Raw genomic sequence first — 72,089 nt, 5'->3', positions numbered from 1 at the left:
AATTTTAAAATTAATGATTTTTAAATTTGTCAATTTCAAATTGGTATCTTATTATGTTCTAAAGGGGGAGGAAGTAGTATTTCAAAAATGATATATCAAAACCCTCTTGAACACTAAGAGGAGGATCTCATTTAGGGGGAGTTTTGTTTAGTCAAAGGAAAAGCATTTGAAACAAAGGGAGAAACTTTCAATCTTGAAAATGCTTCGCAAAAATCTTACTCATTTACCTTTGACTGTCTTGCATAAAGTCTTTGAAAAGAATTTACAAAAGAATTTGCAAAACAAAACATGTGGTGCAAATGTGGTCCAATATGTTAAAAACAAAGAAACAATCCATGCACATCATGTAAGTATTTATATTGGCTCAATTCCAAGCAACCTTTGCACTTACATTATGCAAACTAGTTCAATTATGCACTTTTATATTTGCTTTGGTTTGTGTTGGCATCAATCACCAAAAAGGGGGAGATTGAAAGGGAATTAGGCTTACACCTAGTCCCTAATTAATTTTGGTGGTTGAATTGCCCAACACAAATAAATGGACTAACCAGTTTGCTCTAGTGTATAAGTTATACAGGTGCAAAAGGTTCACACTTAGCCAATAAAAAGACCAAGTATTGGGTTCAAACAAAGGAGCAAGGGACAACCGAAGGCACCTCTGGTCTGGCGCACCGGACTGTCCGGTGTGCCACCGGACATGTCCGGTGCTCCAAGGAAGAGCGGCCTCCGGAACTCGTCAGCCTCGGGAATTCATTGAAGCTGCTCCGCTATAATTCACCGGACTGTCCGGTGTACACCGGACTGTCCGGTGTAACAGCGGGGCAACGACTATTTCGGCGCCAACGGCTACCTGCGACGCATTAAATGCGCGCGCTGCGCGCGCAGAGGTCAGGCACGCCCATGCTATCGCACCGGACACTCTACAGTTCATGTCCGGTGCGCCACCGGACATCGAGGCAGGCCCAGAAGACAGAGCTCCAACGGTCAGAATCCAACGGCTTTGGTGACGTGGCTGTCGCACCGGACTGTCCGGTGCACCATCGAACAGACAGCCTCACCAAACGGCTAGTTTGGTGGTTGGGGCTATAAATACCCCCAACCACCCACCATTCATTGCATCCAAGTTTTCCAGCTTCCAACCACTATACAAGAGCTAGCATTCATTACAAAGCACACCAAAAGAGATCAAATCCTCTCCCAACTCCACACAAAGCCTTAGTGACTAGAGAGAGTGATTTGTAGTGTTCATTTGAGCTCTTGCGCTTGGATCGCTTCTTTTTCTTTGGCATTCTTTCTTGTGATCAAACACTCACTTGTAATTGAGGCAAGAGACACCAATCGTGTGGTGGTCCTTGTGGGAAGTTTGATTCCCAAGTGATTTGAGAAAGAGAAGCTCACTCGGTCCGAGGGACCGTTTGAGAGAGGGAAGGGTTGAAAGAGACCCGGCCTTTGTGGCCTCCTCAACGGGGAGTAGGTTTGCGAGAACCGAACCTCGGTAAAACAAATCTACGTGTCACACTCCTTATTCGCTTGCAATTTGTTTTGCGCCCTCTCTCGCGGACTCGATTATATTTCTAATGCTAACCCGGCTTGAAGTTGTGATTATTTTTGAGAATTTCACTTTCGCCCTATTCACCCCCCTCTAGGCGACTTTCACCCTCGGCCTCTAGGCGGGCGCCAAGAATTTGGTCTAGGCGTCAGAGGCGATCGGCAGCGGAGTCTAGCACCGGGAGCGCGTCGGAGATGGACGTCGGCAGCTCTGACACCGGGATGGGACTCATCCCTAGCGGCACCAGTGCCGTGCTCACCTCGCTGGCCCATGCGGCGATGCGCTAGACCCCGGCGCGATGCTCCGCCTAAAGATCTTCAAGAGCCTTCCTGGTGGCCTCCACCACCTGGGGGCCCGATGCCGCCTGCGTCGTCTAGAATTACCGGATCCGCTCCTCCAGCTTTCGCTCCTTCTCCTCCGCCTCGAGCTCATGCTCGGCTAGCAACTTGCCCCGCCTTTCAAGCATTTCCTCCTAGAAGGCGAGGTCTGCCTCTCGCCTGGCGAGATCCGTCACCCGCCTGTCCAGGGACGCATCCTTCGCCTTGAGGTTCTCCTCGGCGAGGGCGATGTCGCTGGCCTTGTCCTCCAGCTCCTGCTCCCATTTTTTTATCTTCTCTATGGCCTCCACCTGCTGGGTTCGCTGGGCCTCTAGGGTCTGGTCCAAGGCTTTCAGCTTGGCCCGGAGCTCTGTCATAAGAGCCTCCCTCTGGTTCAAGGCCTCCTCCCTCTTGGCCAACATCTTCTCCTTGCGGCTCACCTCCAGCTCCAGGGCATACACCTTCTGGAGGTCCTTTTTGTAGTCTTTGCGGTCCCGTGCAAGTTCGGACCGCTCAAAGGCAAACTGGTGGGACGCCGCCTTGGTGCGCTCCTCCAGCTGGGTGCGCCAGTCGCTGAGGCGCTGGTGCTCAGATTCTAGCGCCTCCCATTCCTGTTGGATCGCCGCCTCGGTCTCGTGAAGAGCCTGATGGGCACGAGACAGCACCTGGAGGAGGGGAACTGGAGCTGCCTCTGGCTCGGCGCCGGACTGGAGCCGCCGCCCAAAAACCACCTCCGTCTCCTTCGGAGTGGGCGGCGGGATAGAGCTGGACGCGCCCCCCGCATCACCCTCCATGGCGGGGGTGGGCGTAGCTGGGACCTCCTCTGCTGCTACCGACGGTGTACTCGACGGCATCGCCATCGTTGAGGCTGCGGTAGCTGTTGGCGGTTCGCCGGTGCCACTCCCAGCAGATGCTTCCTGCTGAGAGCCAGACCCGCCGGCGGGCATGCTATCCAGCGAAGGAGGCGCGACCTTGGGAGCAGATGGGGAGGAAGCCCTGGCAAGCAAAGGATGGGTTAAGACCCATCGGCATGATAACTACACTCGTGGAAAAAAGGGGCTACACTTACTTGGGGCCCTAGACCTTCCAGTGACCCTAGAAGCGGGACGTCCCCTGCTGTTGCTGCCGTTGCTGTTGCTGCTACTGCTGTTGTTGCTATTGTTGTTGCTGCTGCCGCTGGTGCCCCTGGGGGAGATCACCCCCAGGTGGTGGTGGCGGCGGCAGGACCGATGGTGATGGAGGTTGTGGTGGCGGCGGACCCGATGGTGGTGGTGGCGGAGGACTGACGTGCCTCTGCGCGCCCTGGGCCTAGGAGCCGGTCTCCTCAGCCCCACCAGCAGTCCTCTGACGCTTCTGGGGGGTCCGAAACAAATGACCCGTCGGTGCGGCGCAGCCGGCGTCGCCTCTCTTCCTCCGACCCCCCAGTGCCACCTTGGGCGAAGGAACTGCTTGCAGCCCCTTTGCCCTCGTCCAAGGGGTGGGGGGCCGCGGCGGGGGCACTGGGAGCCACGACGGGGGCACTAGGAGCCACGCCGGCTGGTTGGGGGCCTCCAGCCGGTGCATCAAAAATCTGGATCCCGTGGTGGGGGTCCCGGCCACCGGTCTGGCGAACCGCCATGTCGCTCTCGTCGAGGGTCGGCATCGTGGCCAAGATCTCCGTCCTCAACCCTAGGTCGTCGCAGAGTGTAGGGACACCCTGGGGGAGGATTAGGAACTCAGGGACGAAGGACTCACCAGTAATCCCCCTCACCAGGAGTTCCAACTCCACCTAGGATAGGTCGGTACCTGGCCCGCGCTGGATCCGGCCGATGTCGTTCGGGCCGGTGAACCAGCAGCACAGGCGCGCCCTCCTCTGCAGCGGCGCAATCCGACGCTTCAAGAAGTCGCCGACCACGTGCATCGACGTCAGACCACCGGTTGCCAAGGTCTTGATCCTGTCCAGTACGGGCAGGAACTTTGGCGCCAGCGATGGCTTGGCCCTCCATTGCTTCCGGTCAAGTGTTGGCCCGTCGCTCGGCAGGACGAGGCGGTCGTTGGCCTCGGCGATGGCGATCACCCAGTCGTTGTGCCAGTTTTCCCACCTTGCGCCGCCGAGAGTGGGGATGTAGGCCACGACTGAATCTGACCTTGTCTGGAAGTAGTAGGCGCCGAGGTGGTCCTTAGCCTTCCTAGACTTCACCAACACGAAGAAATGGCGGAAGAGGGAGGTGCAGGGGACCACCCCCACGAACATCTCGCAGAGGTGGACAAAGATGGCTGCATGGAGGATGGAGTGGGGCGTGAGGTGCTGAAGCTGGAGCCCAAGCTCCTCCAACAGTAGCTGGAAGAAAGGCGAGATCGGCAGCGCCAACCCGTAGGAGAGGTAGGAGACGAACATCACGAACTCCCCGGCGGCAAGATCGCTGAGGGGAGTGGCGTCGGCGCGGATCCTTCCGGCGAGCGCCGGCGCGCTCCATCTAAGCAGGTTGCACACTAGGTTGAGTGCCGCCTCAGACTGGAAGCGGTCGGGATGGCCAAGCGAAGTCATGGCGTCGGTGGCAGCGTGGGTGTACAGCAGGAGAGCGCGGATGCAAAGGGGCACAGAGAGCTCGAAGGCGAAAGGGCACTGCGATTGGGAGAGAATGCGAAAGTGTAACTGCTGCGCGTGAGGTGAATCCCTTTTCAAGGAAGACTCTCCCGCTCGCGCCCCGAGATGCTACAGGAAATCCCGTCCAACGCGCACCTAGCGCCCAGGCGGCCCAGTCTCTGACACGGGGGCCCGGGTCCACAAGTCATACATCTGGTCTGCTGGTCTTCGAGTGCGGAAAAAGCGAACTGCCACGCACGAATGTGCGCCGCTTCGGGGCTGCTATAGAGGGTTATTTTTTAACCAAGGCGGCGACAACGAGGCGCCCCGCGTGTGGCCTGATGGAACCGCTAGATGTGGGGCCGTGGGTCAGTCAGCCGCGGGGACAGATGTGGCAGTTGACGTGACCGAAGGCGGTTTGACAGCGCGTGCGTCAACAGATGAGCTGAGTTAATGCGGCACGTCAGCAGGTGTGCTAAGATGGCGCCCCAATCACCGCTCAGGCCATATTAAGGCATGGAACAAGCTTTGGCCCCACCTGCAGGCTCGCATCCTCCCCTGAGGTGGGCCCGGGGGCCACCGTCGGTACCCTAAAACTAGGGTACCCCTTACTACTGTATAAAGACGTAGCGCCCACGTGGCTATCACTTAGTCGCGTGGGAAAAGGTGTTGTGTGTGGGACCAGGCCCTGACTCGCCCCAGTCTCAGGCGACTACTCTGGGTCCACAGCAGCGCCCGACTCCACCACATGGGCAGGTTCAAAGCCACCACGTGTCCATAGAAGGTGATATACTCCAAAGCATCAACAGTAAGTCCGGACCCCCACGGAAGAGCGCCGGACCCCTTGGATATACAGTCGGGACCTCCAAGGTTGGTCCAGGACCTCCACGTGTGCAAGCCGGACCCCTGGAATGGGATCCAGACCCCCCAGTATGGGTCTAGGCCACCCACAATGGGGTCCCGAGGTCCTAGGACAGAATATATACGGGCCTTGAACAGGACCCAGGAGGGGGTCCGGTACCGACACGTGTCTAGACCTAGTCTGGTGCGGACCTGTCCGCATACACTTCTGCTCCCCGCCTAGGCGGAGACCCGATGCTACCACGTGGCCTACTGCACGTGACGTAAGCCAACGGGCAGAGCCTGACGTAAGGCCTCCGGGTTACGCGGCCTCTACATTTATTGAGGATAAGACGCACCGCTTGTCCATTCCACTGATAGGTGGTGTGCCGCCTCCGCATTTATTGAGACCTATCCATTCCGCTGACGGGCGGCGACCTATCCATTCCGTTGGCAGGTGGCGACCTGTCCATTCCGCATGCGGTGTGCATGTCCATTCCACTGGCAGGCGGCACACCCATACTGCCGCATGCACTACACCCATCATTGCTCGCACGTACCAAGGAAGCAGCCACCGCATATCAATACTATGCGGGCTACGGACATCAAGGCGCCTGGAGATTGCTCAGGCGTCACCTGCATTAGTTACTCCTAGAAAGTTTTCCTTCCATTATGCTCCTGGGCCCACATGTCGTGGCTCAGCATCCTTGTATGTGCCTCCCTTGAGCTATAAAAGGTAAGGCACACAACGTTACAAGATAGGTTCACAACACCCTCAGACTCACACACAAGTTCTCTAGGCTCAAGCTCAAGTGCTCAGACACTCAATACAACACACAGTGGAGTAGGGTTTTACGCTTCGGCGGCCTAAACCACTCTAAACCCTCGTGTCCTCTCGTGTTCTTCCCGTATCCACTCAACAGGCAAACCGCTAAGGCCCTCCTCATCTTAGGATTTAGGGCGGGTGCATTCCGCCACCCGGCCGGAGAATTTTCCTCTCCGACAGATACATATGGTAAGAGAGAATAGTAGACAAGGCAAGTAATTACGAATCATGTTACTTTGGGGGATTTATTAGCTAAGCAGATTAATGTTTTACCTACCATAGCTAATTCATTACCTTATGGTGGTACATACTAAGATGTCCATATATAATATTTCAATCAATCAAAGAAGCAAATCAGACATTTATCATCAGCACAATCAAACAACATTTTTAAATAGATAAAAATAGTTTTAATTTTGTCTTAGGTTCCCTATCTCTTACAGAGATCATAAGTGTAGGATTCCAAGGTGTGAAATCTGTCTTGTCTCAGAGTAGAAAAGGTAAGAATGATCAGAGTGGAACAGTAGAAGGTGAGACAGGATCAAGATAAGTATAGAAAGAATCATAGTAAGGTAAGTATAGAATGAATCAGAGTAAGATAAGTAGGTAAGGCTTTGTCCATTTCTATCTAGGTTTCGTCCTACAGTCAACATTTGCTCTGATACCACTTCTGTCACACCCGGGCTTTAAGGAACAAAGTCGAGTGCATCTCATATATGCGCCATAGAAGACAACACATATAATAACAGAGTGCATAGAGATAAATGTTTTAAAGGTACTTATTACATAGCGGAAGTCTTACAAAAATAAATGATACAATAAAGTGAACTATATATTATTCCCTGGCGCCACAAACCTGACTGGGAGACACCACCTAGATCATGTCGAAAGCCTCAGTGTTAGGCGGCTCCTCTTCGACCACCTGTTCTTCTCCTGTGGGGGGTGTGAGATAGCAAGGGTGAGCTCACATACGTTCATAGCTCAACAAGTCATGGGGAATAATGTGCATGAACTCACCAAAGGTGGGAGTTCATGTGAAGTGTAAGGCTGATCAATAGAATAAAGGCTGAAGCTGAGCATTGCTTTTATAAGGTGGTCAAAATTTTATTAGCAGTTACTAAGTGTAAGTAAATACCAAACCATAGTAATATTAAGTAAAAGTGATAATAAAATAATCCCAGATGCAATTAAATGACAAATTAAGTTTAAGTTCCATAAATTAATCATGTGAGTGTCCGAGCCGCTCATGACCGTGAGCACGGCTAGTATACCAGTTTTACACTCTGCAGAGGTTGCACATCTTTACCCATAAATCGTGTTACCCATTTTCCACGGAGTTGATCAGACCCCATACACCTCTACCAAGGAAGTGAGGCAGGGTACCACTATGAGGCCTTTACAAAGTTCCACTAGCTTCAGAAAACCCGCTACAGTTTATAGGAAGCTCCAATGAAGGAATCCCTCGCCTGACCGCCATCGTAGCAAAATCAACCCAAGGACCTCCCTACACTGACCACTCCCCTAATGCCCTTGCCCCTTTCGGGTAAGATAGTCATCCACTAGCTTTCCTAGTTAATCAACCAAGGGCATCCCATTAAACCCTTGTGGTAGCACTGTTTTCCCGGGTGTTTCTCCATGTTCCCATTAACATGATGATCTTATCATGAACATTAAAGAATAAATAGATAATAAAAAGTATAACAATGAGTGATGAATATCTCTATACCCAAAGCCACATAAAGCAATAGCATGTACTACCCAAAAATTTAGTAGTAAAACCAGTGGTGAAACAAGGTATAAAGATAGTCAAAATCTAGGGTAACCTATTGGGTCCCATCAAAATTAATCTATGCAGATCATTATGATTAATAAGAACATGAATGGGTAAAATAAGTGATCAAGGGCACAACTTGCCTTCAACGAGCTCCTGCTCAGCAGTCTCTACCAGCTGAACCTCAGAATCCTCTGTAGCTTTCTCGTCTACTCGCATCAACACAATACATACATAGTATAGCAAAATTAACATTACACCAAACACGTAAATAAAATACACATTAATAATCTAGACATTAAAATAAGATCATAGGAACTAGAATTATTAATTTTGGAGTTATAGATTTTAAGATATGAATTTCTGAAGGTTTTATGTATTTAATACAAGATTGAGTGATAGATAAATTTTAAATTGTCTTTCATGTCAAAACAGTGGCACTAATGGTTAGACAATAATTTTACAAAAATTTAGGAATTGGAATGGACCAATTTGGAGTTCATATGCATTTTCTACAAACTAAACAAGTTTCTGCAATTAATTTAATACTAAAAATATATTTTTAAATTAGTTTCTCTGGTTTTTCTGATCTCGGGACTGGGCCTCATTTTCTGGAAAACGCAGGCACTACGGCGCAATAAAACCCCAGACTCAGACAAACCCTACTACGGATGGCGGGTTTATTCATCAATAACCCAGGGTCTCTTATGCTAAAGCGCCAGAGCGAAAGGGTACCGTGGAGTTTCAGCCGTTCGATCAGAAGTCCACGGTTCAGATTAGATGAACCCTATACCGAACCGGTACGCAACCAGGATCACAGGATCTGAGATCGACGGCTACGGTTTTATGATCCACGATCCGCTACTGGCCCTTGGATTACATCTCAACGGTCGGGATTCCACACCCCAAAACGGTATCCTAAATCTAATCGGCGCCGTCCTCTCCCCAATCGATGATAAGAGGACCTTCGCCTTCCTCCGGCGCTGGCACACGGAGGGCAGGACACTGCACGGCGGCGCGCGCGCTGGAGATCGTGAACCCGGCACATACGAACGCCATAACCCGATTCACTCGTCCCATGCGCAATTGAAGACTCTCCAAACTCACTGCTACCACTAATTTCGGCCGATGTCGAGTGTAGAGCCCGGCCTATGGCGCACGGCGGAAGCCCGTGTCCGACAACCAACTCCGAGCCACGGACCGGATGTACACGAATCGCACCGGAAGAAACATACTCGTGGGATGGAAGTGCATACGTAGGACATATTCTCACCAGAGATAGGCGCGCAGATGCTCCAGCACCGATGACCGGCGGATCCGCGAGACGCGTCCAGTGATGGCGAACAACTTGCACGGCATTAGGAGAGGATGATGGGATAGGGCAGGGAAGTGCGGTGTGTAGCTCCTTATACCCCGGTCAAGGCCACGGACCCGGGATGAGGCCGTTGCGGAGGTTGCCGCGCCCACGAGCAACGATCCCAGCCGGTGCGGGCGGTCTGTTAGGGATGATGTGGGGGCCCCACCTGTATGCGAGACGCAATGAGCACATGCAGCGGTGGCAGGCTTGCAAGCGGGCCCAGGTTGTCGGCGCACTCGCTTAGGGATTGGCCAGTGGCCCCAGCATGTCAGCGTAGACGGCATTGTGGCTGCACGGGGGTAGAGGGAGTTGGGCCGCCATGGGTAGATTCGGCCCAGCCAGAGTTACTCGACCGAGATGCTTGGCCCTCGCGTGGGCTTCCCTTTGCGTAGGGGCACCAACGAGGATTAGTCGGGACCGTGCGTGGTTCCGGATACCTCAGTAAAAATAACGGCGTCATACACGAGAGTTTGCATCTCTACCTTACTCTTTACTTTCTGCATTTATGTTAAGCATTTAAGTTTCAATCTTGTATTCATACTTATATTGTGTAGATTGAAACTTAGCCATTGCGGTAGAGATAGCAACACTTAGACAAAACCTAGTTTGCACTCTCTAGTTTGATTATTTGCATAGGTTTTGCTCTAGGGATTTAACTGTGGCCTAGTTTAGTAAAAGTTTTAGAAGTCCTAATTCACCCCCTCTTAGGCGTCACCCATTTCCTACACCCTTTTTATTTTCTATTTTCCTTTCCCCATCTCAAATTCAATCTTGAATCAAATTTAAATTTAAACTTTATGATAAATTGTCCTCAGTTTGAAATGTAAATTTTGATAATATCAGTGTGAAAGATATTTATTCTTATTTTTATTTTATTTTATGTAGTATTTTTCTCATTTCTTTTGTTCAAACCCTAATTCTCAATTTAGGGGTCAAGCTTCATCTCAAGCCATCATTTTATTTCTACTAGTATTATTGTTGTTATTATTTCAATGCACAAGCAAACAAAAACTCCAACAGGATGCACAAGTTATTTGAATGTCTTTTGTTATTTAAAATGTGGCATTCACATGTGATGGTGAATAGATGCAACATACCCATATATAGAGGAAATATATTTTTTCTTTTATATCATTCCTTACAAATTACAAGTTGGGTATTACAGGCACCATACCTATACTTTTTGAGGTACGGTACACCCGAGAAAGGGCAGATTTCGGGGATCATCCTCCAACGCTATTTGGGTGGTTGAGGACTATAAATGCCTCTATATAATTTCTGGTAATGCACACATGCTGAAAACATTGCAAGGCGAGAAGTTACCTAAAACATTAAATGGTCGTTTTCTAAAGCAATATCATCCTGGCGTATGACAGGATGCTTAGAAGACTGATGTTCTCTCATCGAGTTGTATTGATTAGAAAGCCTGTACGACATGCTTTTGGCTTGCTAAGCTTCATCAAAAGGCAGGGGACATATGTTGAGCACCAAATTTAGAACCTGTACACCTAGGCGGTCCACGATTAGATTAATTTAGGTTGAAATCTTTATCACTTGTGTGATCATCCTAATAAATCTCACGAAAAACTATTAGAAACTACCTAGAAATGAGTCTAGACATCCTCCCTGTATATATATACTAGGTGTGTGCCCGTGCGTTGCTACGGAAGTTAAAAATTAATATAAAACATAAAAACATCACCAATTTAGCAAAATGCTTACTATCCAGTTATTCCCACACCGCAAGCTGCAAAATCTAATCCACTGGCTCTAGACTAAGGGCCAGAATTTTAATTTAAAATGTCAAGTTTTTCTGAAAATACAAACAGTAGAATTAGAACGTTGTAATTAGTATTAATCAGTCCCCTTCTTTAGACCTTACTCGTGTGAGAGCCTCCGACATTGAGTCTATCCTATTTGTTTTCAATTATATATGATATATTCTAGACAAACTATCCATGTGTCCAGACCATGACTAATGGCTTGCAGTAGCTGCACCAAGTTCATGCTTCGTGTTCGCAAAGAATAGTGCAAAATACGTTCTTCTTACCTGAACAATAAATATCTCAAGAAGCTTCTTATAAGTTAGGTGATCTCTACTTATGCACATGAAGTAATCTAAATTATATTAATGTGAATTTCCCTAAAAAATTAGCCCTGCCTTTGTATGAAACAACTAATATTGCAGCATCGCACAAGAAGCAATCTAAATTTAATACAGTAATTGTTATATGCACATTGGATGTGAAGCAGCTGACTATAACATGTGTCATTAAAATATAATTTGAAACTTGATAGTAACAGCTCACTAAAAAAGTGTGATACGAGAGGCTCTTGATGGATTGTATTTGAAGAAACAGGTAACCCACAATAATTAGTATTGAACAATGCATTAATAGCAATATGTGTGAGAACAACCTGTCTTCATCATCTGAGAACCTAGTTTCTCCTCACGACAAATCGATAGGCACCATCCTTAAAGGGAGATAGATATCTGATGTTATCTTCTTTAGCCAACCGCAAGCACCTCTCTAGTTCAAAGCTAGGAAGCAATATCAAATCAAAGTCTTCAAATTTATCCATCCGTTTAAGAATCTCGTGTCCTAGAGCTACCAAAAGCTAGTCATCTAGAAGTTCAGCTTTTGCTATCTATCATCACCTAAAAACACAAGAAAAAAGACATGCCAAGTTATCAAAGGATGAACATGTTTTGTGGGTCTAGCAGCGAACCAATCTTCCCCGGTTCCAAAATCATTGCTAAATGCATACATGAAGGAAAAATATCAGAATTCCACATTGTTGTCTTACAATGATCCTAGTTCTATCTATTCGCCAACCCTACCAGGTACCTGGAACAAAGTCATCTTCCACATATGTCATTTGCTTTTTTGAGTATGGCGCAAAGTCATCTTCCGCATATGTCATCTACTTTTTTTAGTATGCGGATAATCCTTTGTCCAGAAGCTCTTTCCCTGAACTGAGTCTTTCTCTTACAACTGGTTTGGCTAATGAATCTGTTTCAACAGGTAGAGTAGCTTGTGCATGTAGTCTTACAAATGCAGATGGTAGGAAGGCTGCTAGCTTTGTCGTACCAATAAGATCAACTTATGCAGATAATGTTTCATAGCCACCTGCAAAGCCAAAAAAACAACAAAATAGCTTATGCAGTAGATAATGTTTCACAACAACCTGCAAAGAGATAACTTGTTACAGCTAGACATGATTTTATTTATATGGGCCCAAACATTTTGAACCAACCATTCACCTGGTTGGTCACTTAGTGATGTAGTCAGTCCTCAAGTACTTGATTTTAGTAAAAAAAAATGGCAAGAGATGTTGTTCAAATGCTAAGAAATTAAAGCAACAAACCAAGGGCCAGTTCCAGTCCAGCTCTGCCTATTGAAACATGGTCTAGGCCTAGGGTGGTTGCAGGGCTAATACCATGTTGAAGCTAGGTCAAAACCTAAATGATCATTCCAAACTGCTGTACTCCACCAATTTTTTAGTTGACAGTGGTATCAGTTCAATTGTATTATAGTGAAAAGCAAGAAAAATATTAAGGCGTCCTTGTTGAAGATAGCTCTAGAGTTTTTCAGTATTCAAACAGTCAGGCATAGGAAACTTGTAAGAGCTCTACATTTCTGAGCATGTCATATCTAAAAAAAGCGAGAGTTCAACTGTACAGATTGTTAATACTTGAGTGTTTTGTGGGCATTCAACTTCTAAGGCTTACTTGATGGGCATGTTGTAGAGGTTGTGCCCTGCTTCTCGAAAAGATGGTTGGTCGATGCCTCCACCTGAAAGCACATCAGAAACAAGCAGAACCCTGCACAATCAACGTCCCAAAATCACATAGAGTATTGCGAGAATCTTAGAAAGAGGAATCACCCCATGCCAGTGAAAATATTGCAAAGCTTTGGATAACATTAAAAAACCATAAAGGCACTGATTCCTAACACCATTCGAGGCAGAGGCACTAAAGAAAGACCAAGCCTTTAGAGTCGAATTAATGAAATGGAAAAACCTTTCCAACAATTGCTGGTCCAATAATATTATTTACATTGTTCACGTCCTAGCAAAAGACAATACGACTTATTAGTCCAGAATGAAAAGAGAAAATACCCATCAAAAACATAATGGTTGTAACCACTAAAGCATGTTAGCTATGGATTCAAAATCTAAGCCAAAAACTACACCACATAAAAGGCGGAGGATACAAATGTTGGTTTCTATTATATAAAGTTAACCACAACCATTGAGAAGAAGAGCCGCATATCCTAGCCTATCCCTAATCATACTACCAAAATATGCAATAGGTGCTAGGCCTATTGACATTGGCCTAAAGGGTCGAACCAAGTGATCCTAAAATCTGTGTAACATTGTTCATTCAAAATATTTTATTCATATTTATTTTCTAGCATCACAGACTATAGTAAATTTAATCATATGAAGGAACTGCTACAACATTACCTTAACATTAAGCTCAATATGGCGTGAAAATGTGAGTGCAGTTTGTAGTAACCACCTTCAAAGATGATATGCCCTTCTAGTGTTTCTTTTGTTGCAAATGAAGTTTGAATGTCTACCAAAAAGCATAAAAATCTTGAGATACATGATTCACATACCATGCATGGACAATTAAATTGTGTCTTAACAAGTTGGTTTTTACCTAGATACTGGATCAATGCTTAAATGTCATTCTTCTAAAAAATAACAATCTTCTGTACAAATCCAAAAGTTGAAAAGACCTGACAGTTACAAGATACAAAAAAGTTGGTGAAAACCACATCTATTAACTATCAACATTGTTTACTTTTAACAGATTACCTCATGAAGCACATCTATTGTAACAACATATTGCACATTCTCAATAGATGCAAGTAGTATATTGCTCTCTGCTTTCTGCTTTTTCTCATCCAAGTCATAATAGTGTGGACACAATAATTATATAGAATGCTGATAAGGGCTGTTCCTCACCTACAAAGTCATTGTAATATAGATATGAGCTTTTACTAAAAGGCAAAGAAAAGGATAATGCCTATGAAAAGTTATGACCTATAAATAGAAGAGCAACAAGATATGCATGTGTATATGACTTTCCAGTGTTGCGATACCCGTGAGCATTTAACATGACATGTTTTACCTTCTAAGCACTATTCACCTAAAGAGAATAATGTCTTCATTTCGCTTAATTTGCTCCATAAGTTTCTTTAGTCTCTCTTCAAACTCTCCACGGTATTTAGTTGCAGCAACAAGGAGCCCCATGTCAAGAGTAATAACCGAACTAGAAAAAGAATAAATAGTGATTACTTCTTAAAACAACTAAAGGATGTATAGACACCTGATTGTAATTTGAAAAAGAGGTTTATTTTCCTTTTGCTAACAACTGACATTAGAAATCAATACAGATCCAAGCAATCCTACTAATGGCTGGCAAAGTAAATTCACAAAACAATCTGATTATCCCCAAGTTTGGGCTTCAATGGAAACATGAATAAAATAGAAGAAAGTGTTATGTTGTTCCAGTTTTGGGGCATCAAGCATTTTGATAAAGCATGGTGTGAACAACATACTACACATGATCTGTGGGGACACTAACCATTATATCAGATGACCCAGATGAAATGGATGCTTTCAAAATATTGAGCCTGGCACACAGAAAACAATTACCCACTCTTGGAAAAATAGAAAATGAAATTTACATCAATCAAAGCACTGTAGTCAGATATAAGTCTTCAACGCCTAGTATAGTTCACCACAAATAAACTCAACATAGGATGAATTCGACAGAGGAGGAAAGTTGTAGCTAATAAAGGTGTCGGGAATTGTACATCTGGTTTTATTACTACAAACACTCTTATTTTAGACATGGCTGCCTCCTTTGGTGGTATGGAGCCAGAAAAGTAGGTAGAGGCAAATTGAAGATAGGAAAATCAATCAAGCAAAGCATAAGGGTTCAGTACATGTGACAACTACTAATCCTTTCAGATGTAATAGGTATGTGCCCGTGCGTTGCTACAGAATCAATATGATAAAATACATTGATATGCAAAAACACTAATTGTTATTCTATACTTTTGTTAGCATCACTAAAAGTGAATATTTACATATCCTAAAAGATATAGTTAGGAAAAAAACCAATGGTGACAGAGGGTCATAATAATCATGTGTGGAGGAACCAATGGTTCCTCCCAAGCACGGTTACGACCCTCTAAATTATTAGATAAACATCAAGTACCGCAGTGTATTCTGCTTAGTGCTGACTTCCATATGCGTCAAATAAAATATAGCTGAAGATGCTTAAATATGCAAAATATAAGCGAATCATATCTAATGTAAATATGAATGCTATCAATTACCTTACAGTTACCTTAAGCCATTTTCATTAGCATATATATTCGCTTTCTTGTGCTGTTTGTTGCGTCAAATATACCAACCTAGGGACAAGTTGATCTGGTCAGATTGAGTGCAACATTTCATTATTTCATGCAGGTTATGCAACACCAGCTTACCTGACCTCCACCATGCATCCAATCTATCATGTTCTCCATTTATAAAGCACCCATCTAGTTAATGTTGCAGGTTGCAAGTAACGTACAGAAATAAAGATACAGTTAAGTTTCAATATTGCATATTGAAAAGGCCCAGGGGACATTACACATACTACAAATCACAATTTTCAGGCAATATAAACACTACAAGTTTTTCTAGAAGCCATTAATAAACCTTTTTCTCCATTAATTTGTGCTTAAATTGACCAAGGAAACCCTACAATATCTAGTTTAATAGTAGTAGACAAGGATCAGGGTGGCTTCTCATCCTAATCTGGCTATGTGCATCCTTTCTGAAAAGTGTGAACAAGTTATAAGCGGTAAGGAAAACCCTTTTCTGAAAAGGAAGGAAGAAGCATACGACGTTGACTTTGTTACCATGTCATTTCGACTTTGGAGTTCTGGATCCCTCCTTGTGTATCTTATTTGCCAAGAGCACATCTCCATAAATTGTTTGTCCACAAATATAGGAAGCTCGCTTATTTACTTGCTAGTTGATGTCACCATCTCCATGAGAATCAAACGCATGTTTTTATATATCAGGAACAACATGTATATTTGGGCTGTAAAATACAGCATTATCTCGAATGATGCTTTTCCAATTGTTCTAAAGTGAGACCAACATTTAGCAAGAATAATGGAAAAGACTCAGAAGTTAGGAATTTATTGTTTAGGTTTTCTTTGCCTACCTTGATACAAGAACATGAGAGGAATCAATTGCTGAGAGCTCTACTACAACATATGCATCAGATAAAATTCTGATAGGAAATGACATCTCATTGGTACCACTTCTTCAATTAAGACAAACAGGAGTGTTACACCAATGACATGATCCTTTTCAGCATTTTAGAAAACGAACGACAAAGCTGTATATGAGCACAGAAAATGCAACTATTTCCTACTAAAAAATACCTTGTATTTTCATTCTACAAAGCAATGTCATCCAGTTGTAAGAAACTCTCACAACTGATCAAAATAAAATAAAATCCGCAGAACTAATTATTTTTTACCTCTGGTGTTGGGGCGAAGGCGAAGACACTACCCTTCGCTCGAAGCCTTCGTCGTGTCGCTACATCAATGAACACGTGACGACTGGCACGGTTGCCCTTCGTCCTCTCCACTACAAGACGAAGGCCAGACCCCGACGAAGTCTGCTTGTCCCGCGGCCCTCATCGCGCCCAGAGGCCCACATGGAATTCGGCCCACTGCAACAGGCCCCGCGTGGACAGGCGGGTTACGAGCCTTATCTGTAATAGCTTTTCTGTAATGACAGTCTGTAACCCTCCTTTATGGGAATATTCTGGGGATAATTCGGGTACCCGAGGACATTATTGTCCTTGTCTCGGGACGTTCGACGCTCGGTTACCTATAAATACCCCCGTATAGTGCCCTTGAGAGGAGAGATTAACAGAGCAATGGCCATGCCGCGTTAAACCTTGTTTGCGTCCTTTCCACTCCCCCGTTGGATCAACTTGCCCAAGAGAGCAAGTTCCAACATTTGGCGCCCACCGTTCGTGCTACGAACAAACCACTCGCGATGGCACCCAAAAGAGCTAGTTCGAAGGCAGCCCCATCCGTTGATGAAGCAGCGAAGGCAGCGCTGCTAGCCGAGAAAAAGGGCAAGGCCATCGCAGACAACACACCCCAAGAAGCCTGCGACAATGAAGCCCTCATCAAGAGACAGCGACACGAACACCCCACTCCCAAAGGCACCGCATGCACCTGCAGCTCCAAAGGGCAACCACAAGCACCGCCCCAAGGCTTCGCTCCACCAGAGGGCACAGACGCAACAGAGGACGGCGAAGTCATCGGCATCTCAGCCGAAGAACAGCTACAGCTACGGGTCCTGCGCATCAAGAACCGCAACCTCCAAAAGCAGAAAGACATCCTCGAGGCCAAGCGCCAACGTGTCACCATGCAAGCCAAAGTGCGCCAGATGATACGAGATGAGGAGCAGAAAGCCCGGGAACTCGAGCAAGAGATTTTGCTCATGCAGAGCGAAGGCCAGCACGATCTGCAGCACGGCCCACCCCTCCAACAGCGCGCGCCAGCCAGGGACTTATTCATTCCCCAGCGTGGACCCTTCATCCCGCACGCCGCAGCTTTCCAAGGCATCAACTACCTTGATGAGCGAAGCCCCCTGGCGCCGCAACTCCAAGTGTCACCATGGCCCGCCAACTTTAGGGCAGGGACCTACCCCAAGTACAACGGTAGCACCGACCCAGCACAATACATCATGACCTATCAAATCGATGTTGCATCATCCGGAGGGGACAACACCACAATGGCCAAGTCCTTCATCATCGCCCTCGAGGGTCCGGCCTTGACCTGGTACACCAGGTTGCCCCCATTGTCCATTGACTCCGGGAGAAGTCTCCGAGACAAGTTTCTGCTCAACTTCCAAGGGTACCGCCCAGACACTGATGCCTTGGCCGAGCTATCACTCTGCAAATAGCAAGAGAAGGAAACCCTACGGGAGTACTACCGCAAGTTCCTGACTCTTAAGTCACAACTGCCTTCCGTCGACGACCAAATTGCCATACACTACGCCATCAGTGGCCTTCGGGCTGCCGTCCTATACAGTCACTGCATCAGGGACCCACCCAAAAATCTCCAATAGCTCTATCAGTTGTTCGAGAAATGCGCCAGATCCGAAGAGCTCCATCAGCGCAAGGTCGAGTCTCAGAGAAATCCCAAGGACCCTGCGCAGTCCAGCCAAACCTGGACAAGGCCTTCGCAGTCAGACTCCGGATGGGACAACCGCAGTCAGCAACAAGTGCATAACATAGCCAACCAGCACCCCGCCGGCGAAGCCACTCACCGTCAAGACTATCCCCCCAGGGCCGCGGCAATAGCACACGTGGCCGCGGACGGGCGCAACAGCCGCGCAGATATTACTGCCTGTTCTATGGCGAAGACTGCACGCACCCCAACAAGGGATTGCCCGGAAACAAAGGCCACCAGGGACAGGATGTCTCGGGCGCAACCAGTCGACAATCAAAGAGTTGTCGCGCACACTTATCACCACCATCAACCATACAACAACGTCCATATCCAGCACCCACCCAACCACGCATATCAGCATCATCAGGAAGTACAAGTCCTCCCACCCCCGCCTCCGCCTCCGCATCACCCAAACCCACACCACCAAAATCACCCACCAGCGCCAAAGCAGGAAGACTTCGCCGATCAGCCATATTGCGGAGTCATCCACATGATCACCGGAGGGTCCAGCGTTGACTTCGAGACAAAGCGGCAAAAGAGGGATCACTACTGAAGCATCAACCACGTCGCCCTCACCGGCCCAGTTGTGCAGACGAAGTGGTCACATGTGCCACTAACCTTCGACGCCAGAGATATTGATCTGCACAGCACACCCCATGTCGACGCCATGGTAATCAAATGCAGTGTGGCAGGCTGGGACCTGCACAAAGTCCTAGTTGACAACGGCAGCCAGGCGGACATCATCTTCCTGCACGCCTTCGACCGCATGGGAATCAGCCACAGCTTACTCAAGCCTTCGGACAACCCCCTATATGGCTTCGGCGGCAAGGGCACTTTCCCTATGGGCAAGATAGAGCTACCCCTGTCATTCGACGTAGCACCCAATGCACGCAGCGAACAGGTCACCTTTGACATCGTCGACATGGTCTACCCCTACAATGCCATAATGGGTCAGGGCTCCATCAACAAATTTGAAGCGGTCATTCACGGCCTGTACCTCTGCATGAAAATCCTAGGCCCGCAGGGTGTGATAACAGTTTATGGTAACCAGCAGACTGCGCGCAACATTGAGAGAGACTTTGTTCCAGGCCAGCGGAAGGTACACTGCCTCACAACACAGTGCGAAGTCTCCGAGGCGACCCGTCCAACCACCGACGAAAAAGTCAAGGCACAGCTGCAGAGCAACGACGGTACGAAGACAGTCCCCCTCGACCCGGCAATGCCCAAGTAGACGGTTGTAATAAGCGAAGACCTGACTTCGCAGGACGAGGAGAAACTCATCTCCTGTCTCTCCAGAAACAAGGACGTCTTCGCCTGGTCCGCCCACGACCTGGTCGGAGTCAGCCGCACAGTCATCAAGAACAGTCTGGGCATCAACCCTTCAGTGCGCCCAAAAAAGCAGCGGCTGCGCAAAATGTCCGATGAAAAGATGGAAGCCGCCAAAGCCGAAGTGCACCGCCTGTTGGAGGCCAATTTCATTGAAACAATCGCCTACCCCACGTGGCTCGCCAACGTAGTCATGGTACAAAAGAAGAGCGGCAAGTGGCGCATGTGCATTGACTTCACCAGCCTCAACAAGGCATGTCCCAAGGACAATTTCCCGCTACCACGGATCGACAAGATAGTCGATAGTGCAGTCGGATGCGAAGTCATGTCACTTCTTGACTGCTTCTCCGGCTACCACCAGATATATATATGAAGACAAGGCCAGCACCAGTTTCATCACACCCTTCGGCACGTACTGCTTCATCAGAATGCCGGAGGGACTCAAGAACGCTGGCTCAACCTTCTCTCGCCTCACCAAGACGGTGCTCGAGAGCCAAGTGGGCCGCAACATTTTCACGTACGTGGACGACATCGTCGTCGCAAGCAGAAATAAAGAAGACCACCTGGCTGACCTCGCAGAGACATTTGCAAACATGCGAGACGCATGACTTCGCCTCAACCCCGAGAAGTGCGTCTTCGGTGTTCACCAAGGGAAGATACTGGCTACTTGGTGTCGCACCGCGGGATCGAGGCAAACCCGACCAAGATTCAAGCAATCATCAACATGACACCTCCGCAGTAAGCCAGGGACGTCCAGCGTGTGACAGGCAGATTAGCCACCACTACCGGAATTTGGCTCTTTGCCGAGTGCCATATTCTTTACCGAGGGTTTTTTCGGGCACTCGGCAAAGTAGCTCTTTGCCGAGTGCCACGCAAAAAACCCTCGGTAAAAGAAAACACTCGGCAAATAAGCTCTTTGCCGAGTGTTTTATTTTTGACACTCGGCAAAGAGTTTCTTTGTCGAGTGTCTTTTTTTGACACTCGGCAAAGGGCTCTTTGTCGAGTGTCACAAATACAACACTCGGCAAAGAGCTCTTTGCCGAGTGTTTTTTCTCCAACACTAGGCAAAGACAATTTAAAAATCACATTTTAAAGTAGTAAATTAATTCAAATGAAAAGTTTTCAACTACAAATTTGTATAACTCATCATGATGTACAATTTATATGTTGAACATTTCTTCATAAAACCTATATCTCTCTCGTAGAATTTGTGCATATTGTTAGATTCATCATGTGAGATAAACAAATGACCAAACAACCAAAATAAACTTTATAGATCTTGATAAGTTATAGAAGTTTATAGTTGACAACTTTTTCATTTGAAGTCATATTGTCAACGAAAACTACGTCTGAATTTAAAAAATTTAAAATTTGAATTTTGAAAATGACTTCGAAAGAAAAAACCACCAACATGAAAGTTGTAGGTATTGAGGAGTTATGAAACTTTGTAGTTGATAATGTTTTGGTTTGAAATCATCTTGTGATGCAAAACTATGTTTGAATTTTGAAAATTTGAATTTTTCAAACTATCTCGGATGGAAAAACCACCAAAATAAAAGTAGTAGGTCTTGAAATGTAATTAAACTTTGTAGTTGACAATTTTTTGATTTGAAATCATCTTATCATTGAAAATTTCGTGTGAAGTTTTCAAATTTAAAATTCAAATTTTGTAAACGATCTCGGATGTAGAAACTATTAACATAAAACTTGTAGATCTCAAAAAGTTATGCAACTTTATAGTTGATCACATTTTAAATGAACTCATTTAGTGCCTTAAATAATCAAATTACACTCGATTTGTTATAGTATATGGAGAATGAAAACGTAATATAGACATAATTGGTGTAGTAGTGTAGTGGTATAGGAGGGTATGCGCGAGAGAGAGGTTGCTAGTTTGAATCTCACCATTTACAAAATATACAAGTTTGATTCAAAATAATAGTGAAAATGATAGGGCAATGGGTAAGGTAATAGGTAGGGTTGGAGAGTTGTTCCTAGAATTTAAAAAAATGTTTTGCTGTTTTTTTTAATTTTTTCGATTCTTAATTTGCCGAGTGTTTTTCATTGCCGAGTGTTACACTCGGCAAAGGCTTTGCCGAGTGTAAAATAGCCTTTGCCGAGTGTCGGCAAAGAACGCGATTTCGGTAGTGCGCCCTTAACAGATTCATTTCCAAGTCTGCAGAGCGGAGTATACCTTTCTTCAAGACACTGCGCGGTGCAAAAGACTTTGCATGGGAACTAGAACAAGCGGCAGCCTTCGCATCACTCAAGCAGCACCTATCAGAATTGGCAATTCTTACCAGTCCCGACCCCTCGCTGCCTCTGCTGCTCTACGTCGCAGCCTCGCCACATGCAGTCAGCGCAGCGTTGGTCCAAGAGCAAGACAGAGAGGGCACGACCCGGCAGTATCCAGTCTACTATGTCTCCGAAGTCCTCACGACTTCCAAATGCAACATGACAGAGTTAGAAAAAAATTCCTACGCAGTTGTCATGGCATCGCGCAAATTGCGCCACTATTTCGAGGCGTTTAAGGTACGGGTCACCTCGGACAGGGGACTGGGCGAACTATTCAGAAACCTGGAGGCGTCCGTCCGAATTGACAAATGGGTAGCCGAACTCTCCAGGTACCATATCACCTTCGAGCTTAGGACAGCAATCAAGTCGCAAGTCCTGGCAGACTTCATCGTCGACTGGACAGGGCCGACACGGCAGCAAGAAGAGCCCTCAGAGAAGGTGTGGACCATCCACTGTGACGGCGCATGGTGCCATGCGGGGGCAGGCGTGGCTGCAATTATCATGTCACCCATAGGCGTCAAGCATAGATACGCAGTGATATACCCAGCCCAGGTGGGGTTGGCCGAGGCCCAACAAATTAGGGTTGCCCGGAGACCAACAGTTCATTAAGCACACCCAACTCAGGGAAAGGCCCAATCGCCCCAAAAGACTAGTCCATTGGGGAAGGGTGGCTCTCCCTTTTAAAGTGGCTTCCTCCTCCCAAGTTAAGCGAGGTGGGATAATTCTGAGGCTCACACGGTCGTCGTCCGACTACAATTGGGCCAATTGGGCCAATTGCGTCTTTGCCAACGGGTAATAGTGGAGGATGGCCTCATCATTCCCACCTTCTTAAAATGGGTCCTAGTTCTGATACCAGATGATATACCCAGCCCAGGTGGGGTTGGTCGAGGCCCAACAAATTAGGGTTGCCCGGAGCCCAACAGTTCATTAAGCACACCCAACTCAGGTAAAGGCCCAATCGCCCCAAAAGACTAGTCCAATGGGGAAGGGTGGCTCTCCCTTTTAAAGTGGCTTCCTCCTCCCAAGTTAAGCGAGGTGGGATAATTCTGAGGCTCACACGGTCGCCGTTCGATTACAATTGGGCCAATTGGGCCAATTGCGTCTTTGCCAATGGGTAATAGTGGAGGATGTCCACATCACGCAGCACGCCTTAGCTTCGCTCTGGAGTCCGACAGATGCACCAACAACATAGCAGCGTACGAAGCCATCATCCTAGGCCTTCTCAAGCTGAAAGCGCTCGGCGTCACCACCTGCATAGTCAAGACAGACTCCAAAGTCGTTGCCGGCTAGGTCGAAAAAGAATATTCAGCAAAAGACCCCGCACTCAGGCAGTTTCTCACGGCTGTTCGCAGTCTCGAGAGGCAATTCAAGGGCTTCACCTTACAACATGTGGACCACGCCAGAAACGAGGAGGCCGACGCGTTGGCTAAGGCAGCGGCCAAAGGCAAGACCTTGCCCTCCGACGTGTTCTACCACGTCATTAGCACATCAGCCGTCCGCAACACAGAGGGATTACAAGTAACCAATGACGTCGAAGGCCATCGCATTGTCAACCTCATCATGACTGAAGATTGGTGGGCCCCAATAACACTATTTTTGCAAGGATACTACCACCCGAGTGACATCAATGAGGCCAAGCGCCTCAAGCACCGAAGCCGGGACTTCGTACTAGTCGGTGGCCAGCTATACAAGAAGGGGATCAGTCAACCCATGCTAAAATGCGTCACCGAAACCGAAGGCATTCAGATCCTACACGAAGTCCACAGCGGAACTTGCGGCTCTCACTCAAGGCCCTCGCTGCCAAGGTAATCCGTCAAGGATTTTACTGGCCCGCTATAATCTGCGCCACGAATCGAGTCACGAGGTCGTGCAAAGCTTGCCAGAAGTTTTCTCCCCGCTCGGGCAACCCTTCACAGTTCACCAAGCTGATTGCCCACACATGGCCACTTCAACGCTGGGGGCTGGATATTGTCGGGCCACTACCTACGGCGCAAGGGAACCTCAAGTTCACCTTTGTCGCCATCGAATATTTTACCAAGTGGATCGAGGCTCCACAATAACGTTGAAGACTGCCCAGAAGTTCTTCTGGCAAAACATTGTTTGCCGATTCGGAGTCCCGTCCGAGCTCACAATCGACAATGGCAAACAGTTTGACAGTCAGGACTTCAGGGACTTCTGCTTCTCCATCGGCACCAAGCTTGCCTTTGCCTCGGTATATCACCCGCAATCCAACGGCGTCGTCGAGCGCGCCAACGGCAAGATTTTCACTGCCATCAAGAAAAGGCTTCTCGACGACAAGAAGGGTAAATGGGCCGACCAGCTACCTAAAGTAGTCTGGGCCTTAAACACGACCGAATGCTGGGCGACCGGATTCACACCTTTTCGTCTACTATATGGATCGGAGGCCATGACGCCGCTGAAGATAAAGCATGGGTCGCCCCGAACAAGCACATCAGCAGTCCCCGACGTAGACGAACCAACGTCCAAAGACCTCATCGACTGAGACCGCGTCTTCGCCCTGCAGGCCCTCAACAAATACCAAGCTCAAACCAAGGCCTGGCGCGACCACGCGGTCGTCCCAAGAGAGTTCAACGAAAGAGACCTCGTACTCGTCCGAACCACCCGGACAGAGTCACGAGGCAAACTGGAGCCGAAGTGGGAGGGTCCATTCATCGTCAAGTCAAAGGCGTCCCCCAACGCGTACAGGCTAACAACGCCATCCGGCGAAGACCTAGAGCATTCCTGGAATATTGACAATCTCCGCAAATTTTTTGTTTAAACCCTCAGGGCCCACGCGTCCTTATAATCCACCAAACTGTACTATTCCGGCCCGCACTCTTTTCCTCCTGGGGGTGAGGTTTTTAACGAGGCGGAGCCATGTAATACACCTGCAAAAATCCCCCGCAAAAACTCAGACGCAACATGTCAAAAAAGACCGCATCGACGGTCTTCGGCATTCGACCACACCGAAGTCACCGCGAGAGGCAGCACAGACTGCCCTCGCGTGCGACACTCCGCGCAAAAGTCGCCTAAGGGTGCAGCCGGAATAGCACAACAAGTGCGTTAATCGAAGTCTTTTATCTAAAAGACACTCCGCTCAAAAGTTGCCTAAGGGTGCAGCCAGAATAGCACAACAAGTGCGTTAATCGAAGTCTTTTATTTACAAGACACTCCGCGCAAAAGTCGCCTAAGGGTGCAGCCAGAATAGCACAACAAGTGCGTTAATCGAAGTCTTTTATCTAAAAGACACTCCGCACAAAAGTCGCCTAAGGGTGCAGCCGGAATAGCACAACAAGTGTGTTAATCGAAGTCTTTTATTTACAAGACACTCCACGCAAAAGTCGCCTAAGGGTGCAGCCGGAATAGCACAATAAGTGCATTAATCGAAGTCTTTTATCTAAAAGACACTCCACGCAAAATTCGCCTAAGGGTGCAGCCGGAACAGCACAACAAGTGCTTTACATATTACAATTACATACACACGGCGAGGGCATCACATATTACATTGGCTCAACCTTCGGGGTAATACCCATCTCCCTGTAATTGAACAGCATTATCCTCAACTCCTCACCCTCAAAAAGCTTCCGAAGATCCCCCTCGACTATGCTCGCCCCAATCGACGAGGACAACAATTCTCATTTACCAACCCGGTCTACTCGGAGACGGCCACGCTCCATCCCCATACGATGGCGCCTACCACTTCGCGAAAGTTCACCCACACTATGTTTTCCCACCACCCTTCACCGCCTATACCCAGTACTCACACTAGGAAGATCCCCAGCACCCTCCACACGCGGCGAAGTCTCCGCCGCAGCCACATCCAACGCAACAAAATAATCCAAGCCTTCATCCGAGGACTCCTCTGTCCAAGGAAACGAACTCCCAGATTCACCATCAGACTCAAAACACTCAGACCCAGAACCAAACAAATTATCATCGGCAGGCACTATGGTTGAGGCCGCCACAAAATCAGTATTGTCAGCAGCGGTTGCTTGCGCAGGCCCAAACGTCGGAACCTGCGCAGCAACCGGGGTTCAGTATCATAGAGACAAAAGTTTACACTTAAAATCCCTAAACCCTATTCCGCCACCTGCGAAGGCCAGGCCGCCGCCACCGTGGGGTCTTCGGCAGCTGGTTCGCCCATTGCCTTTGAAGCATCCTCACCCGTTAGTGCAGGGGCTGGTGCGGGGTCTTCGCCAGCTCCAGTCGGCGCGGGGGTCACCGAGGGGCCCTCGCCCGCATCGGATGGCGGCACCAACTCCACCCCCGATGCCTCAGGCAACGTGCTATCAGGAAGCGTGCCATCCAGATCGCCAAGGTCCTCAACCTCTTCGTCATGCGCCATCTACAACAATAGCACATTCATTCAGCAAACCACACATACCCAAACATACCCACACATATAATCACACAAGATGAGCCTTTACCTGATCAATCGCCCGGTCGGACCTCTCCCGGACCGTCTCTCGGCCGTGAGGGCCCCACATCCTGTCAAAGAGCGCCCCCGCCGATCACTTCAGAACTGGGTCCTCGACCTGGAAGATTTCGCGTTCGAAGCCTTCGTCCGACTGGTCAAAGACCTCGAAGTGCCCGCACCCCTCGCGGGACAAAGCATTCACGGCCCCCTCGCAAGTGACAAAGGAGGCAAAGGACATGAGGCCCGTCACGATTGTCGGGAGCACCCCCAGCTCCTCCTGCAACCACTCAAGGAAGCGGAGGCCCACCTCTTGGCCGAGCACTTCGAAGGCGGCGGTCCGCGCACCTAGCTCCCGGTACGCGTCCACGAGCTGCGCATGCATCCGCTCGACCTCCGCGCGCGTTGAGGCCTCGGTTTTGTCCACGCGGTTGCGCAGGGCGCTGAGCCTCGCCTCCAGCTCCTTGGCACGTTGGCGGGCGAGACTGGCCTCCGCCCGCACAAGTTTGGCATCGGCTTAAGCAGCCTGCGTATCGGTGAAAGGGAAATAGGCTTACACCCTTTTCCTAATTGATTTTGGTGGTTGAATTGCCCAACACAAATATTTGGACTAACTAGTTTGCTCTAGTCTATAAGTTTTACAGGTGCCAAAGGTTTACAACAAGCCAATAAAAAGACCAAAGATGGGTTCAAACAAAGAGAGCAAAAGACAACCGAAGTGTGCCCTGGTCTGGCGCACCGGACTGTCCGGTGTGCCACCGGACAGTGTCCGGTGTACCAGGGAACTCAGCTCCAAACTCGTCACCTTCGGGAAAATCAGAGGGCGCTCCGCTATAATTCACCGGACTGTCCGGTGAGGCACCGGACAGTGTCCGGTGGCGCCGCGCACCGGACTGTCCGGTGTGCCAGCGGAGCAACGGCTACTTCAGCGCCAACGGTCTACTGCAACCGCATTCAATGCGCTACAGTGCGCGCCAGAGTCAGAGCAGCGTCAGAAGGCACACCGGACAGTCTACAGTACTTGTCTGGTGCACCACCGGACAGCCCAGAGGCCCCACCAGTCAGAGCTCCAACGATCGAGCCCTAACGGCCGGGTAACGTGGCTGGCGCACCGGACTGTCCGGTGCGCCATGCGACAGTAGCCTCCACCAAACGGCTAGTTTGGTGGTTGGGGCTATAAATACCCCAACCACCCCACCATTCATTGCATCCAAGTTTTCAGCATTCACACCTCATACAAGAGCTATAGCATTCAATTCTAGACACAACCAAAGAGATCAAATCCTCTCCCAAGTCCGGAATCACTCCAAATCAAATAGTGACTAGAGAGAGTGACATTTGTGTTCATTTGAGCTCTTGCGCTTGGATTGCTTCTTTTCTTTCTCATTCTTTCTTGTGAACATCTCAATTGTAACCAAGGCAAGAGACACCAATTGTGTGGTGGTCCTTGCGGGGACTTTGTGTCCCGTGTGATTGAGAAGAGAAGCTCACTCGGTCTAAGTGACCGTTTGAGAGAGGGAAAGGGTTGAAAGAGACCCGGTCTTTGTGACCACCTCAACGGGGAGTAGGTTTGCAAGAACCGAACCTCGGTAAAACAAATCCTTGTGTCTCACCCTTTATTTGCTTGCGATTTGTTTTTCAGCCTCTCTCTCGGACTCGATTTTAATTCTAACGCTAACCCCGACTTGTAGTTGTGCTCAAACTTTGTAAATTTCATATTCGCCCTATTCACCCCCCCCCTCTAGGCGACTTTCAATTGGTATCAAAGCCCGGTGCTTCATTAGAGCCTAACCGCTCGAAGTGATGTCGGGAGATCACGCCAAGAAGGAGATGGTGACCGGCGACAAGCCCGCCACAAGCCACGGGAAGGCTCCATCGGGAGAGTCCCGCAACAAAGGGAAGGAGAAGGAATCCTCTTCCCTCAAGTCGCATCGGAGTGGCGACAAGAAAAAGAAGATGAGGAAAGTGGTCTACTACGAGACCGATTCTTCATCACCATCCACCTCCGGCTCCGACGCGCTGTCCATAACTTCTAAGCGCCATGAGCGCAAGAAGTATAGTAAGATTCCCCTACGCTACCCTTGTATTTCAAAGCGTACTCCTTTACTTTCTGTTCCACTAGGCAAACCACCGGTTTTTGACGGTGAAGATTATAATATGCGGAGTGACAAAATGAGGCATCATCTAACCTCACTCCACATTAGCATTTGGAACGTTGTTGAGTTTGGTGTACAGGTACCATCCGTAGGGGATGAGGACTATGATTCGGACGAAGTGGCCCAAATTCAACACTTCAACTCCCAAGCCACTACTATAATCCTCGCATCTCTAAGTCGAGAGGAGTATAATAAGGTGCAAGGGTTGAAGAGTGCAAAGGAAATTTGGGACGTGCTCAAGACCACGCACGAAGGAGACGAGGTGACCAAGATCACCAAGCGGGAGACGATCGAGGGGGAGCTCGGTCGCTTCATGCTTCACCAAGGAGAGGATCCGCAAGCCATGTACAACCGCTTGAAGACCTTGGTGAACCAAGTGCGCAACCTCGGGAGCACCAAATGGGATGACCATGAGATGGTCAAGGTTATTCTTAGATCCCTCGTTTTTCTTAACCCTACGCAAGTTCAATTAATTCGAGGTGATCCTAGATACACGCTAATGTCTCCGGAGGAGGTTATAGGAAAGCTTGTGAGCTTTGAGCTAATGATTAAAGGCTCAAAGAAAATCATCGAGCAAGGCACCTCCTCCACGCCCGAGGCACAACCCGTCGCATTCAAGGCAACGGAGGAGAAAAAGGAAGAGTCTACATCAAGTAGGCTCCCCATCGACGCCTCAAAGCTCAACAATGAGGAGATGACTTTAATCATTAAAAGCTTTCGACAAATCCTCAAGCAAAGGAGGGGGAAGGACTACAAGCCCTGCTCCAAGAAGGTTTGCTACAAGTGTGGTAAGCCCGGTCACTTTATAGCAAAATGTCCTATTTCTAGTGACAGTGACAGGGGCAACGACAAGAAGGGGAGAAGAAAGGAGAAGAAGAGATACTACAAGAAGAAGGGCGGTGTTGCCCATGTTTGCCAGGAGTGGGACTCCGACGAGAGCTCCACCGACTCCTCCTCCGACGAGGACACCGCCAACATCGCCGTCAACAAGGGACTCCTCTTCCCCAACGTCGACCACAAGTGCCTCATGGCAAAGGACGGCAAAAAGAAGAAGGTTAAATCTAAATCCTCCACTAAATATGCCACCTCTAGTGATGAGGCTAATTCTAGTGATGATGAGGATAATTTGTTTACTCTTTTTGCCAATCTTAACATGCAACAAAAAGAGAAGTTAAATGAATTGATTAGCACCATTCATGATAAGGATGAACTCTTGGATAGCCAAGAGGACTTCCTAATTAAGGAAAATAAGAAGCATGTTAAGGTTAAAAATGCTTATGCTCTAGAAGTAGAAAAATGTGAAAAATTATCTAGTGAGCTAAGCACTTGCCATGATTTGATTGCCAACCTTAGAAATGAGAATGCTAGATTAATTGCTAAGGTTGATTCAAATATATGTGATGATGCATATGCCAATCTTAGAAATGATCATGCTATTTCTATTGCTAAGATTGAAAAATTAAATGTCTCTCTTGCTAGCCTTAGAAATGTAAATGAAAAATTGATTACTAAGGCTAATGAATTAAATGTTTGCAATGCTTCCATTTCCAGTCTTAGAGATGAAAATGCCATATTACATGCTAATATTGTTGAATTAAATTCTTGCAAACCTTCTACATCTACCGTTGAGCATGTTTCTATTTGCACTAGATACAGAGATGTTGACATTAATGCTATTCATGATCATATGGCTTTAATTAAACAACAAAATGATCATATAGCAAAATTAGATGCTAAAATTGCCGAGCATGAGCTAGATAATGAAAATTTTAAATTTGCTCGTAGTATGCTTTATAGTGGGAGACGCCCTGGCATCAAGGATGGCATTGGCTTCCAAAGGGGAGACAATGTCAAACTTAATGCCCCTCCTAAAAGATTATCTAACTTTGTTAAGGGCAAGGCTCCCATGCCTCAGGATAACGAGGGTTACATTTTGTACCCTACCGGTTATCCCGAGCATAAGATTAGGAGAATTCATTCTAGGAAGTCTCACTCTGGCCCTAATCATGCTTTTATGTATAAGGGTGAGACATCTAGTTCTAGGCAATCAACTCGTGCTAAATTGCCTAAGAAGAAAACTCCTAGTGCATCAAATGAACCTAGCATTTCATTTAAAACTTTTGATGCATCTTATGTTTTGACTAACAAATCCGGCAAAGTAGTTGCCAAGTATGTTGGGGACAAACACAAGGGATCAAAGACTTGTGTTTGAGTACCCAAAGTTCTTGTATCTAATGTCAAAGGACCCAAAACTGTTTGGGTACCTAAAATCAAGAACTAAATTTGTTTTATAGGTTTATGCATCCGGGGGCTCAAGTTGGATCATCGATAGCGGGTGCACAAACCACATGACAGGGGAGAAAAAGATGTTCTCCTCCTATGAGAAAAACCAAGATCCCCAATGAGCTATCACATTCGGGGATGGAAATCAAGGTTTGGTCAAAGGATTGGGTAAAATTGCTATATCACCTGGCCATTCTATTTCCAATGTTTTTCTTGTAGATTCTTTAGATTACAACTTGCTTTCCGTTTCTCAATTGTGTAAAATGGGCTACAACTGTCTTTTTACGGATACAGGTGTTACTGTCTTTAGAAGAAGTGATGATTCAGTAGCTTTTAAGGGAGTATTAGAGGGTCAGCTATACTTAGTTGATTTCAATAGAGTTGAACTCGATACTTGCTTAATCACTAAGACTAACATGGGTTGGTTCTGTCATCACCGACTAGCCCATGTTGGAATGAAGAACCTTCACAAGCTTCTAAAGGGAGAGCACATTTTGGAACTAACAAATGTGCATTTTGAGAAAGACAGGATCTATAGCGCATGGCAAGCAGGGAAGCAAGTTGGTGCTCATCATCCACATAAGAACATCTTAACGACTAACAGGCCACTCGAGCTCCTCCACATGGACCTATTCGGCCCGATCGCTTACATAAGCATCGGCGGGAGTAAGTACTGTCTAGTTATTGTGAATGACTATTCTCGCTTCACTTGGGTATTCTTTTTACAGGAAAAATCTCAAACCCAAGAAACTTTGAAGGGATTCTTGAGACGGGCTCAATATGAGTTCGGCTTGAGGATCAAGAAAATTAGAAGCGACAATGGGACGGAGTTCAAGAACTCTCAAATAGAAGGATTTCTTGAGGAGGAAGGGATCAAGCATGAGTTCTCTTCTCCCTACACGCCACAACAAAATGGTGTAGTGGAGAGGAAGAATAGAACTCTATTGGACATGGCGAAGACCATGCTTGATGAGTACAAGACTTTGGATCGGTTTTGGGCCGAGGCGGTCAATACCGCTTGCTACGCTATCAACCGGTTGTATCTACACCGAATCCTCAAGAAGACATCTTACGAACTCCTCACCGGTAAAAAGCCAAATGTTTCATATTTTAGAGTCTTTGGTAGCAAATGTTTTATACTTGTTAAAAGAGGTAGAAAGTCCAAATTTGCTCCTAAGGCTGTAGAAGGCTTTTTACTAGGATATGATTCAAACACAAGGGCATATAGAGTCTTTAACAAGTCCACTGGACTAGTTGAAGTTTCTTGTGACATTGTGTTTGATGAGACAACGGCTCTCAAGTAGAGCAAGTTGATCTTGATGAATTAGATGATGAAGAGGCTCCGTACATCGCGCTAAGGAACATGTCCATTGGGGATGTGTATCCTAAGGAATCCGAAGAGCCCATTCAAGCACAAGATCAACCATCCTCCTCCATACAAGCATCTCCACCAACTCAAGATGAGGATGAGGCTCAAGATGATGAAGAGGAAGATCAAGAAGATGAGCCACCTCAAGACGACGGCAATGATCAAGGGGGAGATGCAATTGATCAAGACAAGGAGGATGAGCAAGTTCCAAGGCCGCCACACCCAAGAGTCTACCAAGCAATCCAACGAGATCACCCCGTGAACACCATCCTCGGCGACATTCATAAGGGGGTAACCACTAGATCTCGTGTTGCACATTTTTGTGAGCATTACTCTTTTGTTTCCTCTATTGAGCCACATAGGATAGAGGAAGCACTTCAAGATTCGGATTGGGTGATGGCGATGCAAGAGGAGCTCAACAACTTCACGAGGAATGAGGTATGGCATTTAGTTCCACGGACTAACCAAAATGTTGTAGGAACCAAGTGGGTCTTCCGCAATAAACAAGATGAGCATGGTGTGGTGACAAGGAACAAATCCCGACTTGTGGCCAAGGGATATTCACAAGTCGAAGGTTTGGATTTTGGTGAAACCTATGCACCCGTAGCTAGGCTTGAATCAATTCGCATATTACTTGCCTATGCTACTTACCATGGCTTCAAGCTTTATCAAATGGACGTGAAAAGTGCCTTCCTCAATGGACCAATCAAGGAAGAGGTCTATGTTGAGCAACCTCCCAGCTTTGAAGACAGTGAGTATCCTAATCATGTTTATAGACTCTCTAAGGCGCTTTATGGGCTCAAGCAAGCCCCAAGAGCATGGTATGAATGCCTAAGAGATTTTCTTATTGCTAATGGCTTCAAAGTCGGAAAAGCCGATCCTACTCTCTTTACTAAAACACTTGCAAATGATTTGTTTGTATGCCAAATTTATGTTGATGATATCATATTTGGGTCTACTAACGAATCTACATGTGAAGAGTTTAGTAGGATCATGACACAAAAATTCGAGATGTCTATGATGGGGGAGTTGAAGTATTTCTTAGGATTTCAAGTGAAGCAACTCCAAGAGGGCACCTTCATTAGCCAAACGAAGTACATTCAAGACATTCTAACCAAGTTTGGGATGAAGCACGCCAAGCCCATCAAGACACCCATGGGAACAAATGGGCATCTCGACCTCGACATGGGAGGTAAATCCGTAGATCAAAAGGTATACCGGTCGATGATAGGTTCCTTACTCTATTTATGTGCTTCACGACCGGATATTATGCTTTCCGTAAGCATGTGTGCAAGATTCCAAGCCGATCCTAAGGAAGCTCACCTTAGGGTCGTAAAACGAATCTTGAGATATTTAGTTTATACTCCTAAGTTTGGTCTTTGGTACCCCAGGGGAGCCACATTTGATTTAATTGGTTATTCCGATGCCGATTGGGCAGGGTGCAAAATTAATAGAAAGAGCACATCAGAGACTTGCCAGTTATTGGGAAGATCTCTGGTGTCTTGGGCTTCAAAGAAGCAAAATTATGTGGCTCTTTCAACCGCCGAAGCCAAGTATATTGTCGCAGGCCATTATTGCGCGCAATTGCTTTGGATGAGGCAAACCCTTAGGGACTATGGTTACAAATTAACCAAAGTTCCTCTTCTATGTGATAATGAGAGTGCAATCCGCATGGCGGATAATCCCGTTGAGCATAGCCACACTAAACACATAGCCATTCGGTATCATTTTCTAAGGGATCACCAACAAAAGGGGGATATCGAGATTGCATATGTTAGCACCAAAGAACAATTAGCCGATATCTTTACCAAACCATTGGATGAACAAACTTTTACCAAACTTAGGCATGAGCTAAATATTCTTGATTCTAGGAATTTTTATTGATGTTTTGCACACATAGCTCATATATATACCTTTGATCATCTCTTTCTTATGCTATGACTAATGTGTTCTCTCAAGTCCATTTCATGCTAAGTCATAGATTGAAAGGGAAAAGGAGTCTTTGGCGAAGACAAGGCTTCCACTCCGCTCCATCGAATCATTCATCCTTTGCCGACGCTCCGCACTAACTCTCCAACTTTGGTATAATCTTCACTCCTTTACTTCCGTCCAAAGGGGGAGAGAGTAGTTTAAAAGGGCTTATATTTCACTCAAGCATCCGTTTTTGGCGATTCATGCCAAAGAGGGAGAGAGTATTAGCCCAAAGCAAAAGGACCGCACCACCACCAATTTCAAAAATGTAATCTTTTATTTGGTATTAAAAAGAAGTTTTTCAATTGATATCTTATTTTGATATAATTTCAAATTGGTATACCCTCTTCAAAATTAATATCTAAAATCCTCTTGAACACTAAGAGGAGGATTTCATTAAGGGAGAGTTTTGTTTTGTCAAAGGAAAAGCATTTGAAACAGGGGGAGAAAATTTCCACAACATGAAAATGCTTCTCAAAATCTTATTCATTTACCTTTGACTATTTGCAAAAGGACTTTGAAAAGAATTTACAAAAGAATTTGCAAAAACAAAACATGTGGTGCAAGCGTGGTCCAAAATGTTGAAAATGAAAAAGAAACAATCCATGCATATCTTATGATAATGGTTATTCGTTCAATTCTAAGTAATCTTTGCACTTAATTTCTGCAAACTAGTTCAATTATGCATTTCTATATTTGCTTTGGTTTGTGTTGGCATCAATCACCAAAAAGGGGGAGATTGAAAGGGAAATAGGCTTACACGGTTTTCCTAATTGATTTTGGTGGTTGAATTGCCCAACACAAATATTTGGACTAACTAGTTTGCTCTAGTCTATAAGTTTTACAGGTGCCAAAGGTTTACAACAAGCCAATAAAAAGACCAAAGATGGGTTCAAACAAAGAGAGCAAAAGACAACCGAAGTGTGCCCTGGTCTAGCGCACCGGACTGTCCGGTGTGCCACTGGACCATGTCCGGTGCACCACCGGACAGTGTCCGGTGTACCAGGGAAATCACCTCCAAACTCGTCACCTTCGAGAAAATCAGAGGGCGCTCCGCTATAATTCGCCGGACTATCCAGTGAGGCACCGGACAGTGTCCGGTGGCACACCGGACTGTCCGGTGTGCCAGCGGAGCAACGGCTACTTCAGCGCCAACGGTCGACTGCAACCGCATTCAATGCGCTACAGTGCGCGCCAGAGTCAGAGCAGCGTCAGAAGGCGCACCGGACAGTCTACAGTACTTGTCCGGTGCACCACCGGACAGCCCAGAGGCCCCACCAGTCAGAGCTCCAACGGTCGAACCCTAACGGCCGGGTGATGTGGCTGGCGCACCAGACTATCCGGTGCACCATACGACAGCAGCCTCCACCAAACGGCTAGTTTGGTGGTTGGGGCTATAAATACCCCAACCACCCCACCATTTATTGCATCCAAGTTTTCAGCATTCACACCTCATACAAGAGCTATAGCATTCAATTCTAGACACAACCAAAGAGATCAAATCCTCTCCCAAGTCCGGAATCACTCCAAATCAAATAGTGACTAGAGAGAGTGACATTTGTGTTCATTTGAGCTCTTGTGCTTGGATTGCTTCTTTTCTTTCTCATTCTTTCTTGTGAACATCTCAATTGTAACCAAGGCAAGAGACACCAATTGTGTGGTGGTCCTTGCGGGGACTTTGTGTCCCGTGTGATTGAGAAGAGAAGCTCACTTGGTCAAAGTGACCGTTTGAGAGAGGGAAAGGGTTGAAAGAGACTCGGTCTTTGTGACCACCTCAACGGGGAGTAGGTTTGCAAGAACCGAACCTCGGTAAAACAAATCCTTGTGTCTCACCCTTTATTTGCTTGCGATTTGTTTTTCACCCTCTCTCTCGGACTCGATTTTAATTCTAACGCTAACCCCGGCTTGTAGTTGTGCTCGAACTTTGTAAATTTCAGATTCGCCCTATTCACCCCCCCCCCTAAGCGACTTTCAATCGGCAATGGCCTTGTTCACGTCCCTCCTCTCCTCCGCCAGCTAACGCCAGAGATCCCCCTTCTCGGCCTCCGTAGCAGCCAACCTCTCCATCAGCCTGCGGCTCTTTTTTCCGCAGCCGACTTCTCCCGAACAGCATCCGTATGCTGCGCCCGGAGATGCTCGACTTCGGCAGCCAACTCCGAAGTCAAGGCACCCGACGCAACATGGTCGGCGAAGGCGGCCGCCTGCCACAAAAAAACCCCATGAGATTCGCAACCACATACAAACAATGAACTAGCGAAGTCTAACACGACTTACATGCTTCAGCTGCTGCGACGCATGCCTCAGCTGCTGGGACACAGAGCCCGCCAAATCCTTAGCAGCGCGGCCGACGAAATCGCCCTCGCGTAGAAGTCGGACCACGGGTCCTGCGAAGCACCCTTCGTTCCAACCACCGTCGTTGGCGAAGTGGACACCACTGGAGTCGGGACAACAGCCAGCTGCCCCGCATCCGACCCTGCACCATGATCTTGTTCAAGACTTAGTCCCCATTCAAAAAAAAAACTTACCAACGAGATAATCCCCCATGCAGATATCCATGTCAAAATCGGTAACACGCGCCGCCGCCACGTCAGTGTGCGCCGGCGACGGCAGCCTCCGCTCCTTCGCGGGCTTGGCTGAGGGCGGCTTGCCCGCGCCAGAAGCAGCCGCCCTCACACCCACCAAAGACTTGCTGGGCTCGGGCACGGCCGGCTTCGCAGCCGATAGTGGTTTGCCACTGCCAGGGGCGGCAGTCTTCACGCCTCCCCGCGCCTTCTTTGCCTCGCGGAAAGGGTCCCCAACCCTAGTGACCGCCCGGTGCTTCCGCGCCGCATCTTGTCGATCCTTCTCCATCACTGCCGGTACAACATCAGCAATATTCCATCCATAAGGAAAAATCTTCAACTCACGAGCCATACGAGACGTAAACATGTATTCGCCGGCCGCGCGGGGGATCGGAACGTTCCTTGGCCATCGACCCTCGGTAACCTTCAGCATTCGCGCCGAAGACTCCCGGAGCTCAGGCGAAGACATCCTCCCCCCGAGGGCCACGCAAGTCCCCATCAACTCCACAACAAAATGATCAGAGACCCCCAAACCCCCCACTGCAGTACCTATTTTTCTCTTCTTCATGGCTGGGGCAGCCTCCCGTGAAGGGCCTTCTTCAACCACGGCCACTGGTTTTTTCCCGCAGCGGTCAGCAGCCGCAGCAGCGTCATCTCTAGGATAACCACCGTATGGCAAACGGTTTAATTCAAAAACCCGATTCAAGCGAACATTGGACCCTTGGATATCCCAACTCCGCAGACTCTCTGTCCTCGGCGCATACCGCCCCACAATCCTCACCGCCCCGTCCTCCACTTCACGAACGAACGCGGCCGGGTCTCGGCCGCGCAAATCCAAAGAGAAGGCCAGACTTCGCACCAACTGTTGGCCAAAGTAGGCATCTGGAGAGGGCATACTTCGCCCAACACCCAGCCATGCGCTAGGGGCCACACTCCATAACCAATGAACTCTTCAACCAAATCACGCCCACTGCTCATACGGGCAGCGCACCTGAGGGCCCCCTCGTCCTCATCATCCTCCACCACCTCAAATTGTGGGAATGCCACATAACAATGGGAGCACATCACGGCCGCAGGGAGCCCTAGGAGGTCTTCGACTTCGCTTCCCGAAACATAAAACCAGTAGTCCCACCAATTGCCCCACTTATTGCGAGCATAGGGAACTAACTCCACGACTTCCGCCAAAGTCTTTCCGGTCCTCAGCGTGAAGGTGCACGATCCAAAATGTGCAACCTTGTTTCCAATCTTTCTTTTTTGCCAATGCAGACAGTAATTCTTGGCGAAGACCTCTACGGAAGGCTGTCCACCGTACAAAGTCGCCGCCCAGACATACTTCGCCAGGGCCACCACGGCGTTTGGTGTCAACTGGTGGACCTGGACCTCAAATCTCTGCAGGACCTCCGCCACGAAACGATGTGCAGGTTGGCGAAGGCCGGCGGTAGAGAATGCCTCAAACACGACTAACTCGCCCTCGGGCTCGGGAACCTCTTCCGCCCCCGAGACACGCCCAACGCCGTTCCCAAAATATCCCAACTACTGCATATCCTGCACGTGAACCGAGGAAATCCTCGAAACGCCGAACTCCACTGTGTGACCCAGCTATAACTCCGCCACCGCCAAATCGCTCAAGGTATCTTCGGATGACAAATCGGTCGGTGGCATGTTTGCAGCAGATGAGGAAGAAGGCAACATCGCTACGTACCATCGGTGGCGGCGTGCGGTTTGCTTGACGCGGGCCAAATCTCTGATGTAGAAAGAACCAGGAGGGCAGGCGAGCGGGCGAGCGGTTTTCAAAAACTAGGGTTTTCCAACGCACGCAAGGGTGAGAGTTAGCCCACCGCGCCGCCCCCTTTTTATACACACGGCGCGATACTTCGAGAAACCCACAGTCCAACAGTGCCACGTCCCATCAACGGTCAACTCAAAAACCCCCACGGGACCACTTCGAGCGAGGGCAGCGTCTCCACCATCTAGCGACGTCTTCCGTGCCAGATGACTCAGTCGAACTGGTCCTTCGGAGGGCAAATGTTGGGGCGAAGGTGAAGACACTACCCATCGCTCGAAGCCTTCGTCGCGTCGCTACATCAACGAACGCGTGACGACTGGCACGGTTGCCCTTCATCCTCTCCACTGCAAGACAAAGGCTAGACCCCGACGAAGTCTGCTTGTCCTGCGGCCCTCATCGCGCCCAGAGGCCCACATGGAATTCGGCCCACTGCAACGGGCCCTGCGTGGACAGGCGGGTTACGGGCCTTATCTGTAATAGCTTTTCTGTAATGACAGTCTGCAACCCTCCTTTATGGGAACATTCTGGGGATAATCCGGGTACCCGAGGACATTACCGTCCTTGTCTCGGGACGTTCGACGCTCAGGTACCTATAAATACCCCCGTACAGTGCCCTTCAGAGGAGAGATTAACAGAGCAATTGCCATGCCGCGTTAAACCTTGTTTGCATCCTTTCCACTCCCCCGTTGGATCAACTTGCCCAAGAGAGCAAGTTCCAACACTTGGCTTCTCTCCTAAAGAGCACCACCATGTCAATACAGAAATAGGGTTCTTACTTCGATAAGCAATTAAGCATTAAGTAAATATCATTAAGCTTTGACTCCTAAATATTCAATAGCTAGTAGCTACCTAGGTGTTTCGGACCACTTACAAACTCAATTTGCAGCGATGGAGATACGCTGGTCATGTTATAGAGGAACCACCCTGCGCCAAAAACACAACCCAATCCATATAGTGTCCTCAGTGGCATGACCAACAGGGTACTTATTCCATACAACAATGGCTTCCCGGCCATTGTTTCTACATGCTTAGCAGCAAGGACAACTGCCCCCCTCATCTGCCAAAAAATAGAAACATGCTAAAATTTGTCAAGACCAAGAATTCAAAGAGAATTCCGCTATTGTTAAAGTAATTCATAGCATTAACCACTAATCTGGCTACAGCTCGAGCGTAGGCAACAAGAGTTGCAACATCTACTCCCTTAACTCTACGCATCTCCAGTTCGAGCTCCAATTGCTATGCTTCCTCCCTTAGGACCCGCTTCCTCCTTCAGGATCCAGAACCTGCAGGAACACAAACTTGTGTAACCAAAACTGAGCAATAACAACAATAAATATCAAACCGAAAGAATAGATTCTGGAGTTGTAGACTGAGGAGCACCACCATATTCCATCAGAGTGGAGGCAACAAAAGATCTGGATTAGCCAAATCTCTTCTCCAAGCTCATTTGAGACATATGAAGTGATTTCTCATCATCACATCTAGCTCCTGCCAAATAAAAATGCCATCATGAATACATGTTTTGCCCCCCCCCAAAATATACAAGAAAAAACAACATGAGACAGAAAGATACACTTTTTAGGAACTAAACATTAGTCTTAACTGTGAACATTTAAAAATACGACTCTCCTTGTTTAGTGGCCAGATTCATGTTGCATCCTTGTTTTGTTGAGGATCCTGGAAGCTACATTCATTAAGTAATTTAGAGAAGATGCAACAGCTTAGTGGACAGATTCACTCATTTGAGCAAAGCACGTCACGAATCTAGAAAAGGGGAACAAAGATTTCAAGCCCTCGAGGTACCTTTCGACGATATGTGTCACACCCGGCTTTAAGGAACAAAGCCAGGTGTATCTCATACATGCGCCAAAAAGACAACATATATATAACAGAGTGTATAGAGATAAATGTCACAATAACATCAGAGTATTTATTACATAGCGGAAGACTTATTACAAAATAAAAGAATAAATATAAAACGAACTAAGGATCGTCGGCGCCAATGTCAACTGAGAAACGCCACCTAGATCAGATCAAACTCCTCGCCTTGTGGCTCCTCCTGAGCCACCTGTTCTTCTCGTGTGGGGGGTGTGAGACAGCAAGGGTGAGCTCACACATGATCATAGCTCAACAAGTTGTGGGGAATAATGTGACATAAACTCGCCAAAGGTGGGAGTTCATGAAGTGTAAGGCTGGTCAACAATAGAGGTTAAAGCTGAGCATTGCTTTTATAAGTTGGTCAAAATTTTATTAGCAGTTACTAAGTGTAAGTGAATACCAAACCATAGTAAAATAATAGAACAAAATTAATAACAAATCCCATGCAAATGCAAATAACAAATTGAGTTTAGGTTCCATAATTTAATCATCAGAGAGTCCTGAGCCGCTCATGACCGTGAGCTCGGCTAGTATACCAGTTTTACACTCTGCAGAGGTTGTACCCTTTACCCACAAGTCGTGTTTCCCATGTCGCCAGGGTTAGCTAGGCCCTTAGACACTACCAAGGTGAATGGCTAGGGATCCACTACGAGGCCTTTACAAAGTTCCACTAGCTTCCGAAAACCCGCTACAGTTTATGGGAAGAGCACTTGCAAGAATCCCCCGTCTGACCGCCATCGCAGCAAAATCAACCCGAGAACCTCCTCGCATGCAACTCCCCTACTGCCCTTGCCCCTTTCGGGTAAGGTAGTCTTCCACTAGCTTTCCTAATTAGTTAGCCAAGGGGTCCCATTCCTCCCTTGTGGTGGCACGTGTTTCTCAAGTTAAGCTCCATGTTCCAATTAACAATAATATAATGATCTTGACATGAAAATAAAATAACATAATAACTGGAACATGGATATAATAAATGATTATCCCAAAACCATATAAAGCAATAGCAAACTACCCAAGTGATTCAGGGGTAAACAAGGTAATGAGATAAACAATCTAGGGTGACCTATTGGGTCCCATCAAAATTAAACCTATGCATGGTAAATGATTATAAAGAACATTATTGGGTAACAAAAGTGAATCAAGGGCACAACTTGCCTGGCACTTGAGAATCCAGGTGACAGGATGAACTTCAGGTGACTCGCAACCGCACTGCTAGTCGTAGCCATACAAACATACATGGTATAGACAAAATTAACATCACACCAAACATAAGAACATACTGCAAAATAATAATCTACGCGTTGCTACGAGATCATGGGAACGAGAACCACTAAAATCGGAGTTACGGTTAAAGAGTTATGATTTTATGTTGTTATCAAGTACCTGGAATAGAGTAATTCATGTGAATAATTTTAAATCAAGTTTCATGGTTAGGTAAAGGTACTAGGTGATAAACAATACTTAAACAAAATTAATTCCACTGGAATGAATCAATTTGGAGTTATATATTTTAAGTTATGAATTTATAAAGGTTTTATGTGTTTTATGCAAGATTAAATAGGATATAAATTTTAATGTGACTTTCATGTCAAAACAGTGGTACTATGTGATAAACAATATTATTATAAAATTATAGGAACTGGAATGGGTTGATTTGGACTAGGTATGCATTTTCTATACATTAAACAAGTTCTTGCATTTATTTTTACACTAAAAATCAATTTCTAAATGATTTTATAGGTTTTTCTTCCCTGTCTGGGTTGCGCGCACTATTTACAGAGAACACAGGGGTCTCGGGGAAAGATTCCCAAGACACAGAAAATCCTAGACTGGACCGCGGGTTTATTTTATAATTTCTGGGGGACTCTTTAGTAAATCTGGTGTCGCGAAGGGGTACGCGCCGATCTCGGCCGCCCGATCACACATCAAGCACCAGGATCTTATCTCACTTGTAACGAATCGGTACGCTATATGGGCCTTTGGATCTATATCCAACGACCCAGGTTTTGCATCGCACGGATCGCACAACACCCGCCAGATCTAATACTAACGGTTGAGATCATCGATCCCCGGAGATCAGCCCAGATCCATCCGATCCATGATCTACGCCCCAGATCAACCTAACGCGAACCGCTTACGCGGTCCCAATCCTGACCGTTGCCGCCGAGATCAACGGTTACGGTCCCGCCCACAGACACCGCCGGTAGCCCACGACGGAGACCACGACACGCACGGCGGCGCATTGTCGGAGCAGTGTCCCAATGGTCATCCCGACGCCTAGAACCCAACCCGAACCGTGCTAGACGAAGTGCGGGGTACTATGAACAGCAGGGAAGGGCTATTACCGGCTCATATCGCGAGTTGAAGCCAGTCCATGGTGCAGAGCTGCCCCAGCGGCGGTGATGAGGTACAACGAGAAATTCCGCTAGCGCTGCAACACCACGGAGAAATTAGCAGCTGCCAAAGCGTCTAGGAGTCATGGCGCAGCACCGGAGTGCTCCACAGATGTCCCAGATCAACATTTAAGGCTCCATTGCCGCAGTAGGTGATTTATCCCCATGGCGGCATCCTCTCTATTCCATATCTCTCCCATGGATTCGCTCAGCAATATGGATCACGACGGCTACTAACCCTCTTGGCGAGCACACGATGGCAGCGCCTAGGGTTCTTATACCAAGACTGAGTCCGATTCTTGGGGAGAATCGTTTAACGGAGCGCGCAGACGAGTTTTGCGGCACGGTTCCTACGGTGGGTGCGCGATTCCATTAGGGAGGGGGACCGGACGACTCGGGCCCAAGCAGCGGAGAGAAAAATGCTTCACCACCGCGCTATCCGCGCCACCCGCGCAGAAGTCGGCCATGGAGACCCGGTAGTTGCGGAGGTGGGCGGCTGAGGCACGCGGGTAGGAGATAGACAGTGCCTGGTCCACGCTTCGGAAGGGGAAAGCGGCTGCGCCAGGGGCCCCACATGCCAGTGTGCCAGTGGGCGAGCGCGGTAGTGAGTGGCTGGGCCGACCGAGTGAAATGGTTAATTGGGCCACGCACAAGGATTTCGGCCCAATGGCTGTTCTCCCACATTTATTTCTTTTTTATATATATTTTTACTTTCCCTTTTCTTTTCTCCTTTTAATTTCAAATTTAAGTCCCAAATTTGAACTTCAAATATGAATGCGAGTTTAGTACTCAAAAGGTAGACTTTAATCATACCATTTATGGTTGGGTTTATATTTTTATCGATTTTGTTTTATATTTTATGATGTTTCTTCTCTTTCTTTCTTTTTTCTATGTCATTTTGTTTTCAATTTAGAGGTTATATCCAATGTGTCCATTAACATATTAATATATTTTTAATGACACATTTATTTTATTATCCACAAATGCACACAAAAATGAAAACCAGCATGATACATATTGTAGTGGCTTTTATGTTATTAATTATTTGTTTTTTTACATAGGGTGTTCACATGTGATGATGCATATAGGTAACACATATATGTATACAGGAACATAATTTCTCTTTTTAGACTTTGCTTATAAAGTGGGTATTACAAATCCTACCCCCCTTAAAAAGAATCTCGTCCTCGAGATTTAGGAAGGACTAGAGAAAAGATGTGGGAAAATCTATGCGAAGCTCTTCTTCTCTTTCTCATGTTGCTTCATCTTCGCCATGATGGCTCCATTGAACTTTGCACATCTTTATCACTTTATTCCTTGTAACTCGAGACAATGTATCAGAAATCTTGACAGGATACTCCGTGTAAGTCAAATCACTCCAAACACTGAACTCTTCCATTGGTAATTGTTCCTTAGGGACACGGAGACACTTTTTTAAGTTGAGACACATGAAATACATTGTGCACATCAGATAGATTATTAGGTAGCTCGAGTTGATAGGCCATCTCTCCAACTTGCCTAAAAAACTCCAAAGGGTCCAATAAAGCGAGGGAACAATTTGCCCTTAACCTTGAATCTCCTCATTCCACGAAGTGGTGACATCTTGAGGTACACATGATCACCTTCCTCAAATTCCAGTGGTCTCCCTCTATTATCAGCATAGCTCCTTTATCTGGTCTGAGCTACCCTTAAATTCTCCCGAATTATACGGACTTGTTCTTCTGCCTCTTGAATAAGTTCAGGTCCAAAGAATTGTCTTCCTCTAATCTGGTCCAAAATAGAGGAGTCCTGCATTTCCTGTCATACAGAGTCTCGAACGGTGACATCTCCAGACTGGCCTGGTAACTATTATTATATGAGAACTCAGCACAAGGTAGACTCTTGTCCCAACTACTACCATGCTGAAGGGCACAAGCTCTCAACATGTGCTCCAATACTTGATTAGTCCTTTTAGTCCATCTGTCAGTCTGAGGTAGGCCGAACTAAAATTCAACTTCGCATCCGTATTCTCATGAAAACTTTTCCAAAATCTGGGGGTAAACTGTGATCCTCTATCCAAAATGATCTTCTTAGGTACACCGTGTAGAGACATAATCCAAACCATATATAACTCTACCAATTGAGGTACCTTATAAGTCGTCTTGACCGGAATGAAATGAGCCACTTTGGTTGGTCTATCCACAATAACTCATATAGAACCATATCCTTTCGAGGTGCGAGGCAATCCAGTAATGAAATCCATGCCAATCTCTTCCCACTTCCATTCGGGTATCTTTAATGGGTACAGTAGTCCAGCTGGTCTCTGGTGTTCAGCCTTAACTCTTTGACACGCATTGCACATAGCCACATGTGCAGCCACATCTCTCTTTAATCCATACCACCAATATTTATGCTTCAAACCTTGATACATCTTAGTACTACCAGGATGAATAGAATAATCCGAGTCATGGGCCTCCTTTAAAATAGTCTCACGAAGGCTTTCAATATCAGGAACACATATCCTGTCCTTGAACCATACGGTGCCTTGCTCACCTTCCGTAAATTCCGGACCTCGACCTTCAGTAATCAGATCCTTAATCTCTTGTATCTTAGCATCACCAATCTGTCCTTTGCGGATTTCTTGTTCCAAGATAGGTTCCACATCAATAGTAACTCCTTTAGTGTGAGCAACTATCCCCAGGTTAAGTCTCCTGAAATCCTCAACAACCTCATCGGGTAGCTGGGCAACAACAGCTGAATGAACATGCTCCTTTTGACTCAAGGCATCTGCAACCAAATTTGCCTTGCCCGGGTGATAGTGAATCTCTAAATCGTAATCCTTAATAAGTTCCAACCAATGGCGTTGCCTAAGGTTGAGATCCTTCTAAGTGAATATATACTTCAAACTCTTATGATCCGTGTACACTTGACACTTGGTTCCCATAATATAATGTCTCCAAATCTTAAGCGCATGCACAACGGCTGCCAGTTCTAAGTCATGAGTGGGGTAGTTCAATTCATGTTTCCGCAACTGACGAGACGCGTAGGCAATCACATGTCTTTCTTGCATGAGCACACATCCTAAGCCTTGGCCACACGCATCACAACAAATATCAAATCCCTTATGTAGATCTGGCATAACCAACACTGGTGGTGACATTAACCTCTTCTTTAGTTGACCAAAGCTATCTTGGCACTTCTCGTCCCACTTAAATTCTCTTCCCTTCTCCAGAAGCAAGGTCATAGGCTTAGCAATCTTAGAAAATCCTTCAATAAGTCTCTGATAATATCCTGCAATTCCCAAGAAACTCTGAATCTCCATAACTATAGTGGGTATGCTCCACGCCACTATCTCCTTGACTTTAGCAGGATCCATTGATATTCCTTCGTTAGAAATGATATGTCCATGAAATGGCACCTTGCCAATCCAAAACTCGCATTTGTTGTACTTGGCGTAGAATTGATTATCTCGTAGCTTCTTATAGCTCCAATATCAGATGTTCCTCATGATCACTATCACTCTTAGAATAAATAAGAATATCGTCGATGAGAACCATGACGAATCTGTTCAGATCATGAACACTTTATTCTTTAGATCCATAAAATAGGTTAGTGCATTAGTTAGTCCAAATGACATAACGGGGTGAACTCATATAAACCATATCGGGTCGAGAAATCCGTCTTGGGAATATCCGATGGCCTAATCTTCATTTGATGGTAACCCGATTGGAGATCAATCTTCGAGAATACTCTAGCATCTCTCATCTGATCAAATAAATCTTCAATGTGGGGTAATGGATACTTGTTCTTCATAGTGACATCGTTAAGGGACCTATAATCCACGCACATCCCTTGTGATCCTTCTTTCTTCTGTACAATTAGAACTGGTGCTCCACAAGGTGAAGAATTCGAACGAATGTACCTAGCCTCTTATAATTCTGTTAATTGCTTCTTCAGTCCCTTTAACTCTTCTACAGACATCCTGCATGGCTGTTTGAAAGTAGGGATAGCCCAGGTAAGGGATCAATGACAAACTCAACTTCCCTATATGGTGGCATCCCTAATAACTCCTCTGGAAAGACATCCGAAAAATCTCTAACTGCACGGATGTTGTCACCCACAAACTTCTCATCTTCTAAGAATGCCGCTAATCTGGTGGTGGTAGTTACTGCAATTTCAACTTCAAATATTTCTTCTTTGGAACTAGTGAGTTGTACGGTTCCCTTAGCCCAGTGTATAAACTGTCTTTGCCCTTCTTAACCATGACATACCAAGTACCACGTCTATAGTGCTCTCTTCTAACACTATAGGGGTAGCCCATCTGGGTTAGAAATACAGGGTAAGAAAGAAAGGATTATAGACAAGGCATGTAATTACGAGAAAAGTTATTGCGGGTGATTTATTAGCTAAGTAGCTTAGTGTGTCACCAACTAAAGCTAATACATTACCTTATAGTAGTACATGCTAAGATGCCCAACTATAATGTTTCAATCAATCAAAGAAGCAAATCAAGCATTCATCATCAGAACAATCAACCAACAAATTTTTTTTAATAGAGAAAATAGTTTTAATTTTGTCTTGGGTTCCCTATCTCTGAAAAAGTTCATAGTTGTAGGATTCCAAGGTGTGAAATCCATCTTGTCTCAGAGTAGAGAAGGTAAGAATGATCAGAGTAGAACAGTAGAAGGTGAGACAAGATCAAGATAAGGTAAGTATAGAATGAATCAGAGTAAGATAAGTAGGTAAGGATTTGTCCGTTTCTATCTAGGTTTCGTCCTACAGTCAACATTTCCTCTGATACCACTTCTGTCACACCTGGCTTTAAGGAACAAAGCCAGGTGCATCTCATACATGCGCCAAAAAGACAACGTATATATAACAGAGTGTATAGAGATAAATGTCACAATAACATCAGAGTATTTATTACATAGCGGAAGACTTATTACAAAATAAAAGAATAAATATAAAACGAACTAAGGATCGTCGGCGCCAATGTCAACTGAGAAACGCCACCTAGATCAGATCAAACTCCTCGCCTTGTGGCTCCTCCTGAGCCACCTGTTCTTCTCCTGTGGGGGGTGAGACAGCAAGGGTGATCTCACACATGATCATAGCTCAACAAGTTGTGGGGAATAATGTGACATGAACTCGCCAAAGGTGGGAGTTCATGAAGTGTAAGGCTGGTCAACAATAGAGGTTAAAGCTAAGCATTGCTTTTATAAGTTGGTCAAAATTTTATTAGCAGTTACTAAGTGTAAGTGAATACCAAACCATAGTAAAATAATAGAACAAAATTAATAACAAATCCCATGCAAATGCAAATGACAAATTGAGTTTAGGTTCCATAATTTAATCATCGGAGAGTCCTGAGCCGCTCATGACCGTGAGCTCGGCTAGTATACCAGTTTTACACTCTGCAGAGGTTGTACCTTTTACCCACAAGTCGTGTTTCCCATGTCGCCAGGGTTAGCTAGGCCCTTAGACACTACCAAGGTGAATGGCTAGGGATCCACTACGAGGCCTTTATAAAGTTCCACTAGCTTCCGAAAACCCGCTACAGTTTATGGGAAGAGCACTTGCAAGAATCCCCCGTCTGACCGCCATCGCAGCAAAATCAACCCGAGAACCTCCTCGCATGCAACTCCCCTACTGCCCTTGCCCCTTTCGGGTAAGGTAGTCTTCCACTAGCTTTCCTAATTAGTTAGCCAAGGGGTCCCATTCCTCCCTTGTGGTGGCACGTGTTTCTCAAGTTAAGCTCCATGTTCCAATTAACAATAATATAATGATCTTGACATGAAAATAAAATAACATAATAACTGGAACATGAATATAATAAATGATTATCCCAAAACCATATAAAGCAATAGCAAACTACCCAAGTGATTCAGGGGTAAACAAGGTAATGAGATAAACAATCTAGGGTGACCTATTGGGTCCCATCAAAATTAAACCTATGCATGGTAAATGATTATAAAGAACATTATTGGGTAACAAAAGTGAATCAAGGGCACAACTTGCCTGGCACTTGAAAATCCAGGTGACAGGATGAACTTCAGGTGACTCACAACCGCACTGCTAGTCGTAGCCATACAAACATACATGGTATAGACAAAATTAACATCACACCAAACATAAGAACATACTACAAAATAATGATCTACGCGTTGCTACGAGATCGTGGGAACGAGAACCACTAAAATCGGAGTTACGGTTAAAGAGTTATGATTTTATGTTGTTATCAAGTACCTGGAATAGAGTAATTCATGTGAATAATTTTAAATCAAGTTTCATGGTTAGGTAAAGGTACTAGGTGATAGACAATACTTAAACAAAATTAATTCCACTGGAATGAATCAATTTGGAGTTATATATTTTACGTTATGAATTTCTAAAGGTTTTATGTGTTTTATGCAAGATTAAATAGGATATAAATTTTAATGTGACTTTCATGTCAAAACAGTGGTACTATGTGATAAACAATATTATTATAAAATTATAGGAACTGGAATGGGTTGATTTGGACTAGGTATGCATTTTCTATGCATTAAACAAGTTCTTGCATTTATTTTTACACTACAAATCAATTTCTAAATGATTTTATAGGTTTTTCTTCCCTGCCTGGGCTGCGCGCACTATTTACAGAGAACACATGGGGTCTCGGGGAAAGATTCCCAAGACACAGAAAATCCTAGACTGGACCGCGGGTTTATTTTATAATTTCTGGGGGACTCTTTAGTAAATCTGGCGTCGCGAAGGGGTACGCGCCGATCTCGGCCGCCCGATCACACATCAAGCGCCAGGATCTTATCTCACTTATAACGAATCGGTACGCTATATGGGCCTTTGGATCTAGATCCAACGACCCAGGTTTTGCATCGCACGGATCGCACAACACCCGCCAGATCTAATACTAACGGTTGAGATCATCGATCCCCGGAGATCAGCCCAGATCCATCCGATCCATGATCTACGCCCCAGATCAACCTAACGTGAACCGCTTATGCGGTCCCAATCCTGACCGTTGCCACCGAGATCAACGGTTACGGTCCCGCCCACAGACACTGCCGGTAGCCCACGACGGAGACCACGACCCGCACGGCGGCGCATCGTCGGAGCAACGTCCCAATGGTCATCCCGACGCCCAGGACCCAACCCGAACCATGCTAGATGAAGTGCGGGGTACTATGAACAGCAGGGAAGGGCTATTACCGGCTCATATCGCGAGTTGAAGCCAGTCCATGGTGCAGAGCGGCCCTAGCGGCGGCGATGAGGTACGACGAGAAATTCTGCTAGCGCAGTGACACCACGGAGAAATTAGCAGCTGCCAAAGCGTCTAGGAGTCACGGTGCAACACCGGAGTGCTCCACAGATGTCCCAGATCAACATTTAAGGCTCCATTGCCGCAGTAGGTGATTTATCCCCATGGCGGCATCCTCTCTGTTCCATCTCTCTCCCATGGATTCGCTCAGCAATATGGATCACGGCGGATACTATCCCTCTTGGAGAGCACACGATGGCGGCACCCAGGGTTCTTATACCAAGACTGAGTCCGATTCTTGGGGAGAATCGTTTAACGGAGCGCGCAGACGAGTTTTGCAGCATGGTTCCTACGGTGGGTGCGCGATTCCGTTAGGGAGGGGGACCGGACGACTCGGGCCCAAGCAGCGGAGAGAAAAATGCTTCACCACCGCGCTATCCGCGCCACCCGCGCAGAAGTCGGCCATGGAGACCCAGTCGTTGCGGAGGTGGGCGGCTGAGGCACGCGGGTAGGAGATAGACAGTGCCTGGTCCACGCTTCGGAAGGGGAAAGCGGCTGCGCCAGGGGCCCCACATGCCAGTGTGCCAGTGGGCGAGCGCGGTAGTGAGTGGCTGGGCCGACCGAGTGAAATGGTTAATTGGGCCGTGCGCAAGGATTTCGGCCCAATGGCTGTTCTCCCACATTTATTTCTTTTTTTATATATTTTTACTTTCCCTTTCCTTTTCTCCTTTTAATTTCAAATTTAAGTCCCAAATTTGAACTTCAAATATGAATGTGAGTTTAGTACTCAAAAGGTAGACTTTAATCATACCATTTATGGTTGGGTTTATATTTTTATCGATTTTGTTTTATATTTTATGATGTTTCTTCTCTTTCTTTCTTTTTTCTATGTCATTTTGTTTTCAATTTAGAGGTTATATCCAATGTGTCCATTAACATATTAATATATTTTTAATGACACATTTATTTTATTATCCACAAATGCACAAAAAATGAAAACCAGCATGATACATATTGTAGTGGCTTTTATGTTATTAATTATTTGTTTTTTTACATAGGGTGTTCACATGTGATGATGCATATAGGTAACACATATATGTATACAGGAACATAATTTCTCTTTTTAGACTTTGCTTATAAAGTGGGTATTACAATATGAGCCTTGTTCCTGGTGCAATGGTAGCAACAACTCGCCCATGATGGCGGTGACCGACGATACCTCTGTGCTCCGGGTCTAACCTCATCGCACCGTCTCGAGGTCGGATGAGGCTCTCTCCTCTTCGACGGACTTCAGAGCTGGTGGCATCTCCGCCCCACGACTGTGACTGCGCGTTGTTCACCACCGCCGCCAGCAAGGTTTCGCTCGAGGACTGGATCCAGCACACCCTCACCCTGAAGAAGTAAAAGCGAGAAGGGGATCGATCGAGTTACCTACGGGGCTAGGCAGCTGAGCTTGCATAAGGTGCAGTAGTCGTCGGTGTGGAGCCAAGACGCGGCGGGCGGTCATGGCGGCGAGGAGGGGGCGACAGTGGTAGAGGAGAGGAGGTGCGCGACGTAGTGGCAGATGCGCATGGCGCTGGTCGACCGTGGGGCGGGGGCCACCGCAGAGACGGTGGTTGGTGGTGTGGGGTGTGGGCATAACGGCATACACATGGGGGAGCCGTGGGGTTCGGGGGTGGGCGGGTGTGGGCTGGGCGGAGGTGGGCGGGTGTGGGCTGGGCGTCGTGCTACTGCTAGGGGGACGAGAGGCGAGTGGCGGCTGCGGAGGAAGGATCTAGACGCCGGGGATGGGGTGGGGTGGATCTTGGAGATGTGGCAATCGGAGGTGGTTGCCATGGGAATGGGAGGCGGGGCGACTGCTACGGAGTGAGGAGGCTCTCGTTGCTCGGGCAGCGAACGGTGCAGATTGACATGGATAGTACAAATTGAAGGGATGCAGAATAGGGAGAAGCAGAACAAAGAGAGACAGCCTACCCCTTACCTTCTTCATAGTGTGTGTATATACATATATGTGTGTGTGAAGAGATACGTCCGATTAAAACATGCAACAATTGGTCCATCAAAACACGCCAACTGTTGTATAAGCAAAAGCTGTGACTCAAGCTAAGGCCCCGTTTGGTTTGGGGGTGACTAAAGTTTAGTTACTTTTAGTCCCTAAAGAAGTAAACATGGTGACTAAAGTAGGTGACTAAACTTTAGTTCTTTAGTCACCAAATGGGTGACTAAAAGGAACTAAAGTAGTATTTTTACCTTATTTACCCTCTCTACTTTTTTCTTATAGCAAACATCCATTAATTAATAGAGGTAAAACAGTCATTATTCACAGCAATTGATGTTCTTTAGTTCGGTTTAGTCACTGGAACCAAACGGGTTACTTTAGTGACTAAACTTTAGTCACTAAAATTTAATCTAGTAACTAAAGAAACCAAACAGCGCATAAGATTCGGAAGCCATGAAACCCATGGTTCTTCCTACTCCCTCCATATTTTGTAGTTTATTTTTATACAGTTTGGCGTCAAAATAAAAAAGATAGATGTAGTATTTTATTATTGTTACTGGTATATGAGCGAAAATCACTCCAAAGTCCAAAACAAGGTATTTTCTGGATCGCTTCTGAAGATTTCACATTGCTGAAGATTTATTTTACTAGTGAGATGCCGTACGTCCCAAGGCAAAGTTGGGCTGTATAAATAATACTCTGATCTTATCCATCAATCATCATCGAGAGGATCGGAGCCGATTTGTCTCATCACCGGCTGGCTCACTGCGACGCGACGCTGCCCTGCCGGCCCCAGCCAACTTGACCAGTTCCGCTGCGGAGCCTTATCTTATCGTCGCGACCGATTATCCTGAGGAGGAGGCTCACCGGAGGCCGGACGTCGGCGCAACGACCCGGGCAGCGGGGCCGCCCGCACCTCAGCCGTGCGTGTTGACGCCACGGCGGACGTCATCGCCCACAACACCCTAATCTTCGGCCGGCGTCGGGATCTTTATAGTCGTAGCGGTGGGATGAGACAGCGAGACAAGACGCCACCGCCAGCGCGATGCCGGACCACGCCTCTGATCTTACAGCTTGTTCAGTATAAATTGCAGCTTGTTCGGTGGCATGTTTGTCGGGCTCCAGCTCAACGCAATCCGGGCATGTATGCATTCAAAAGGAGTCGACCAAAACGAACCGGTAGATACATGTTACAACTGAGAACCATATTCAGCTACGAGGTGACTTACAGTTACACCCTACTCCAGCCTTATCTATCTATTCGCCTTCCAGTTCCAGAGCACACAAGTGCCCGGACCAGGTCGGCAGCCGGACCACCCAGGGCCCAAGACGAAACGCGCTGCTAAATCCACTGGAGACCAACCATCCATCGGCGATCGAGGGCAGGAATCTCGCTCTTGTATTCTCGTTGCTAAACACGGCACGAGAGCCTTATCCCGACCAAACATGATTAGACCGGCAGAAGAACCTTTGCCCCGATAGGCAACAGGATAAGGCTACCGCCCGCGACTGTTGCTGTGCGGCGGGTCAGCAAGTGCAACCACCACCTCCACTCCCCTCCCCTCCACTGCACTGTTGCTCGCCATCATTAGCTGCAGCGAGGGCTACGAGGGTCACCACCCCACCCGACCCACAGACAGAAGGAATGCAACGCGACCCGCAGCGTCTCGGCGACCTTTGGAGCTTCAGGGCGGCAGATCGACGTGACCGGCGACCTCGACGAGTGCCTTATGTTTATGTACACAGTGCGGTGGCCACGCGACGAGGACGAGGCAGCACGAACAAGGACATTCCCAGACCACAACATTCCTAGAGCATTTTGTACACCACCTGCGAACAGTCGCGAGCGACGGTCCCTTCCACTAGTTCCACCACAACCACAAGGTCTCATGCCGCCTAGAGCTAACTGCACCGCACCCCCGCACGCCGACACGGTTCACCTCGGCACGGTGTCCGCCGCCGTCGTCGCCGCCGAGGGAGGCGGCGGCGGTGGGGCGTGCGTCTGGTCGTCGTCGGAGACGCTGGCGAGGCCCTGGACGAGGCGCACGATGTCCGCGGGGTCGTCCAGGTAGTACTTGGCCTTGCTGGGCTTGCGCCCCACCGTGCACGCGAACACCTCCGCCTCCGCCTGCAGGGAGGACACGCCCCTCGCGGCCGCCGCCGCCGCGATCACCTCGAACATGTCCTCGTCGGACCGGTCGTCGCCCACGCACAGCACGAAGTCCGGCAGGTCGTCGTCGGCGTCGCCCCGCTCCTGCGTCGTCGACAGGATCCGCTTCGCCACCAGGCCCTTGCTTACGCCCTGCGAAACCGGGGGGAAGGGCCAGCATTTTCCTTAGCACGACAGACAGACAGACAGACACGTCGCTAACTGAATCAACAGTAGCAGTTGCTGTTGTGAGCAGCGGCAGGCAGGCTTTTTATACTACCTGTGGCTTCACCTCGACGAGGTTGGGTCCAGCTTTCACTGAGACCGGCTCGTTTGCAAGCACGCTCTCCAGATGGTCGTGGAGCTCCTTGGCCTGGCAGGATCCGAAATCTGGATCGGCGTCCTCGTAGCACCACACGATGGCAGTCTCCTTGTCCTCAATAGTCGACCCGTCCGTAGTCTCGGTATAGGTCTTCATCACAGGCTCTGCGATCTGCTTCCAGCTGCAGTCTATCACCGGAACGCATGTCTCCCATTCTGCGTCTCTTCTCAGCCTACACAACCGTCGACAGCATCAGCGATTAGTGTGTGTGCTCTCCAGCAGTAGCAGATCACGAACTGCTTGGGAGACAGCAGGAAGTTATTATTTTACCTGAGGAAGCAGCCGTGTTCAGCTGCTAGTCCAAGGCTCTCACATGGTAAGAACCATTCGTTCAGAGTCATCCGGCTCTTTGCGCTCACAAGGAAGACCATGTTGTTCCTGTCGCGGCAAAGGCTGTTCAACATGTCTATCGTCCTTGAGGTAGGACTCTTACCGAGCGAAGTCTGCGGCATCAGCGTCCCATCGTAGTCTAAGAGAATGACACGCTTCTTCGTCCTCCGGTAGGCCAAGACCAAGTGCTCCACCGCAAGCTTCTTGAAGTTTGGGTCGAGGGCCACAACCCTGAACTTCAGCCCAAACCCTATGCCCCAGCAACGCCTCCTGTTATGGTCGAGGCAAATCCGCTCAAGATCTTGCAGGAAGCTGTTCGCCCAGTACCCGACGTCGTGCGTGCTCACGTATCTGTGGTGTTTCTCATGTCTCAACACCTTCTCCCCTTCCGGCATCTCCAGCGCGTAGTCCATTGCGTCGGCTACTGAATCGATGTTCCAAGGGTTCACACGGATAGCGCCGCTCAGGGAGGGCGAGCAGCCGATGAACTCTGACACGACAAGCATGCTCTTCTTCCTTGAAGCCGGACCAAGGCCTAGAATACTATCTATCCTCTCATTCCCTTGTCGAGCAATTACGTACTCGTATGGGATCAGGTTCATCCCGTCCCTCACTGCAGTGACCAAACAGCACTCCGCGACGACATAGTAAGCCATCCTCTCATAGAACTGCAGAGGCTGGTCGATCAGTATCACCGGCTGGTAACCTGGCTGCCCGAACGCGTCGTTGATGCGCCTCACCATTGCATCGCTCTCTTCCTGTACCTCCCTCACATCCTTTCCCCGCCCCCTTGCTGGATTGGCGATCTGAACAAGCACCACCCTTCCCCGCCACTCCGGATGCTGCATTAGGAGCTGCTCAAACGCCAAAAGCTTCAAGCTAATTCCTTTGAAGATATCCATGTCATCAACACCAAGCAACAGCAGACGGTTCCGATGACAGAACTGTTTCAGAAGCTCGGCCACCTTGACCCCAAGCTCCGGGAGGTTGAGGACTGACCGTAGCTGCTCCAAGTGTACTCCCACAGGCAAGATCTTGATAGTAACTGTCCGGCCATAGTACTCCAGAGCAATGTAGCCCCTCTGCGACTCATACTTGAGCCCGAGCATCCTGCTGCAGCACGACAAGAAGTGTCTGGCATAATCAAAAGTGTGGAAGCCAATCAGATCGGCGTTCAGCAGCGACCGGAGCAGCTCCTCACGCACAGGCAGGGTCTTGTAGATCTCCGACGACGGGAAGGGGCTATGGAGGAAGAACCCGAGCTTGACCCGGTTGAAGCGCTTCCGCAGGAATGTGGGGAGCACCATGAGATGGTAATCGTGCACCCAGACGAAGTCTTCGTCGGGGCTGATCACCTCCAGGATCTTGTCGGCGAAGATCTTGTTGACCGACACGTAGGCCTGCCAGAGGAGGCGGTCGAAGCGGCCGCCTAGCTCCGGCGACAGTGGCAGCATGTAATGGAACAGTGGCCAGAGCTGCTGCTTGCAGAAGCCGTGGTAGAAGCGGGAGCGGAGGTCGGCGGGCAGGAAGGTGGGAACGCAGCGGAAGCCCTCGAGGAGGTCGTGCGCGACCTGGTCGTGCTCGGCTGGGGGCACGTCGTCGCGGAGGCCGCCGACGTAGACGAACTCCACGTCCGCGCGGCCGTGGTGCGCGCGGAGGCTGTCCTTGACCTGCAGGAGGAGGCTGTCCTGGTCCCACGCGAAGTCCCACCCGCCGCCGCCGGCGCCGGCGGCGGCGCGGCGGGAGGCGCGGACGGGGAGCTGGTTGGCGACGATGATGACGCGCTCCCGCGGCGCGTGGGAGGACTGGTCGGCGGCGGAGGCGGCGTCGGAGACGTCGAGGTCCGGCACAATGCCGGAGGCCGTCACGACGCGCGGTATCCGGCGGCGCCCCAGCGACGGCAGCGGCTCGCCGCCGCTGCCGCCGGCGGCGAGCTCCAGGAGGTTCGAGTAGGATCTGGACACCATGCCCGCACGGGCGACGTCACAGCGAGCTGCCTGCCGCTGAACCTCCAAACAAGGATTCGATCTTTCACCGCTCGCCCTCCAAACCAAGATCCGGCGAACAGTACTCTGGAGAGGGTCTCAAGAAAAAGCTTCGCAGGCAGCTTAAGAATGAACGGCCGGCGGAGATGGAAGAGGATCTGCTGTCCACCAGTCTCCGGCGGCGAAGAGATAAATCTCGGCAAGGGAATCGAATCCGCAGAGCAACTAGTAACAATCAGAAAACCGAAAAGGCTGCCCTCCCTCCCTCCCTCCCTTTCCGGAAAAAAAAACCCACAAGCAGCTTTCGGCCGAAATCAATCCGGACGACCGAGCAACGACGTCTCAGGTGCTCCAGCTGGGACGGCCACTACCACTACCACACCTCGACAGACCGGCGGCAGGGGGGAGACAGAGTCTCGCGCGCTCGCCGACGACGACGACCCGGTCCTGGACCGGCATTTGGCCACCTCCGCCTCGCCCTCGCTCTGCAACGCACGGCAGCGCCAGGCAGCCGCTGCCGCAGCCGCAGCCGGCAGGATGGGTAGGAACCGGCTGGATGGAGAAGAAAGGATTTGGCGGGGCAGGGAAAGCAAACCCCGTTTCCAGGAAGGAGGAGGGATTCGAGCGAGGCGTGGGCTGGCAGCGCCGCTCGCTGGATATAGGAGGCGGCGCGGAACGGAAGCGATTCTTGGCCTCGGGTCGCGTGCAGGGGGCGTGGTGGACTGGTGGTGGTGGCTCTTGAGCGATCGCAAGAGACGCTGAGATGTGTTTGTTTAAGTAGCAAGCAGCAGGAGCAGCAGCCGAGAGAACGAGTTGCGATAAGCTTTAGCGTTTTATTTTATTTTAGTTTAGTAGCAGAGACGCCGATCCGGAGCCGAGCAGCCGAGCCGAGTGGCCTCGCGATGGAGACGCGCCGAATAAAATACTAGTAATACAACTCGGGCGATTTGCTGGAAACAACCCTGTGTTCTTGTTGTTTATCGCTTGGGTGGCCGCTTGCCCTCTGCCTGCCGTCCTGTCCTGCTGCCCACGCCCACCCACCCGCCCAGCAGCTGTTCGGATCACGATTATGGTATGCTGCTGCCTCGAACGAAAGCGTTATCCTGTTTGCTGGTTTTTAGATAGCGAGCACACGTTTTGGTCGCTCAAAGAGCGTGTTGGGGGAGGTGGGGATTTGTTCCTCCGGACTCTCTACCAAGGCAAGCAGGAACGGGACGGAAGCGTTCCTTGCGAAACCTGGAGTCTTATCTGTCGCCCGCCTGCTCCGTCTCCAATTTATTTATTTATTTATTTATTTATTTCCGTTCGTAGCTGCACGCCTGCACATACATGCGATCTTTTGACTTCAATTGTTTTTCCAAGAAAGGACTGGATAATGACGCGTTGTTTTTTCTCCTGCCAGCCAGCAACTCTTAAGCCCGTCCGCCGCCGCCCCATCCGCGCACTGCTAAAAACTGGACAAGGAATCAATCGCTCCTAAACAAATCCTGTGCCTGCAGCGCAGGAGTTTTTATTTTTTTATTTTTTTATTTTTTTTGCCCCCCGATCCGCCTCGATCGGCATGTGAATAACAGGAGGCCGAGGGACCACCGTGAAAAAAAAAGTTGGGTTGTTCACACGCAGAGACAGCGCAGTACAGGGGGAGCTAGCTGGAAGCGTGAGTTCCCACGATCTGCATCTGCCTGCCAGTGCCAAGGCGAGCGAAAAAGGGGACCACGCCGCGCTGAGCCCTATCCACTTCCGGACCCTCTCGCGCCGTCCGATCCCCATCGGGCGGCCGGGGCAGCCCGCGTGGGAAAATATCCGCCCGCGTCGGCCGTGTGAGATCGCCGCTCCCGCGCACGTGCGGCCGCCTACGTGTCGCCCGGGAAGGGCGCCGCGGCACGTGCCGCGGCCCAGCTGTCGCTCCCCCCGGGCAGGAAGAAAGAGAGGGTTTTTTTTCTTCCCTGTGGCAGGGGCCCGTCGGGAGCTTGGGTTTAGCCGGCCTGGACGGCTAAGACCAACTCCAGCAACACTCCGCATCCGTATTATACATGCTCTGAGTCACTATTTCGCTCTCCAGCAGGCTTCGCATCTGTTTCCGCAAAACAGACGCCGTGTACCTGCACTCCCCTTTTCCACGGTTTCTCTCTCCTCTCCCCAGAAGACTGCATGCGCCACCTCCTGCTCGCGGGCCCCAGCTGTCATAGACTGCATGCGGAGTGCAAATACGGAGTCTGCTGGAAACGGGGACGGATACGGAGAGGAGAGAGAAACTGTTGGCCGTGCTAAATAGGGATACGGAGAGAGAGTCTGCTGGAGTTGGTCTAAGGATATCCACAACCGTTACCTCTAAATTTTTTCATCTATGTTTCTCCTTATTTTTTATCTCCGGCAGCGGTTCCCTCTAAATACTCTCTATACCTCACTACAACTATAAAATATCATTTTCTATATAACTATCAATTTTTTATCTACTAACAATTACTCGTGGACTCACAGCACAGTGTTTAGGGTGATGAACAGTGGCACGCTAGATTTGGGGGAGAAAGAAGGAAGTCGACACGTAGGGGGCACCGCTGCGACCGTGGGATACCCCTACAGCCGGCATGCAAGGGGATGGCTAGCGTTTACTGCTGCGCACAGCCTAAGACCAACTCCAGCAGTGTGCGACTCCGTATCCCTAAAACGCGCGGCCGACACATTCTCTCTCCTCTCCGTATCCGGCTCCGTTTCCAGCAACACTCCCCATCCCACTCCGCATGCAGTCTATGACACATGGGCCCCGCCAGCAGGCGCGCGCGCACGCAGAGAGTTGCGGAGAGGAGAGAGAAAGTGTGGAAATGGGGAGCGCAGGGACACGGCGTCCATTTTGCGGAGAGGGATGCGGAGTCTGCTGGAGCGCGCAACAATGCCTCAGACCGCGCAAAATGGGGATGCGGAGTCGGATATGGAGTCTTGCTGGAGTTGGTCTAAGGAGAGGCCGCTGGCAGCGGCAGTGCCGAGGACGAGGACGGGGAGCAAGCACGCATGTGAATGCCACGCTGGGGACCTTCCTACCTTGTTGTAGACACCGGAAAAAAATCTTATTTAGGATTAAATCTTGTTCGGTTCTTTTTGTTACACATAGATTAGATTGGATAAAAAAATAAAAAAAGTTTTACTTGTTTAGGATTTAAATTCATCTAATCACACTCAATCCATATATATTGACAGCTAACCGAACAAGCCTATATATAGGGCTGGAAATAGATGTATGGAGATTCGAATTATCTGTATTCGCTAAAACTACTAATATAGATATCCATATTTGTATTCGATTTTAATATGGATGTCAAATGGATGTATTTGAATTTGATTTATAATACTTTTCTCTATCTGATTCTATATTCGTATTGAAAAAAAACATGAAACATTCGATAATATTCGTATCCGTGAAAAAAGTATGTTTAATGAAACCATTTAAAACTTAACTTTATCACTAATTACTAATTAAAAATAATTTTAAGTTTGATAATATACTAAAAATGATATATAAATCATTTAAAATATTAAAAATATTTATATGATAAATAAATAAATATATGAACCTTATATTTCTAGTGATATTCAATAATAAAATTCAATAGGTTTCATAAACATTCAATTATAACTCTCCATTTTATCTATACACTGAACACATCTCAACAAAGTTTCATAAACATTCAACTATAACTCTCCACTTTACAATATAAAGATAAATTTCTTCATGTTTTCATTTAAGTTTTGGTACACATATTTATATAGGACATTCATTTTAGAACGGAAAATTTGTTTTTATTGATACGTAATATTTTATATCAATTCTAATTTACTTGTATTTGTACAAATGTCACTTATTAAATATTACATGTTTTGTTTATCTTTTGTTACATACTTCGATAATTTAAAAATATTATTTATATAGTTTTGTTGACTTGGATATGAAGGATCACGAGAAATCTATTTTAATTTAAATTTATTTTAACTATCTATAAACTTGTACTTAAATAAAAATCCACATATACATATGTTAAATTTTAGGGTATGATGTTTGAGTTGAATTGAGTAAATACCTGAATAAGAATTCGGATTCGACTATCCGTTTTGTATTCGTATCCGAAGATATTCGAATTCGTATCCGAATTCGGACAAAAATATGGTAAACTGTGACATTCGTATTCGATCCGTTTCCACCCCTACTTATATGGTCCGAGCTACAGTTTTAGACTCGACGCTACAGATCACGACGCCACACAGGGCTGAAAAGACTACATAAAAGACAACCACAAAACATAATGTAATACGTAATACGGTTTGTAAACCGCCACCAAATTAAGCAAAGATCTCCATAACCACTGACTCCACCCTACGACAGGCACCAATTACCTGCATATAAGTTTTTTTAGTACAAGTGCCAAACACTAAATCATTCTGTCTTAACCATAATGCCCAACATAATGAGGCAACCCTAGTCAAAATTAATGCCTTAAGTTTCCTAGAGAATCCACATAGCCACTCACCAAAAGTGTGAGTAAAACTATGTGGAATCTCCAAACCAAACGTAAATTGGACTGCCCTCCACATAAACCGCGCATAATGGCATTCGAAAAAACAAATGATTAATAGACTCATCCTTAGCACAAAAGACACATCTCTTACTCCCTTCCTAGCTCCTACGGGCTAAAATTGTCTTTAGTTAGGACTACATCCTTCAAGAGGTACCAGAGGAAAATCTTTATTTTCAATGGAATTTTGAGCTTCCGGATTGGATTTTTCCGCCTAACAATATCTCTGATTAATAGCACATCATACATCTAACAAACTGAAAAGGTTTTACTCTGATGGAGAGACCACTCAAACACGTCATCCGGTTCATTTAATTGGATCTACATAACCAGCGTCGCAACACGATACCAAGCCTATAGGTTTGCATTCACCACTCCTCTTCTAAAGGATACAAGTGGGATAGTGCTTAACACCGATGCTACGGACGTATTTTTCCGTTGAACTATATTGTACAGCCAAGGATATCTATGTTCCTGCTTAAAATTGCTTAACCATTTATCCTCCTAGAATCGCACATTAAGTCTGTTATTCACCCGTAACGTCCCCAGACTCAAAAAAATTCTTTCACCTTCATAAGACTAGACCAGAATTAGGAATCCCCTTGTTTCTTCTGGACCTGGCCTATATGTTTGTGTTTCAAATATTTCCTCTGCAGCATCCTCTACCACATGCCATCTTCAATTGGTAATTTAAATAGCCACTTTCTTAGCAATCATTGGTTTTGCGCATATAGGTCCTTCACTCCCAGCCCCCCGAGATCCCTAGGCTGGCAAATAACACTCCATCTAGTAAGACGATATTTTTTTCTTATGCTCATGTGACTGCCAAAAGAAATGGGACCGAAAGTAATCCAACTTTTGAAGAATAATTCTAGGTATATCAAAGAAGGATAACATGAACATAGCTATGTTAGTCAGTACCGAATCAATTAGTACCAGGCGGACACCTATAGACAAATGCTTGCTTTCCAATTACATAGCTTCTTCTCATACGTTGTTCAATCATACTCCAATCCACACTCGATAGTTTTCAAAAGTGCATCGGGATGCCAAGATATTTGAATGGGCATTCGCCTACTTTGTAGCTAAACAAGGTAGAGTACTGATGCTCCGCGTCCTTTGCTCGTCCAAAGCAGAAGATTTCACTCTTGTGAAAGTTAATTGTTAACCCTGAAACTTGTTCAAAAGCGTATAGAATCATTTTAAGGTTCTCCGCTTTCTCCAACTCATGGTCCATGAATAATATTGTATAATCAGCCTACTGCAAAATTGACAACCCGTCATCTATCAAATGGGGAACGATCCTAGCAATTAACCCTTCGCGTTTTGCCATGTTTACTAAAATGGCTAATATATCAGCCAATATATTAAACAAGATAGGGGACAATGGGTCACCCTGCCGCAATCCTTTCTTAGTTTCAAATGTGTTTCCAATTTGGTCGTTGATTTTGATCCCCACCTGACCCTTTTGTGTTATGGATTCAATCCACTGGCACCAAGTATGGCTAAATCCTTTCATTCTAAAGCTTACGTGACAAATGACCTTGATATGCCTCTCTCTAGCTCTTTAACGAATTTTCATTTCTTATTCAATGATAATGTTCTTTATACTAATATCACATTCAAGCTTTTTCTGTCTCTCTCGAGCAAGCAGGCCCGAATACTCACTTTTTATGTCAATTTCATTGATTATATTAATAATATATTTTTATACTCTTGTATTAACCATCCACATTGATGTTCCAACCTTTCAGAGCATGTTTAACTCTTTTCACTTTTTCTTCCCACACCTAAATACTTCTTCTGCTTCTCACAGGTCTAAACTTGCTGACTTCAACAATTTTTCTGAAGTCATGTCTTTTACTCCAGCAGAGTTCATATCTAAAATCCCCCCTCTACTGAGACACCTCAGTGCTGAGACACAAATGGACATGGTCAGAAAAGGATTTGTTAAGCCCTTTAACTAAAACATTATGATACTTAAGGTCCATTCTAGGCTGACAAGAAATATGTCTAGCTTTTCAAAGGTTAGATCATTCCTATTGTTGGACCAGGTGTACAGCCTGCCGGTCAGATCAAGCTCCACAAGACTGTTTCGTTCTATGATAGCAGTGAAGAGGAAACTCCACTTGTTAACTCCCCCTGCTTGTTTTTCTCACCTTCTCTTCTTAGAAGACATGTTAGCTATTTTAACCAATAGAGCTAAACAAGAGTGTGAAATATCTAGAGTGGTACCACAATTGGTGGATGGTGGTTAGTCAATCCTTCAATATGCAGATGACACCATACTGTTGATGGAACACAATTTTGAGAAAGCAGTAAACATGAAATTGCTTTTATGTGCTTTTGAGCAGCTATTAGGGCTCAAAATTAATTTCCATAAAAATGAGGTTCACTGCTTTGGTGAAGAAAAAAAATCAAGAACAACAATACACATAACTCTTTGGTTGCCGAAATGGGAGTACCCATTTAGATAATTAGGTATACCAATGCATGTTAGAAAACTAAGTAAGGTGGATTGGAAGGTAATTGAGAACAAATTTGTTTAAATTAACTAGCTAGAAAGGGAAGTATATGTCGGTGGGTGGATGAAAGGGAGATGTGCCCTTGAGCCATTTCTATATTGTTTTGGTGATTAGATGCACAACACATTATGTTTAACTAACATGATGAATGAGCAAAGGTGTGCAAAGCAAATTGAGCTCCAAGAGGTCATAATGAAAATCTAGATGGACTAAGTTAAAAGGTAAGCTCTGATCACTTAGTCAGTTGTTTTGTGTGCTAATAATGTTTGTCTAACTACGAGGGACTTAGTAAAGTCAAGTCCAAAAGAAGCAAAAGAAAACAAAGGAAGAAACAGGGAAAATGTGCTGAACTGCGCAGCACCGGACAGTCCGGTGTGCACCAGACAGTCCGGTGCACGGTCCAGCCTAACTCTCTGCTCTCAGGTTTTCAGCCTACGTCGGCTAAAATTCACCGAACAGTCCGCGCGAGACGCCGGACAGTCCGGTGTACCAGCCGTGCAACGGCTACCTGCCACATCGGCCTCGGTCCAACGGTCATGTGGTGCACCGGACGGTCCGGTGCCCCCACAGAAGCGGAAACCAACCAATCAGGTGATTCTCTGTCACGCCCAGCGTGTGTTGTGTTCACTGTCCGGTGTGCACCGGACAGTCCGGTGCGCCAGCGGACAGAAGGCAACCATGGCCTTCCAAATGGAGCTCGAACGGCTCCTAGCTCCCTTGGGCCTATAAAAGGGACCCCTAGGCACATGGAGCAAACGATCAAGCATCCATTGAACATCCTACGATGCCTAGACTCTGCAAGCACACATTCGGTTCATTGCGATTGAGATTTGAGCACTTCTTTGAGCTGTGACTCTGCTACGTTGTTTCATTTGCTTGTTTCTTGACTTGTCTGCGTGTCGTTGCTGCAACTCTAGTTCTTGTGTGTTTCTATTCCCTCCCTTACCTTGTGGTTTAATTGTGATCAATCTTGTAAGGGTGAGAAACTCCAACTTGTGGAGATTCCTCACAAAGGGAATACTTGAGAAAAGGAGGAAAGTCGTGGTACTCAAGTTTGATCTTTGGATCACTTGAAAGGGATTGAATGCAATCCTTGACCGAAGGAGGCACCACAACATGGAGTAGGCATTGGCCAAACCAGCAGATAAAATCACCATGTCTCTTGTGCATTTCTTTAGTGTGATTGTTTTTCTTCCATAGAGTTCTCATATATTCACTTGTTCTATTGTTCCAAAGTTTAATACATATCTCATAGGAACAATCAAGTGAAGAGTTCTCTCTCTATATATTCATAGCAACTTGGTTTTCATTTCACTAACATTTATAAACCAAGTTTGTATTGTTTAGACTTGATTTTTATAGGATCACCTATTCACCCCCCTCTAGGTGCTCTCAATTGGTATTAAAGCTGTACTCTTCATTCTAGAACTAACCGCCCGAAGAGATGGATTCTAAAGGCAAGGGGATGGTAATCAACGACAAGGAGACCCTCTATGTTGATGAGCCAAAAGGTGAAAAGCCCACTGACTCAGGCTCAAACAATAAGAGAAACGATGGAAAGAAGAGGCGCATCAAGAAGATCATCTACTATGAAAGCGACACCTCCTCTTCTTCACCAAGGGATGACGATGACGAAGACTCTTCGTCGAAAAAGAAAACTGTTAATCAGAACTACTCTTTTGATTATTCTCGCATTCCTTATAATTAAAATGCTCATTTATTATCTATTCCACTCGGTAAACCCCTCACTTTGATAGAGAAGACTTCTTTTTGGAGCCATAAAATTCGTAGTCATTTATTTTCTCTCCATCCTAGTATTTGGGAAATTGTGAAAAATGGAATGCAATTTGACAGTAGTGACAATCCTGTATTAATTAATGAACAAATTCATAAAAATGTCCAAGCTACTACTGTTTTGCTAGCATCTCTATGCAGGGATGAGTATAACAAAGTCAACGGCTTGGACAATGCCAAACAAATTTAGGACACCCTCAAGATTTCTCATGAGGGAAACGATGTCACTATGATTACCAAAATGGAATTGGTGGAAGGTGATCTTGGAAGATTGTCCATGAAAAGGGGAGAGGAGCCAACCGAAATGTACAACAGGCTCAAGACCCTGCTGAACAAAATCTGAAGTTATGGGAGCACAAGATGGACGGGTCATGACATCGTTTGTCTCATGCTAAGGCCGTTTACTGTTATTGATCCTCATCTTGTAAGCCTTATTCGTGAGAATCCCTGGTACACCAAGATGAAGCCCGAGGAAATTCTTGGAAATTTGTAAGCGGGTGCATGATGGTAAAAGAAGCAAGGTACGTTGATGACATCGCCAACGGACCACTCCCACTCTACGAGCCGCAGCTCATTGCTCTCAAGGCAACAAGCAGTAAGGAGGCACTACCTAACAAGGTGGCACAAGTTGAGGCTGTCGGGCTCAACGAGGAGGAAATGGTGCTTGTAATCAAGCGCTTCAAGACTGCTTTGAAGGAACACAAGGAGTATCCCAACAAGAACAAATCAAAGGGAAAGCGCTGCTGCTTCAAATGTGGTAAGTTCGGTCATTTTATTGCACAATGCCCCGATAATGAAAATGATCAGGGACAAGAAAAGAAATGGAAGAAGAAGAAGAACTATAGGAAAGCGAAGGGCGAGGCACACATTGGCAAGGAATGGGACTCCTACTGTTCTTCATCCGACTCCGACGATGAAGGATTAGCTGCCTCCGCCTTCGACAAGTCCTCCCTCTTCCCCAACGAACATCACATGTGCCTCATGGCTAAGGAGAAGAAGATACGTACACGAGATACCCCCTAGTATACTTCTTCTAGTGATGAGGAATCTAATGATGATGTAGACTATAGTAATCTCTTTAAGGGTTTAGATAGATCTAAAGTAGATAAAATCAATGAATTAATTGATGCCCTTAATGAGAAAGATTGGTTGTTAGAAAAACAAGAAGATATTCTTTATGAAGAACATGATAAATTTATTAATGATGAAAAATATTTTGCTTTAGAAGTTAAGAGAAATGAACTTCTTTCTTCTGAAGTATCTTCTTGTAATGATTCTATTTCTAGTCTTAAGAGTTTAAATGCTAATTTAAATGCTAAGCTAGAAAAGTGAATATCACTAGTTCATCTGTGGAGCATGTGTCTATTTGTAATAGGTGTAAAGATTTTTGATATTGATGTTTGCAATGTTCATGCTTCTACTATTCTTAAGTTGAATAATGATGTTGCAAACCTTAATGCTCAACTTAAAACTTACAAGAATGATTATGAAAAGATAAAATTTGCCAAGGATGCCTACACCATTGGTAGACACCCCTCCATTAAGGATAGACTTGGTTTCCAAAAGGGAATCAAGAACTTAACAAGCCAATGGGCCTCCAATCTCATCAAGGAGAAAGGGAAGGCTCCTATGGCTAGTAGCTCTCATTCTTCACATGACAAAAAGAACCATGCCTATCTTTATACTCATGTTAAGAATGTTTCTAATGTTGCTCATCATAATCATGTTGTTTTCCTACTTGTCATGATTGCATCATCTAGCTCTTCGTATGTTCAAGGTAGGAATAGATCTAGGCACCATGTTCACCATGTTGTTTCTCATGCACCTAGAAATGCATCAAGTGGTCCAACCATGCTTTATCATACTTATGATGCTTCATTTGTTCTTATGTGCAAAAATGATAAAGTAGTTGCTAGAAATTTGGGACCTAAGTGCAAGAGAGACAAAACTTGCATCTGGGTTCCAAAGTCTTATGTGATTAACCTTGTAGGACCCAACAAGAGTTGGATACCTAAAACCCAAGCTTAAATCATCTTTCAGGTTTATGCATCCGGGGGCACAAGCTGGATTATTAATAGCGGATGCACAAACCACATGACGAGGGAGAAGAAATTGTTCATCTCCTACGTCAAGAATAAGGATTCCCAAGACATGATCATATTTGGAGATGGGAATCAAGGCAAGGTCAAAGGTTTGGGTAAAATAGCCATCACTACTGAAAGGGAAATAGGCTTACACCTTTTCCTAAATGATTTTGGTGGTTGAATTGCCCAACACAAATAATTTGACTAACTAGTTTGCTCTAGATTATAAGTTCTACAGGTGCCAAAGGTTCATAATAAACCAATACAAAGTTCAAAGAAAGGAGCAAAGCAACCGAAGGCTGCCCTGGTCTGGCGCACCGGACTGTCCGGTGTGCCACCGGACAGTGTCTGGTGCACCAGGGAGAATCCCTCTGAACTTCTCAGCTTCGGGAATTCGGGGAGCCCCTCCGCTATAATTCACCGGACTGTCCGGTGTAGCACCGGACTGTCCGGTGTGCCAAGCGGAGCAACGGCTAACTGCGCCAACGGTCGTCTACAAAAGCTACAGGAACAGTGAACAGTGCGCGACTGCGCGCGCAGAGTCATAGCAGCGCCAGAAGGCGCACCGGACAGTGAATAGTGACTGTCCGGTGCACCACCGGACTGTCCGGTGGCCCCGCATGTCAGAGCTCCAACGGTCGGAACCCAACGGCTGGGTGACATGGCTGGCGCACCGGACTGTCCAGTGCGCCATACGACAGAAGCCCTCACCAACGACCATTTTGGTGGTTGGGGCTATAAATACCCCCCAACCACCACACTTTAATGCATCCAAGTTTTCAGCCATCAAACCTCATACAAGAGCTATAGACTTCATTCCAAGACACAATCAAAGAGATCAAATCCTCTCCCAAGTCTGGAATCACTCCAAAAAAATTAGTGACTAGAGAGAGAGACATTTGTGTTCTTTTGAGCTCTTGCGCTTGGATCACTTTTCTTCTTCCTCTGTTCTTGTTTCCAACTCACTTGTAATCAAAGTAAGAGACACCAAGTTGTGGTGGTCCTTGTAGTGGACTTAGTGTCCCGTTTGATTGAGAAGAGAAGCTCACTCGGTCTAGGTGATCGTTTGAGAGAGGGAAAGGGTTGAAATAGACCCGGTCTTTGTGACCACCTCAACGGGGAGTAGGTTTGCAAGAACTGAACCTCGGTAAAATAAATCACCGTGTTCATCCGCTTATTTCTTTGTTGATTTGTTTTCCCTCTCTTTCTGAAAGGGAAATAGGCTTACACCTTTTCCTAAATTGATTTTGGTGGTTGAATTGCCCAACACAAATAATTGGACTAACTAGTTTGCTCTAGTCTATAAGTTTTACAGGTGCCAAAGGTTCACAACAAGCCAATAAAACGACCAAAGATGGGTTCAAATAAAGAGAGCTAAAGACATCCCAAAAGGCACCCTGGTCTGGCACACCGGACTGTCAAAGGAAAAGCATTTGAAACAGGGGGAGAAAATTTCAAATCTTGAAAATGCTTCTCAAAATCTTACTCATTTATTCTTTGACTATTTGCAAAAGAACTTTGAAAAGAATTTACAAAAGAATTTGCAAAAAACAAAACATGTGGTGCAAGCTTTGTCCAAAATGTTGAAAATGAAAAAGAAATCAATCCATGCACATCTTATGAGAATACATTGGTTTCATTCCAAACAACCTTTGCACTTACATTATGCAAACTAGTTCAATTATGCACTTCTATATTTGCTTTGGTTTGTGTTGGCATCAATCACCAAAAAGGGGGAGATTGAAAGGGAAATAGGCTTACACCTTTTCCTAAATTGATTTTGGTGGTTGAATTGCCCAACACAAATAATTAGACTAACTAGTTTGCTCTAGTCTATAGGTTTTACAGGTGCCAAAGGTTCACAACAAGCCAATAAAAGGACCAAAGATGGGTTCAAATAAAGAGAGCTAAAGACATCCCAAAAGGCACCCTGGTCTGGCGCACCGGACTGTCCGGTGCACCACCGGACAGTGTCCGGTGCACCAGGGAACTTGACACTGAACTCGCTACCTTCGGGAAAATGGGAGGCCGCTCCGCTATAATTCACCGGACTGTCCGGTGAAGCACCGGACAGTGTCCGATGTCACACCGGACTGTCCGGTGTGCCAACGGAGCAACGACTACTTCGCACGCAACGGTCGACTGCAACGCATTTAATGCGCGCCTGCGCGCGCAGAGGACAGAGCACGCGCAGAAGGCGCACCAGACAGTCTACAGGACCTGTCCGGTGCACCACCGGACAGCCCAGAGGCCCCACCTGTCAGAGCTCCAACGGTCAGAACCCAATGGCCGGCTGACGTGACTGGCGCACCGGACAATGTCCGGTGGCGCACCGGACTGTCCGGTGCGCCATGTGACAGACAGCCTCCCAACGACCACTTTTGGTGGTTGGGGCTATAAATACCCCAACCACCCCACCATTCATTGCATCCAAGTTTTCCAACTTCCTACACCTTACAAGAGCTTTAGCATTCAATACAAGACACACCAAAGAGATCAAATTCTCTCCCAAGTCCATAGTTCATTCCAAATCAAATAGTGACTAGTGAGAGAGTGACTTGTGTTCATTTGAGCTCTTGCGCTTGGACTGCTTCTTTTTCTCTTTCTTTCTTGTGATCAAACTCAATTGTAACCGAGGCAAGAGACACCAATTGTGTGGTGGTCCTTGCGGGAACTTTGTGTTCCGTTTGATTGAGAAGAGAAGCTCACTCGGTCTAAGTGACCGTTTGAGAGAGGGAAAGGGTTGAAAGAGACCCGGTCTTTGTGATCACCTCAACGGGGAGTAGGTTTGCGAGAACCGAACCTCGGTAAAACAAATCCTTGTGTCTCACTCTTTATTTGCTTGCGATTTGTTTTTCACCCTCTCTCTCGGACTCGTTCATATTTCTAATGCTAACCCGGCTTGTAGTTGTGCTTAAGTTTATAAATTTCAGATTCGCCCTATTCACCCCCCCTCTAGGCGACTTTCAATTGGTATCAGAGCCCGGTGCTTCATTAGAGCCTAACCGCTCGAAGTGATGTCGGGAGCATCCGCCAAGAGGGAGATCGGGACCGGCGAAAAGCCCACCACAAGCCATGGGAAGGCTCCATCCGGCGAGTCCGCCAACAAGGTGAAGGGATCCCCTTCACACAACAAGTCGCGTCGGAGCGGTGACAAGAAAAAGAAGATGAAGAAGGTGGTCTACTACGAGACCGACTCTTCGTCGCCATCCACCTCCGGCTCCGACACGCCGTCCGTAACTTCTAAGAGCAAGAAGTTTAGTAAGATCCCCTACACTACCCTCGCATTTCCAAACGTACTCCATTACTTTCCGTCCCATTAGGCAAACCACCTATGTTTGATGGTGAAGATTATAATATGTGGAGTGATAAAATGAGGCATCATCTAACCTCACTCCACACTAGCATTTGGGATGTTGTTGAGATTGGAGTACAGGTACCATCACCGGGGGATGAAGACTATGATTTGGACGAGGTTGCCCAAATCCAACACTTCAACTCTCAAGCCACCAAAATACTCCTCGCCTCTCTAAGTCGAGAGGAGTATAACAAGGTGCAAGGATTAAAGAGCGCCAAGGAGTTTTGGGACGTGCTCAAGACCGCGCACGAAGGAGATGAGGTGACTAAAATCACCAAGCGGGAGACGATCGAGGGGGAGCTCGGTCGGTTCCGACTTAACCAAGGCGAGGACCCACAAGCCATGTACAACCACTTGAAGACCTTGGTGAATCAAGTGCGCAACCTCGGGAGCGCCAAATGGGATGACCATGAGATGGTCAAGGTTATTCTAAGATCCCTCGTTTTCCTTAACCCTACGCAAGTTCAATTAATTCGAGGTGATCCTATGTAACGCCCTGAATTTGGGGGTAGAATTTTTTTTCTTCTTTTCTCTCACCAAATTCGGGCGTTACTCTCTTTTCTCTTTCCCCGTTTCGCTCTTTCTTCCCAATTTCAAACCAGTATAGCGACAGGTGTCCGTGTCATGTATAAACCTAAGTATCATGGGTGTTGCATCATTGCCGAGGCACATTTCTTTGTCTGATGTTGAGTGTTCGTCTCGTTCCGTTCCAGATTTCGATTCGCGATTTAATTCCGTTTAGTGGTCGTGC

General features: G+C 46.9%; 1 protein-coding gene across 1 annotated transcript; it reads right to left on the bottom strand.

The window, feature by feature from the left end:
* Window positions 1–53,941: 53,941 nt before the first annotated feature.
* LOC100501482 (uncharacterized) lies at window positions 53,942–57,738 on the bottom strand. The gene is made up of 3 exons (NM_001366928.1): window positions 54,968–57,738; window positions 54,596–54,869; window positions 53,942–54,468 (listed from the first exon to the last, which is right to left on the bottom strand). Exons 1-3 carry the CDS (start codon window positions 56,992–56,994, stop codon window positions 54,103–54,105), a joined length of 2,667 nt encoding a protein of 888 aa, NP_001353857.1. The 5' UTR covers window positions 56,995–57,738; the 3' UTR covers window positions 53,942–54,102.
* Window positions 57,739–72,089: the final 14,351 nt, after the last annotated feature.

Source organism: Zea mays, chromosome 7 (assembly GCF_902167145.1).
Source record: "Zea mays cultivar B73 chromosome 7, Zm-B73-REFERENCE-NAM-5.0, whole genome shotgun sequence".
NCBI classification, from domain to species: Eukaryota; Viridiplantae; Streptophyta; class Magnoliopsida; order Poales; family Poaceae; genus Zea; species Zea mays.
Note: the sequence above shows the minus strand (reverse complement) of the source record. Positions and strands in the feature narration are given on the sequence as shown.

What these genes read in the sequence shown, in the direction of transcription:
- LOC100501482 (NM_001366928.1), bottom strand. Translation starts at nt 56,994, where the DNA reads ATGGTGTCCAGATCCTACTCGAACCTCCTGGAGCTCGCCGCCGGCGGC. An exon ending in GAACACGGCTGCTTCCTCAG is followed by an intron (nt 54,870 to 54,967) that starts GTAAAATAATAA and finishes ACGGTTGTGTAG; the next exon opens with GCTGAGAAGAGACGCAGAAT. An exon ending in TCGTCGAGGTGAAGCCACAG is followed by an intron (nt 54,469 to 54,595) that starts GTAGTATAAAAA and finishes CCGGTTTCGCAG; the next exon opens with GGCGTAAGCAAGGGCCTGGT.